The 72,089-nt window shown below is 34.9% G+C and overlaps 1 long non-coding RNA gene across 2 annotated transcripts; it reads right to left on the bottom strand.

Annotated features, from left to right (window-relative positions):
- Positions 1-31,740: 31,740 nt before the first annotated feature.
- LOC106628004 (uncharacterized) lies at positions 31,741-47,014 on the bottom strand. Of its 2 annotated transcripts, none has more exons than XR_001331186.2 (3): positions 46,954-47,014; positions 43,538-43,645; positions 31,741-33,334 (listed from the first exon to the last, which is right to left on the bottom strand). It is a non-coding gene; the product is annotated as an uncharacterized LOC106628004 (long non-coding RNA). The 2 variants fall into 2 exon arrangements; XR_001331187.2 differs by lacking the exon at positions 46,954-47,014 and adding an exon at positions 44,626-44,673.
- Between the last annotated feature and the right edge of the window lie 25,075 nt (positions 47,015-72,089).

Consider the following 72,089-nt stretch of genomic DNA (forward strand, 5'->3'; position numbering starts at 1 on the left):
GAGTTGATGTCTACATTTCTTAAATATTAATGTCGACAATTTATAGAACTGAAGAATTTTTTCCACCAATGTCTTAAAACGGTAATTCCAATGCTCCAGTGAACTAACTATATTTATATGGCAGCAATATTTTCTTGTGACTCTGCACTAAATCTGAAGATTCCTTTTCAGTAAATAAAATTATATCACATATCATCTCAATTTAAAGAAATGAAAGCAAAACATTAAATTGTTACTCAGCTAAACAGCAATGCAACTTGTGTAGGATTAGGTATCCCTTGAAATCTGTTATGATACAACACATGCACGTTATCCAACCCTTGCTTTCTAACAGTAGTTGCCATAACTACTAAAATATTTTTCCTATGTTTCCTGATTCAGATGTATACATAGCAGGCAGAAATACTGTTGTATGTGAGAAATTATGAGCTGCTACAAATGGTGTAAAGAGTTACATGATGCTATATTTTTTCCAAGGTGTGGTAAAGGAGGGATGGGTATAGGTGAATGAATACTATCACTTACTTAAGACTCACACATATAAGGAGTTTGTAATAGATGCCCTGCCTACTTTTACCCATCCATGCTAATTGTCAGACCATTGAATCTGCTGTTTGTCCTTGGGACATTAATGTCTAAACACGATGGTTTTCCCCAACACTGTTTGTCTAATGGTCTGTTCCTGTGTCACTCTGTTTGCAGCTGTTCCTCAAAGACTTTAGAAGGTGACCAATTCATCCCCCTTCATTGTGCAATAGTCTTTGAAAGTAAATGAGCACAAGATCTCACCAGTAAATCCTAAAATAAAAAGAAGTCTACAGAAATCACTATTACTCACTGTCTCCAGATGGGACATGGAGAGACAGCTGACCTACATGTAAAACTCCAAAATAAATGTCAAGGATATGGCTCTCTGGAAATCCATATCCAATACAGAGTAAGATGACTGAGAAAAGTGGACCTTAGGGCATATTTTTCTCAAACATAATTGCTGTCAGGCTAATTTTTACTGCTTTTTTACCCAGAATATTAGATTTTGTAGGCCCCCTGTTGAATATTCAGCTATTATATCTGTATAAGGGTTCCAGGCATTCTGCTCAGTCCTCCAAATCTTATGAGATAATATATATAAATAACATAGCTGCTGTCCTTTTTTTTTTATCTATAAGTAGAAATTGTCTTGTTTAACTCTTCAAAATTCTTCCACCGTGGAAGAAGAGCTTGCCACATATTGCTGATAATTGTACATATGAAAGAGAAGGGAGTGATATTTGTACAGGAAGTCTTAACAGAAGAATTTTTTAGCTTGTATATTTGAATTTGTAAATAAAAGTTTATAAATAGGATAACTTCAAAATAAAAACTCTAAATAATTTGTCACATGGGGTAAAAATACCATAGGGAAAAAAAAAGCCACATAAAGATAGAAAAGGATTAAAAAAAGTTTTGAGATACGTTCATCAGGATTATCTACTCCATCTTTTTGTCATTGTTTACCACTCTGCATATCCTTCTGAATCACAAATCCACACAGTTTATCAATTACTGTTAATTTAGTCGGTTATAAACTGCATAACTTCCCAGGGTCTGTAAGGTTTGTGTAGATATTGCACATTCAGTATTTTGACAGTATGACTTCTGTGGGGGCTTTACTACTGGATGGCCAGAAGAGTCAAAGGTGTTTGCTTGAAAGCAGTTTACACTGAATGTGTTTTGGCTGAAGTATACAATTTTCTTTATGCATGGAAGAGAACCCCAAACAAAAAACTGGAGAGGTCAACTTAGTTAACTTAGATAAATTTAACTTTCAGTTCTCATTCCATGGCAAAGAACAGAATGCAACTTTACAAAAGTTATCTCTCACTGCTTCTTCCCTCACTGCAGTCTATGGCTGTAAAATTCTGGGATAAAAGGGTTAAAAGATTTTAATTTTTTCTTAAAATGTCAGCATGTTCTATATTTCTTCCTCCCAAAGAAGAGAAAAGTAGTTCTGTAGACTCAGTAAAATTTTATTTGAACATTCAGCAAAGTAAATGATTACTTTGGATAACATTTTATAGTGATAAGATGTCAACTAATAGACTTGATTAGAACTGAGTCAGCAAATAGCTCTCCTTTTTCTTTTACAGACTCAAGTACATAGAAATGGCTATAAAATGCTGAGAATGGACAGTGAAAATGTGTCTATTTTTGTCAGTGTGTAAAATTCCATGTCAGGAAGAAGTCCATCTTGCCTTATGGGGTGAGTTGTTATAATTGCTTATAATGAGATAAAAGATTGTTTCAAAAATAACTTCTGTCTCATAAATAATAAAAAATGTCTAAATTTGTGTGACTACTCTCAAACTAACTTTGCCTTCTTTCCCCCAAAAGAAAAGGGTAAAATATTTATGCATCTGTATGTATTTGAAGTGATTGTATTTGTACTTTTGAGATAACTGAAAGTCTAATATTTTTCTTGCTAATGAGATCCAATTATTTGAACTTCAGATTTAACCCAAATTTCTTCAGTGTCTTATTTTTTTTATCTGGAAACACACCAGAAACCTTTACAAGTGAAATAAAAATTTGAATGCATAGGAAGCATACCCACTTAAGGAATGAAGAACTTTCTTATCTTTATATATCATTATTGTCTAAGATCCTGATCCAGACTGGATGCCCTCAGTACTTCCAATAATGTATTTTGTTCCACTGTATTTATTTCCAAATATATATTCACTGCAGTTCCTAATGCATTGTTTCATACAGTCTACTGTTTTCATGTATTTTAATGTTATATAGTACTTGTAATGCCTTTTCTTTCTCCCCACAAAATTAGCTTTGCAGTGAAGCAAGAACAGTAAAGAAAAGATGACTTCTGATCACACATGTTTTTCTCTCTACTGGACTGAAAGAAAGTGGTATTAAAATTTATTATGACTAAAGGAAATATTCCATTCTAAATTATGCCATATCCAGAATAAATAAGATGAATTTAGATTAGCTGGATCAAGAACTCTGTACGTAGTTTCACAGATTGTTTCACGGCAGGAAACAAAAAAAATTTGCATGTGGAACATGCAGAAGGGAGGAAAGTAACAAGGAGTTAGGCTGTATTTTAGCTGCAGAATCTCTATATCATACTTTGAATTAAAATACCTTTTTAAAAGAACTAGAAGATCTTCACATGCTTATAAAAACTTATGAAATCTCTTGGGTTTCAGTATAGAATTTAGGGTCAAATTGTCCTCCATTAATAATTGCTTTGATTTCTTCATTTGCATGCAATAGACATTTGACACCATCACTTGACATCACTTCAACTTACCATTAAAATGGAATTCTGACATGCAACTGCATATTGTAAAATTATTTTTCTGTTTCTCTCTTTTCACAAAATCAAAGGCTGAAATTAAAAATGGAAAATCTCATCTCTCACAGCAGACACTGATTTAGAGAAAAAAAGTTATTTTGTCCATTTTCAGTAATTTCAGTAGATTCTGATAACATTTTAACAAAGAAATCAGGTTTATGACATCCAAATAGAGAGGTTAAAGCCATGGCCTCCTTAGCATAAGTAAATTTTTCACTTAGTTATGTATTATTTTCAACATGTTCACAAAGACTTTGCAAACAAGGAAAGAAAACTTCCAAAGGGAATAAAGAAGGAATTTATAATTGGTCTGTCTGACTCAATACATAAACAGGTATAAGAAGGAAAGACAATACTGCTAGTAAAAAATTATTTTGTCTAAGCACTCTTAAGGTGTAAGTATTGCCAAATCTCCTAGGAAGGCCAGATGTTCTGCAGTGCTTATAGTGCTCTTAAGGCATGCTCTTATAAACAAACAACTCAATTAATGCAAACTCTTATTTGTTGTTCTAATTCCTGCTCAATAGCTACTGGTGGTTTTAACTGTCAGTTCAAAAAGCACTTCCCTGCTGTCACACAAAGAAAGGATGATGTCTTCAAACATAAAAGTGGATGTCTGCAAATGTTGCTGCTATATTGTAAACAGTTTCTTATTTGGATTTTTCATAGTTCTAGTAAGGGTTTGTTGCCATGTTAGCTATTTTGGCTGTTTTGGCAGAACCCAAATGATTGCATGATCTATGCCAACAGAAGACACACCAAAAAAAATGAAAGTTAAATCAGGAAGAATATATTTTTATTTTTATTTTTATTTTTATTTTTATTTTTATTTTTATTTTTATTTTTATTTTTATTTTTATTTTTATTTTTATTTTTATTTTTATTTTTATTTTTATTTTTATTTTTATTTTTATTTTTTTTAAGCTACAGCTGTTCTATTAAGCAGGCTTGGGAATACCCCTGGGAAGAGGCTAATTGGCGGAGAATAGTCCATATTCCTGAGAATTGTTCAGGAAGCTGATAGAGTGATAGTTGCATAGGATAAATGTTTCTTAGGAAAAGGTAAAAAAATATAATTTATGTGCCTCAAAAAATAATTTCTCTAACAAAGCAATATTAATTGTGTTTATCAATGAACAAACATCTAGGATTTTTGTTTCATGGACCCAGCTGGCGTAGGTATGCTGACAGAAAATTTTAATGTAGGCTATTTTACATCTAATAGCAAAGACAAAGTACACAGAAAACCTACTCTGCAAAAACAAAGCTAAAACACTTGCACTGGAGAGATTGTAAGTGGTAATGTGCTTTTTCTATGGATTTTATTTTGGAAATGTTAATTTCTCTTGTCTGCTATCAGAAGTTTTCAGACTAGCAGCATGGGGGGAAGCAGTGTGTGGCAGTACCAATGATTACAAGAAAAGTGAAACAAGGCCAGGAACTAGCAGACAGTGTGAGATATTTCCTGCTAAGCAGAGAATCTTGCAAAGCAAGCTTATGCTGGCTTCCCACTTATCCATCACCAGAGGATACCAATGACCAGGACTGATGCAAATTTCATGTATAAATCTGAAATATACAGTTAACATGGCAGTCAGCGCACTGATAGACGGGATGCAGAGGCAGGTGCTGGTTCACAGGAAAAAGCCTACACTGGTGACTGTGCACCAAGTTTCCAACAGATGACTCAGAAAGAAGGTAAATCTAATCTGTATCCTGTAAATTCTCCAGGGTTTCCCAGTCCCTCAGCTATCTATTAATTTTCAGAGAAAAGTGAGTATCACATCAAATCTTGAAGGTATATTCTCATATATGTAAGGATGATTCCAGTGTTTCAGCTAAAATAATTTGCAGAGAAGATGTATCCATAAACAAAAACGTTTTTCCAATTCATGTTCTCTGTGAAATGAAAGAGATTAAGAATGCATTCTTCTTTTGGGTTTTCAAAAATAACTATAAAATATCAAGCTTCTTGTCTTTACCAACCACAAGTTTTCCTCTAATTCATCTTAATTCAAAAAAGCATAACTATCTGATGTATATCATCTGTGCTTCTCAGGTATCATCACAGACCTTTATATAAGCAGTCTTTGATTTTAAAGAACTTCCATAAAATTCTACCTATATGAATATATCTTATGCTTCATGAAAATTTCTTACATATTGAAACCTGACAAACAAGGCGAAATATTGTGGCTATGTAGTGCTCTAAATATCTAAATATTTTCTATAGCAATCCCCTTATGAGACTTAGTTATGTGACCAGGGAAAGGAAATGAATTTGTGTGTTTGCAACTCACAGTTGATGTACACCAGAAAGGTCACTGAAGTTTGCAAAAAAATTTAAAAATACTATGTGCAAAGAAGACCAGTATTAGCCGTGCATCAGGACTAGAGCAGTGCAAAGGTGTCTTAGATTTTCTTTCTTTTCTGAGATGGACCCCTAGGTCCAGAAAAACATTTTCATTGAAATGTGTTACTTTGTCTCTCCAAAGGTAGAGACTACTGTATGAAACTTAAGAAATAATGTTTTGCTAGCTTTGTTTTTCTGTAAGCAGGAAGTTAGCACTTGAAACCATTCATACTCGTTCTGACTTGATCTTAAAAACAGGGTTCCTTTTTTTTTTTTTTAGTGCTTACTGCTACAAATATACGTTAATGTTAAGGGAGAAAAAAAATATTACTATTCTGCTTGTTCAGGTAGGAAACAGGTTCATCTTGGACTAGGGCCAGTGATTTCTGTCAATTTTTCCTGCTGCTAATGCTAATATTAGAGTGGCAGTTATATAACATCCATTGAAATTATTCCATTAATACAATTTCATACAATCTTGATTAGCACCTGGATTCTCCCAACAGATTTTTTTTTAAATGGCAAGCAAGGAAAATAATTTTAAAACAAATAAACAACTTCCCAAAACCCAAACCCCACAACAGAGTCTGTATTCAGTTCAGGAATACTTGAGGGATAAGTCCTTAGGAGACTAAAACACAAAAATAAAGCTATACCTTATGTATGATTATGTACCTCTGTTCACTGTAGTTTTATTCTATATTTTGTTCAGAATACAATAATAGTCTAGGACAGATGAAGGTGAAGACTTGATATGATATGAATCTCTTAGAGTTTGAGTCTTCATTATTTATACTGAGGATAATCCAACAATACTGTAGTTTTTAGAGGGCTGCTCATTAGTCAAAATAAGATTTTTATACTTTACAGGTATGTAGAACACAGGGCAGAAAACAAGAGTCAACAATAATCAATCGTGCTTCCAAATGGAACATATTATTAATTTACTAATCTATAAGGCTACATGAACAAACAAACCATGGTAAAAAACCTGCATAGCAAGGCTTTTAAATAGAGAATATCCTTCCACAACCACGAGGACAGAACTACTATTGCTATGTGAATTTTAATGTCTTTTGTGTTCACATGTTGTTAATTCCATGATGAAGACCCAGCCTAAGGGAACATTTTGATCTATGGCTGAAGTTAAAAAGTGAAGGAGTTGAAGTCAGTGGGTCTGTATGTATAAGTAAATGTTTCTGAAGCTGTTCCTTCTTCAGACCATCACATCTGTAGTTTAATCCAGGCTATAAAAGATAACTCCGAAGGAATCAGGGACTACTTAGAGCCTTGTTGGGTAGCTTGAGGAATTTTTGGTAGCTTTGGTGTTGCTGTTTGTACAAATATAGAGGACAATTTTCCTTTATGCAAATTGATTCACAGTATATTTTTACACATCTGTTTTGTGATGACATGAGCTCTTCACTGATAATATTGCGATCTAGTTCAGATGTATATCAACATACTGTGGATGTGAATATTCGGAAACTGTTCCATCCCCTTGTGCTTATTGACTTCTGTAAGGATGCCAAAGTCCAGAAAATATGGTTTAGAATGAAACAAAATTATGCAAATCATACAAAAATTATACATACAATAACAAACATGCAAGTTCCTTCTCCCTTATTCCAGGCCTAAATAAGGCATATGAAACCACAATATTAAAAAACCATGTTGTACATGTCCAAAATAAGCATTTGCCTAAGATATACTGGTTATCAAAGAACAGATAAATGAAAAAGAAAAAAGTAGAAAACAAAACTAAGGATTATAAAACTCAATTTTATGCACTCACAAGGACTAGTGCATTAACTTCTGGTTAGCATATTTCAGAAAGATGTGGGACAGCACATGGGTTTCAAGGTGGATGAAGAAAAGTGATTGGAAATACAAAATTTTAATTATGATATGCAAAACGAAAAAGGTTGATATTTAAAGTAGTTTAAAGAACAGATGAATAACAAAGGATGTGACAATGCACACAATATAGCTAAGTGAAGACAATTTTGGTATTCCAGTCTTTACTTTTATTTTTTTTTTTTTACATTCTACAGTAATAGCTAACAGCAAACTGTCCTTCCTAGCAGGGAAAAAACACTTCCTTTACAATCTTCACCTCAGCAAAACCCAGACTCTGCAACCCAAGACAAATGTAGTTAAGGTACATATACATGCAACTGCCCTACTTACCTAGAAACAGCCTCTGGGAAATTTCTACCTGTTCTCCAATTTGGCAAGAGCACAGCAGGAGATTTGGTAAATATATAAGTGGCTGAAGAGTGTTAATACTGCCCTGGGGTTCTGGTATACTATGCCTATCTTAAGGCAGTTGCGGGAGTCAGGACTGCCAGTAACTGTGTAACCAGCGTATAACCAGTGATGAGACCGAGGTATGTAAAATATGCTGCTAATAACTTCTGCTAAGACCTCTGTTAAATGTCTAAGGGAGCAAGTATATGAGCATTGACTGGTTGTTTGGAAAAATGTAGTGTCTATGAAGGTACACAGGCCCTTGAACACAACTTTAATAAAACTATTAAGAAATAATTTTATCTGTATTTTTATTGTTAATGTTGTGAAACAACCTTTACATGTGTGTTTGTTTAAAGTAATATAAATGTTTTTCTTATTTGAAATTACCAATAATATATGTGCTTGAGGAAAGACTAATACTCAACCAAGAGCTATGTATGATTTTTATGCCAAATTCCACTGTCTTGCACACTATGTTAGGGTATTACAACAATTGTATTTTGAGTTGTCTCTGGATATACTGTCTGGCCAAAGAAGAAAAGCTAAAAATGATGGTGTATGTCATCCAATATTAACAGTTATTCACTGGAGGTTGCAATAATTTTTAGTACTTTTGTAAAAAGTAGGGGCTTTTCTTACTCTTTTGTTTGATTGTTTGTTTGTTTATTTTTTTACTACTAAGACATAACCTGGAAATACTTCTTTTTTTCTCAGCAAACCATTTCTTTTCATAGGTATTTGCTACTTTATCATCTCTGCATAACCTGATATGCTTATAACATTTTTTGAGCTTACACTAATCAAAGTCTCACACAACATCTTGATTTCAGTCAGCCAAAGCCCTTGAACTTGCTTTGCCTAGCCATGATCCATTCAGTCTCACTTTCATTCTTACCAGCTATTTCCTCTGATCAGCATTAATTGTCACAATAATATCCCTCTCACTTCCATTTCCTCATGTATCATCTCTCACTGTTGTTCTCCTCACAGCAAGACCTCAGATATGTCATTTCATTTTGGTTTAAAAATACTCCAAGGTCCTTAATTCTCTGCTCTCTTTTACTGAGCAAAAAAAGCTACTTTGAATAAATCCTGATTATAACAATATTTTGATTTAGATATTCTGTTTTAAAAATTTGCAGTGTTTGATATAAAAGATTTGGACTCATGTTTTTTTGCCTTATTTGCCCAACTGCATGAAAATAAGAAAATTCTTTCTTCAGCCCAATCTTTTTTTTGATAGGTAAGCATCTACCAGTTTAACAAATTGCATACTTCCCATGGCAACTTTCAATACGGCTTTTCACAAAATGAAGTGGTATTTAAAGACCATAAGAATGCTTAAAAAGGAAGTTAATAAAACTTCCAAAAATTTTGACATAGATTTATGTGAAGGAGAGATAGGTGGAGGGGGATTGTATTCTTGAAGAGACCCCTTTGTTGTGTTTTCAGATAGCATTGTATGCCCTATGTGGAATTAATATTGAAAGAAGTCATGAAAGTGCCTGTCTTGAAAGGTACAAAATGAACTGTCTTGGTTAGCATGAAGAGAAGCTCCTCAACAGTGGTGGAGAAAATCAATCCTCTTTGGGGCTGCTACCAATACAATTTGAACAAAAAAGAAAAGTCTGGTGCTAGGGCTCCTAACAGCATAACCTGCCAGTTGACCAAATAATATACAACATAAAAAGCACAAAAAAAGATGGTTGTATGTACATTTTTAACAGATGAGCACACAGGGTAAGAATGTGATTTTTACTAGTACACTATTCTTGATCTTGACTTAATAAAGTTTTTCCTCTGTCACTGTTTCAAAGTTTTTTATGTCTTTTCTCAATTAGATCTTTGACATTGTATTCTGAGAGCAATACAGAGGGAAAAGAGAAAAAAGAGAGAAAATATTAGAGAGAAGCTACCATCATATTCTGTTGGGGCTTCATTCTATTCTTCATGGAATCATAGAATCATTAAGGTTGAAAAGACCTAGAAGATCATCATATCCAACCATCAGTGTAGCACCACCACCATCACTAAAGCAAGTCTTCCAGTGCCATATCCATGTTTTTGGAACACTTCCAAAGATGGTGCCTTTATCACTTCCCTGACCATTCTGTTCCAAGGCTTTACAACCCTTTCCTTGAAGATATTTTTGCCTAAAATCTAAAGTAAACATCATCTGGTGAAACATGAGGCCATTTCCTCTCATTGTGCTGCTTGTGACTTGGGAGAAGAGACTGACACTCACCTCACAACAACATCCTTTCATGGGATGTAGAGAGTAGTAACATCTCTCCTTAGCTTTCTTCTCTCCAGGCTTCTAGCAATAATATTTGGTTTTTTCTTAGAGGTAAGATGTGAATGAGAAGTTGAAAGATTTTTGCTTCAGACTGATGCCAAAGACTGTAGGAGCAGTGATACATCAATGTTTGCAGCCAAAAGTCTCTAGCAAATTCTTTGCCTGCAAATGGCAATTGAAAATGTTTCTGAGTCACTGGACAATCCTTTGCTTAGTCTTTTAACAGCTCGCTTATCACAATCCTACAGAGAAATAACCTGAAGTTCTCAAAAGCCACTGGCTAAATTTTGTTTCAGGTAGTTTTGATGCTTGATCTTTTACATGTGGAACATGTAGTCAAGGAGAATTGTGATGATTATTGGGCATTATCCGAATATCATAAGCATTCTACCTTATAAAATGGCAAAAATAAACCAGAAATAAAACCAAATGAACAAACAAACAAAAATATCAGTCACCAAACCCCCCATCTTAAAACAGTTTTCTTACAGAGAATATATGTAAAATATTCCAAACTTTATCATTCTGCTTCCTGAGTTTTAAAGTAATATGAATTAATTTGTATAAACAGGAGTTTTCAGTCCATTCTTTAAACTGGCTTTGATTTGAGCATACAAACTCAATATTTACAAAATCAGTGAATGCTTCTGAAGGGACTGGTATTCACACTGGCCTGGGTCATGACTCACTGTACTTCCTGTTTTACAAAATCCCTGTAGGAATGTGATGATGAAGATCACACAGAAACCAACAATCAAGTATCATAAAGTAGAAATCATAAAACCAAGAGTCTGAATTTCCATTTCTATTGTCCTGCTGAAAGCTGTGTAAGTACTATTGATATCACTTGCAGTTTCACAAGTATAATAATAAATTGATTCATTTGTTTCTAGAGAATTTTCCCCTATGGAAAACCTTAATAAAAACTTGGCGCCTCTTTTTGTTGTTTGCACCAAAGGGCAACATTTGGAAAAAAATATTTAGTTATGGATTTTTTAATAGGTTTTCTCTTTTTCTATGATCAAATAGTACATTGTGATTTTTTTGTTTAGTGTAGATGAAGTGGCAGTAAAAAGCTACATGCAGAAACTAGCACGCCTCTATACAGGCAATCCTCTTTGAGAATAGATTAAATTAGTTTGAATAAAAAACACATGAACAGTGAAATCTCTACATCCATAGTCTATCATAATTCAGTTTTTCTACTGATTTTTAAAACTGATGATTAGTAAGTGAATACATATTTTTATTCTATATAATTATCATGTTATCACAGAACTAATTAATTTAAATAAAAAAATGTATTAGTTCTCAATGCCAATGGAGCTGATGTATTTCTTTATCCTGTCATTTTTCAAACTGGATTGAGAGACATCCTGAATTCAGTTGAATCACAGCTTTTATGTTTCATCCTGCTGAAATTCTTTGAAGCCTTTCTTATCATTGTGGTGATTTCAGTCCGAAACCAAGTGGAAACATCAATTTCATGTAGTGGTTTACGTTTGCCAATTTGAGTTTCCTCGCCAATGCATCAAATAATGTAGAAGGTTTAGCGCTGGCTAAAATCACTAGTGCACCTACTAGAATTATTTACTCATTTCCTGCTGTGAGATATGAATTAGAAGGAGGGCAAAGAGACTCAAAACTTAAAAGGCATAAAGAAAAAACTTTACTAACAGAACTAAATTAATAAGAAGAATCAGAATAAAACCTTCAGAACACTTTTCCTCCCCCTGTCCAACTTCTTTTCTGTCCCAACTGACATTGCAAAGACAAAACCTGTGTTTTTCAATCAGTTATTACCTCTACAACAGTCTTTCATTAGTTCTTGTAGGGAGAGGAGCTTTCTCTTGTCATGCCATGGAGAATTCTCCACATGAAACTGTTCTCTCCTGGCCTTTCACTTCCACGAATAGCAGCTGCCTGGGAAAAAAATCTGCAAATGTTAAGCTCCTCACATTTTCACAGCTTTCTCACAGCTGAGTTAATGTGCCATGTCAATTTATGTGGTACCATTTTTAAATATAGCTGTTCAAAAACAAAGTCTCTCTTCATCTACCTCTGCAATCATCTTTATCTCTGGGAACAGAGATCTTCATCTCTCCCTGGGAGCAAAGGGTCTTTATGACTCTCATCTCTCTCTCTGTAAAAGCTTCTCATGGGATCATAGCTACTGCAACATCTACTTAATCAATGGATGCCTCTACTCACATCTACAGTTTGAACAGTCCATCCTCCCATCCTTTTTCATGAATTAAAGGGGATATTCCAGTGTATCACAGTCCATCTCCATGGCCTTACCAAAAGAATTTTCAGCCCAATACTAGGGCATCTCCTCATTCACCTTCCATCTGGGATTTGACTACTCTTTACTTACCTTGGTGTCTTCATGTTGTCTTCTACGTGTCCTCACTCTGTCCTTTTCTCTCACCCAAGGGGAGGATCAAGGTCTGCAAGTCTCATCTGTGCAGTGAAGAGTTAATACCTCACCCAGGCCTGCAGATGGTCATGATGGTTTCTGCAGGCAGTGGCCACACCAGTCACAGTGATGGATTTCAGGCCGTGCTGGCCCCCTCTCTCTGCCCTGCAGCCGCTGGGGGATAGGCCACAGTGGAGGGGTCTGGCCTGGCCCAGAGCCACTCCCAGGACCCAGTGGACCCCAGGTCGGTGCAGGCCAGCAGTGGGGTCAGGATTTAGTGTCAGCGAGATGTTTGGAGCTATGGCCCGGCCCAGCTTCAGCTGGAGCCTTGCAGCCTCCTGTCCCCCGCTCAGCCACCGCTGGGGCCTACACAACCAGTGCTTGGTTACCTTTTAAGGCCAGAAGCAAGAGAGGTTTCCTGAGCTTACGCATCTTTAAAACATGGATTTCACAGAGGCAGAACGAGCTTCTAAATGGTTTAATAGGTTGTCAATTCTCAGAGCTAGCCAGCGATTGGTTTTTGCTAAGCACAGAGGAAGCTCTTAGCAGCCACCTCCTATAAAAATCATTTCTGTGGGTGGCTTCTTCCCTCCTCACCAAATATCAACTAACACAAAACCAGAACATTTATACAGAAAAGGAATAAAAAGAAACAATAATTCTACTTTGAACCTCATATCTCATAAATAGTAACTTCTAATCTTCTTTTAGGTACAGTAGTCTTCTGGTTTTGGTACAGTAATTTTGACTCAAAAATGGAGAATGGTCACGACAAGCAAGAACACAAAAGTAGTTTAGGAGATACGTCTTTCTAAAATGCAATATTGAATAGCAAAAAATAAATCCTTTTCATATATCGTTTTCATATATATATATATATATAAATGATACATGTTTCTCAGGAGAATTGTAACAATTAAATTTAATGCTGATCTGTCTTTATAAGTTCCTTAGTCCCATGTACCTTGTTGCAACCTTAAGTTTGATACTAGCAAAAGGTTTGTTGTTTCTTTTCCTCTCCTTTGCTTTTTCTGTGAAACGTGAAAAAGTTTCAGCTTCCTTTTAAATGTACTTTGATCCTATCACTTCCCTGCTAGATATTTTGTATTTCTAAAGTAACAAACTATGCATATTCCTAATAGGATCATAATTGTATTATTCAGTTTAGTGCTATGTCATAATTGTTTTGCCTCATCATGTTTAAGAGCGTGGCAGTGCTGTCGTGGCAGCTGCTGAACAACAGTTCAGTAAGAATCACAGAAAATATTGTAGCCCACCAAAAATTTAAAAATTAGTTTTTATAGATTTTGCTGAAAACTCATATTTCTTTTTGAATCTGTGGATGTAAGCATTTATTGATAAATAAAATTTATCTCCATGTTTCTTCAAATACCAGAGTATTCAAAGTACCTTAATTTTGAAAGTCCTCATTATAGTCATTATGATTCATGGGATAAATTACTGATTTTTCAACCACATCTAGAAGTCACTAGAAATGTTTTATATCAGATATTACATAAATAAGAAAAATGGATAACAATTTTAATGAAAAAAACTCCATAAAAATGAACAGTATGGATAATTAACTCAATATGAATAATAATCTTAGGAAAAATGTATTGAACTCATAATTTCTCTAATTTTTGTTTCAATCTTGATTAATGGAAGATCTTATATAATGAAAAAAAGTGCTAAGTTCTATATTTTGAATGGCACAGTTATGAATATCTGGATTTTCTGAGATAAATCATTGAATCATTTAGGCTGGAAAAGACTTTCAGTCACCCCTCATAAGGCATGTGCTCTAGACTTGTGGTGGGTTGATCTTATCTGGTTGCCAGGTGCCTACCAAGCTGCTCTGTCACTCCCACTGCAGGCTGATGGCTGAAGAAAATAAGATGCAAAAGTAACATGTAGGTTGAGATAACCAAAAGTGAAAGGTCATACATGCAAGCAAAGATGAGAGATGCCAAATATTTCATTCTCTACTTTCTATCAGCCATTAATGTCCATTCACTTCCTGGAAAGCAGGGCTTCAGCATGTGTAGTGGTTTGATTTATTATTGTGTATGCTGAGGTTATGAAAGATATTTATATATAACAACATTGTGTTTATCTAAGTAGTGGTTACCTTGTCACAGCCATCAGCATCTGTAGAATGTTATAAACAGCTAACCATTATGTGACATACTTTTAATTTGAAGGTGTGTGGTCCTGTGTGAGAATCCCTGTCATGACCAGAATCAAAACACACTATAGCCTCTTGCAGCTTCAATAGTTAATAGTCAATTCTAAATTTGGGCTAAGTTCAATGTTTATAAAATGAATAATTGTTGCAGGATCACAGCCTCAAGTGCTAGTATTAGTCAGAATTAGGTATACTGAAAGAAACAATGAGCAAGTCCCCCCACAGTCTTTCGTCAATTCATCTCTGTCTTGACCTGCAAACCCCCAATATTCCATTCCTGGCCTTCCCTTAAGTAAAGACTGGCAACTGTGCCAAATTGTGACAGATTGTGTTTTTGATATATAATATGGACATTTTTTCACAAGGGAATGTATAATTACGACTGTAAAGTAGAAATAAGACAAATTGATCAGAAACTAAAGCTTAAAAAAAGGTAGAGATTTCAACAGGCACCTGAGAGAAAGAAACACTTCAATAATACAAATTGTTTTAAAGACCGATATCCTCATCTCAGTGCACCTGCAGAGATCAATAGTTTAGGTAATGTTACATAATGTTTATTTGGAATCAAATACCATTTTGCTGTCTTACAAATGCTATGTTAATGATATTTTCATATTGTGTGTAATCAAAAGAGAAAAAACTAAATACTAAATGGAATACTAAAGTCAAAAGCAGACCTTTGTTGGAAGCTTCCAGTTGATCTGGTGTTGATGGGCACACCCAGCGCCAGATTTCTACAATTTTATAAGGTTAATCAATTAAGATATATAACAGGTACATCAAATAGGAGATTCAGTTGTCCCAGTAACCCACCCCTGGGTCAGCCCCTTGGAGTTGGTCCAAGGGGTTGTCTGCCCCACTTATTCTATCTTACCGTAAGTCTCCTACTTGGAATATGACTAAACCATATTTCAGGAATGTGTTTAGAAGGTCAGTTTATTGTTCTAAGATTTAGGGGGAAAGGGGTAAGAAAAGTACAGGAGCTACGGCCATGTATTATCAATCTACAAAGCTATAAATATATGAAAAATATATAAAAAGCTTAGGCATCATTCTCAGTATTTTAGCTGTTCACCTTGGTGCCCACGTTTGTATGTCCTTCCAAAGTGTTTGCATTTACAAACATTTTTCACTGACTGGTTTTTCATGTCAATTAATAAAGGTTATGTCTATCTTTCTCATGTCATTTGCTTACTCCTTTTTATTTTTTTTCTTTCCATAGCTTTCAGCTTCTTTCTCTTTCTTTTTCTCATAGGTAGCCATAAGCCTCTTTGTCTTTACATTTCTTTATGTTAACTCCTGATCTGCTATCAGTCCATGTCTATCTATCCACATATGCAGATATTTCTTCTTTTCTGTTTCTGCCATCTTCTAATCAGCTCTTCCCAACATCTATCCTTTTTCTCTTCACTTCTCTTAATTATTACTGTTACTACAAAGGCCTTCAAATGTGATGTTGTTTTTCATTTTAGATGGCACTTGTTTATTTTTTCTGCATGGAAACTACACAGAAATGTCTTGATATTCAAGGAGAAAAAGATACGGTTTGTTAAAATATTTGCTCATCTATTTCAACTTAATCAGGTCAGGAAGCAATATTCTTACTGTAAATACTCTTCATCTGATGGGTGAGAAAGGGGATGAACTGCCATAATCCTATTAAGTCATTTATATTTCAGGGGCAGTGATACTTGAACGTTAATATGATAATGAAATAAAATCTGATAGCTGACTTATACCTGAAGATTGCTTATTCAAAAGTTCTGTGCATCTAATGACTAATCATTAGTCATTCAGGCAAAATAGACATACTTCCCACAGACTTTCATCAGTGTCTTCTGCCTATAAAGGATAAAATGTGTGTATACCACCTCCTCAAAGTACACTACAGTATAGCTGAAGGTTCTGATCCCTTGCATTAGGTTTCTGAGGCATCTTTAGTTACTATAGCTCATGTGAGAGGAAGGCTATCTGGATCTAGAGACTGGAAATAATTTCAGATTCCATCACATGTACTTCACTTATTCTAATTTTCACATCTTCACTACCTCCAATGTGTAATTCAGACAGAGCACTAGAAAAACTGAATATGTTCTATATCTGGCATGTAATTTGTAAAGAATCAGTAGAATGTTTCTCCAAGAAGTTTGGAATAAATAAATAAATGAGGCAAGCAAGTTTGTCACGATGGGGAAAGAAATATTTATTTGCCATTATGTGCAGTTTACTTTATGCATCACAATACGTATTAACCAAAGGAACAGTATTTCAGACTGTCTTAGTATGTTAGGAAGAAAAACTAAAATATCTAAATAGGTGACCTCATGCAAAACCTGTTCTGACAGTGAGGTGAGGTTTAGAATGATTCAAATTTAAATTGTGTGGATGAAATTCACACAGAAAAGGTGAGCAGAATTTGTACTTGCGGAAACTCTGGAATGGCTTAGCAGATTTGAATATAGATTTAAATAATAAGCTCACTTGACTATGTAGGCAGAAATTTTGAATTGGTTATTTTAACCAGGACAAAAGTTGAAAATATATGAAATCAGGAAATGCTACAAATTATACTGAGAGGAGAAAATGGAAGGGAATAAAAATGCCAACATTAATTGTCCTGGTTCCTGGATAAACTCTCTGTGACGATTTTGGTTTGATTTGACCCCTTACCACAGGCACTGATACTTGCCCTTACTTAGGGAAGCTTACAGGTAGATGTAAGAAGCACAAGAAATGGAAGGACAAAGAAGAGCAGCAGTAAGCAAAAACAGGGTACGGGTAGAGCAGAAAACCAACACAAACAAGTACTATGCTTATCCTTGGATGCAAAGCACATTTTGATGGCCACATACTCAAGAGCTTATTGTTTCATAGGAATGCAGTGGCTGAAAAACAGCTTTTATCTCTTCTGTAATATTGTTCAAGATGTTTTTCTTGGATTTAAGATACAAGGAAATAATACCTGGGAAAAACTATTGCCCTTATGTAACTTACAAATATAATAAAAATTCTCAGTGCAATACTTGCACTGAAAGTGCTGACATGCATGTTGATTCATGAAGTTAATTGCTGCTTATCTAGACTAGTAAATGCAAACCTAGATATTACTAAATTAGTCTTCTCAAGGAGGGAGCAAGCCAAATATATTATAAGGAAGTGATATTGAATTATTTCATTTCAGCTGAGGCAGAGCTGATTTCTCTAATGCAGTAGCTATGTACATTTTTCATCTTTATCCAGTTGCTTTTAGAATTCCTAGAAAAGTTTCTCTGTATATTTGTAAAGGCCATTCCATAAAAGAATCTAAGTCTCCTAACTCTAAATCTTTGTGTAGTCTTCAGCAATTTAACCTAAGTGTACAAACATATTCAACTTTTTATTGAGTTCTTCCCATGCAGATAAGTTACTGTGTTTGCATGACAAGAAAAAAATAAAAAAATTCATTGAAGTATGTGATATAAAAACATGATCTGTAAATTTCTCAGTCCAAAGTACTTCTTTTTTTTTCTCACTTATGGCATTGTCTTACTTAAGGATACTATATTTCTGAAGAAAAGGCATCTGGTAAAAATCATTCAGTGATAGGCAGCACAACGGCTTATATTAGCTTTTTAAAATAAATTTGGTGGAAACACAGCCTGTTTTATTCTTTTTTCTTTCCCTTCACCTTTTTCCTAGATATACTTTGATGCCGGTGTCTAAACAGAGCAGAAGTATGGAAAAAAGGAAAAATACATTTCCAGCCAAAAGCTTCTGCATGTGCAATCAGAACCTTACATTGAATTGAAAATTAAACAATTTCATGCAAACGAGACTCCTTTCTTTTGAGGGTTAAATTAAATCACCACAAGATGGCTCCCTAGCTTCTCCAAAGATTTTATTTTTTTTTTTTTTTTTTTTTAATCACGCCACTCTCCAGTGAAGGCATTGATTATCTTATAGAACTCTGGAGTACAGCCGAACAGACTGTGGATTAGAGCTTTGTCTAATAAAATAATAGCTATTTTTACATTAAAGCCCTGGAGATCTCTTTGAAAGGTAATTCTGTTACTTTAATTTCTGTACCCCATAAAAGGCTGTTATCTAGTTTGTGCCTCTGTTCATTTTTTTTTTTCTAACAGACAAAGATTGTCTCTGAGAATTCAAACTGATTTGGAGTTTAAGCCTCCTGCTTTTAAAGTCTAAAGCAGCTTATGCTCGTAAGATTTCTAAGTTTCTAAAAGTATTAGGAATTTTAATTCTACATATATTTTTTTAAGTACTATTTTTTATTGGTTGTTCCTTTTAAGAAGTAGGACTAAAATAAAAGGGTGTGGGTTATGATATTAAGTTTGTAGTAGAAGCTGTTCCCAAAACAAACTGAAATCACACCAGAATAAATGCTATTCTCAAAGGAAATACAGGGTTTGGGGTATTTTTGTAGGTTTTAAAATTAAAAGTAATTAAAAGTATGGCATCTGATTCAGTTAGTTGGAACAGCATGCATATTTTCTTACAATATAACTTCTGGGATAAATAGATTTTGTTTTGATTTTACTTGAATGATTGTATTGATACAGTCTTCCTAACAAAGCAGACATAGGGAGAAAAAAGGTACAGAAACACCTTGGTGTATAAAGAGACAGAAATATAACATCAGAGTAGTTGATAGCAGCACAAATATTTCTAGTTTGCATATGACAGAAAGAAATATTTTTTTATTTGCACGTAGTAAGAATCTATTTTCTTTGTAAAAACCACTCTGTAATCTTGGAGAGACTGACATGGAAGCAGCATGATAGAGACAGAATTTAGTGCAGTCTGAGTGCTACAAACCTAAAAAAAATTCACTTCTGCAAGGTCAGATGTGCAAGTTATGTCCACTCTGTCTTTTAAACCTATTTGTAAATCCTTTCTTAAGGTCAAAGTCACTGATCAATCACACTGTCTCTAAATTTGCACTCAGTCATAGGGTGACATTTACTGGTAAAATTTAATCTTTATACTTGATGCAGAGAAAACACAAAATGGGAATGAGTTCCTTGTTCAGCTGTGGAAAGTTCACAAGCAGGAACTTGCATTTACTAAAACAAAGCTGCTCTTCTCAAGAAAGGAAAATGGCAAAAAATCTGTAAAATTTAACAAAGCTTTCTTGAAGGCACAGAGTGCAATTAGAAAATTGGGTGCCTCCAAGAAATCTGACATTGGATATAACTGTTTTATGGACGTATTCAACACTGATTTAATCTATAACTGTCCATGACACTCCTTTTCTTTTTTTCTGCTTTTAGTCTTTTCTGGTTTCCTTTAAACAATGGCAAGTGTCCAAGAACAAGACTCACCTTACAAAGGCAAGAAGTAACCCCTATCATCTGCAAATTGTATCCTCACATTTTTTGGACTAAAACTACCTATGCTAATAAGTCTCATACACTCTTTCTTTACATTGACTACAAGCCATTTTTATGCCAAATAACTGTATACATAAGTGTCCATAAAAATAGATGCATACACTAAACATCTGTAAGTCAGACAAATTCTACCTGCTTCCATCTGGGAGAATGATAGGCAATGTTTCCAGTTATGATTCATGTGTAAGGTTGCAAAATTACAGCTTTTTTTGTGACTGCAGAAATTGCCCAATATGCCCAGTATGCCCTGACAGTATGAACAAGATGAAATGTGACAGTCCTAAGACCTGGCAAAAATGAAAGTTTAAGTATGGGGAATCAGATAGCAATTCAGATTGAATTCTGCACTGTATTTTCAGTATGCTGTTGCTCCATTTAGTGTGGTCAGATGACATGCTACCCTTAAACTTGTGAATACAATTTTTTGACCTCTTGTTGTAGGTCAGAAAGACCATCAGAAAAGTAGTCACATGAACTTTAAAAATTATTTGATCTTTCTGAATCTCAGCCCTAAATTGTAAATGAAGAAGTAAATTTCAATCAGGGAAGTCATTGACTTACCAAGATATTGAAACCAAGCCCATGCATTATTTCATCCTTAGTGTGGTCTGACACTAAGAAATATTTCTTCAACTGTGTTGAGAGTGCCAGTATTTCCTTACAATGTGACAGAGTAAACTTCTGCCTCAAGAGCAAACAGTTTTATTGTATTCTGGTCTTTATTCATTTATTTATTCATTTACTTACTTGCTTATTTTTTAAAGGGGATATTTTTAATTTGAAGCTAACGCAGTCATATTACCTTCCCATATCATTGATTTAATGGTCTCTGTTCATAAAATAGGTATAATAAGACCAGTTATATAACAACAAATCAGCTAATTAAAGAATGCTTATGAAAGATGATGAGGATGGCCAGCTACCTTTCACTTGCATGTCATTATGGAAAATGTCTTCCAGACATTGCAGTGAGATTAATCCCAAAAGGAAAATCTTAGGTCAAATGAGTTGGTACCATCCCCTTTTTCTTAAACACTGTCCTCCTAGTGCAGATTTTGCACATCTACTCTCTCAGATAAAAAAAATAAACACAATCACTTTTAAAACAACAATATCACAAGAAGTATTAGTAATTCTCTTGAATTATTCATTAATCTTATTTATATACTATATACTAGAACACCAATCTGTGGAGTAGGCTTAGTTTCTCAGAAAGGAGGTATGGAGCTGCTGTTTTGTTATAAATAGCAACAGATATTTCTGGAATAAGAACATTTCTTTATATTCATTGAGTAAAATACTATCTCTAAAGAAACCAAGGTAAGTTCTTTCAGTGGAATTATTAGCCACAATTTCACCTCTAATTTTTATTAATCTTTATACCATTGTATATATTATTTCTTTTGCTGTTTTTCTGGCAATTTACACAAATTACAACGATAAATTTAATTTATTTAACTTAGAAAAATATTAATTCTTTCTGCTGTTAAAATATTAGCCAATTACAAAAAAAAAAAAAAGAAGAAAATTGCACCCTTGTCTAATCCATTCATAGGGATACACAGATGGGCTCTCAGTCACACATATCTAGTTTTGATTTTGTCTGCAAATCAGTATGCCTTGAACAGCTTTATATATAACATAATTACATATGTTTGTGTTTGCTCTATATCACTACAGAGACGGTTGACAAATAGAACAGACTTCTGTATAAAATCAAAGATTTAAAATTATAGTTTTCCTAAGACTGAATGACAATGTGATTGGAAAAAAAAATGGTTTTGAATATTTTAATGATGTGTATTCTAAAGCCACTCTTTACGCATGATTTAAAAAAAAAAGAAGTGAACATGTTGATGAGAAGATTGCCAGTGGGTGAGAGGCTGGACATGGGATGGAAATGTGTACTTGCAGCCCAGAAAGCCAATTGGACCCTGGACTGTGTCAAAAGCAGCGTGGGCAGCAGGGCCAGGAAGGGGATTCTTCCCCTCTGCTCTGCTGACACCCCACCTGCAGTGTTGCACCAGCTCTGGGATACCAGCACAGGAAGGACATGGAACTGTGGGAGCAAGTCAAGAGGAGGGCCACCAAGTTGATCAGAGAGATGTAACACCTGTCCTGTCAGGAAAGGTTAAAAAAACTGGAATTTTTGAGCCTGGAGAAAAGAAGACTTAGGAGTCACCTAATTGTGGCTTTCCAGCGACTGAAGTTTTATCTTTTCTTATTTCATAAGAAAGATAAGAGGAATTTTTTACAAGGGCAGGTAGTAGGATACTACCTATAGGACAAAGGGAAATGGCTTTAAACTGATAGAGAGTAGGTTTAGACTAGGTTTTAGGGAAAAATTCTTTACTGTGAGGGTGATGAAGCACTGGAACAGGTTGTACAGAGAAGTTGTGCATGCCCCATCCTTGGAAGTATTTAAGGCCAGGTTGGATGCAGCTCTGAGAAACCTGATCCAATGGGTCACATCTCTGCCCATAGCAAGAGGTTTGGAACTAGGTGATCTTCAAGGTGCCTTCCAAACCATTCTGTAAATCCATGATAATATTACACTAAATCATACTTCAAAATGGATGGCTATGAAACTTGTAGAGTCCTTGTGGGTCATTCTGATTTAGGACTGGAGTGAGTTGCTGAAGTTTATCCATGAGAGATTTTTCAACTCATTTCAGGGAAGTTGAGATCAGAAATGGAGTAACACTTAAATGTAATATTTAACTATAGCAGAACTACAGCCATGTTCTGTTTTGAGCATCTTTAACACACTCAATATATTGTACTACAAATAAACTTACAAAATTAAAAAAAAACTCTTCAAACAAATAATTTTTACTATTAATCTAAGAAGCAAATGTAATTTATGTATAAATATATAAATGTATATTTATAGATTTAATTGAAACCATATTTTTGATTTTCTCTTGTGAAACCTGGAAATGAAAAATGTAACTGCCTAACTTTCAGTGTACCATGCTAGATTTCAGTCACTAAGTCTTGTGCAACTAGATGATTCCCTGAAGAAAGAAAATTAGAAGTTTCTTTGCAAGGTCAGTGTAGACACTTTCTGTGCCTTTTTGGTTTGGATTTTTTTGATGTGTGGTTTTTTTTTGGTTTTCTTTTTTAATTCTAATCAGAAACATGTTCCAGATTGATGTCTTTTATATAGTATAAGTGAAAATTAATGGATAATAAACTCTCCAGAGCACCACAGTGAAAAAAAATTCTTCATTCTCTTCATATAATTCATGAACAAAAACTTGTTAGCCATTATACAATAGAATTTGAATTGGTTTTCTCTTTCTGCTCAGAGCAGAATTCTTTTAGGTTCAGTCACTTAGTTGAACAGGAGTTCCTGGGACTCAGCTATTACTTTTTTCCTGTTTCCATAGAAACTCATGTCAGCAAGATGAATATGGAAATGGTTCTTTGAAATAATCTCCATTTTGAACATAAAAGCAAAACAGGGTGCTGTAAAGTAGCAATTATGTTAAAGCACCTTATCCCATTTTTCAGTCAGTACAACAGCAGTTTCCATGAAAATGGGAGTTTGAGTAGTAGCAAGCAGCAAGACAGCCAAACTTCTGAAATTTTGTGATTGGAATTCATGGGGGAAGACTTGGCTCCTCAGGCTTTCTTAAAGATAAAATCCAAACATTTCCTTAAGTTTCAGAACTCTTGCTATTTTGTATTATGGCACAGTTGCTGTAGTGAGGAGATTTGATGATCTTTCAAATATTCATAAATTTAATGCAACACTGTCTCCACTTTTTGATGCATTCTGTATATGACGAGCACAGAAAGTACAGGTGAATCTGCCTTCTATAGTGCATTCAAATATTTTGGTTTTAAAAATTGTTGAAAAAATAATAATAATAGGAAAAAAAAAAGACAAACCATTTGACCCCTGCACTATTTTTCTTTTTTTAATTGGAAACTATTTGAATCCATATAATTACATTTTGTTCATTCTCTCTGGGAGGATAATGTGAATAATGACAGTCAATGGCCAAGAAAGCCACTGTTGTGGTTTGTTACACTACAGTAACAGTCCTAAGTAGAAATCATATCTTTGTACTACAGGAAGAGCATAAATTTTAGATCTACATCTAAAAGATTATATGTTATTTCATATTGTCTGCTTATCATTTACTGCTTACACTTTCTGAACAATATGGTATGTATGCCTTCTGTGAATTTTACACATCATTCAATAATATCCTCATGAGAAAATATATCGAGTACTTTAATGTAGTTTACATACCTGGTTATGAACATGATGAAATTTAAACAATAGAATGTTGAAATTGTGTGCTTTCATTTATCCATAACAGGCTTGGTATGGTCAAGCTTTGTATCTTTCCACTTCACTTTCTCCAGGAGCAGTGTTTTTGAAGAGAGCCTTTACATTGTTTTCTGTTCTAAATTAATATATTACTCAGAGTTTTGTGACAGAAATAAAATCAAAATCAGATCAGGTCCTTGTCTTATTTACAATTATATCAGTTTCAGGCTATCTTTTATAAGAAAAATTGAAAGCTCGGTGGATGCCAAATTTACTTTTACGTAGCTGAAAGCAATAGATTTCTATTTTTTTGTCATATTTATCAATTTTTTATGTCATATTTTTATTTCATGTCTTTGAAATATTATGTGAACGTGTTATGCCCTGAAAAAGCTGTAGACTAATATTTGCTTTCTTTTGATTATGAGCTTGGAGGAATTCTATTCTGTCTTTTGGCAAATAGGAGACCATAAAAGACACTGGTTTTCAACTAAAGTCTGAGATATTTGATGACCATGAAAGGACATTATTGAACGATAATGGACTTCCAACCCTTTTCCTCCCGCAGGAGTCTACAAGTGGTCAAAACTCCACAGCGTTTTAAGAGATACATTAGCACAGACTTTTCTTTGATGGTTCAAAATTTCACTGTTATTTTATTATCTGACTCATCATCAGGGTCACCACTTAAGTATGTTAAGAGTAGTTTCCTGACAGACAAAAAAACCCAAAAAACTTGGTCTATAAATAATTTGGTGGATTTACAAAAGCAGCAATTCCTAGCAAGCACAATTATTTTAAATGAGAGGACAAACTGCCTTAATGTCTAATATAGTGATATGTGAAAAATATGAAAATTAAGCTAAGTGTAGGAAAATGAGCCCTAGGGTTTTTGTTTTTTTGTGGTTTTTGTGTTTTTGGGGTTTTTTTTTGTTTGTTTAAAGAATTGCTTTATATCCCAAGAAACCATTTTGCTTATTCTTAAATAAATGAAAAAAAATTGTATCAAGTTTATGACTGAAAAGCTTGATTTTCATTCTTTTAAATAAGAGGAGCATTTATATAAGATATAGTCAATTCTAGTTTACTTTCAGAAAAGCCAGTGAAGCAGATGGTATGACTAGGTAGCATGAATGACTATTCATCAGTAACAGCAAAACATGACTGAATATGCACAAATAAAACAAATAGCCCATCAGACACCAATACAGAAAAATATCTCCAAATTTTTTCACTAACCTGTTAGATTTACACAGCCCTATCTAAATAAAAGAAAGACATGATAGTTCATGCTGTTCAGATTATAAGCCCAGAAATACAACATTGCTTATTAGGGAGGCTCTTAAACTATCAGCACCCTTGCTGAGAAAAAGATTTATGGCTAACCTTTGCTAGGTCACTGACAATAAGACTGGAAAATGTTTTTTAGAGAAAAAGCAGTCAGGTGGCTCAACATGAAATTAGATATGTTGCCAGACTCAGCAGGTAGCTGATAATATGATTGAAATTCAGGATACCTATAAATAGAAAATAGTGCCTTACATGCAGTCTGGGTCATGGGGAATATGCTTTATCCTGTGATATTTCAGTGTCCTGCATTTTTTTAAGTGTCACACGCATTATTTTTTATCCCCTAAAACGTGGAGGCTGTTTCAGTGTCCAGCATTGCTAATCACAGTTTTTCAAGTGTGCTTTGTTGGAATAATTTGTCTTGTTTCCTGTATCAGCGTTGAATAGTGTTAGTACACTTACAATATTTCTATTAAAACAAAGATCTGTTGATGCTTTGCAGCCTGATGTAGTGGCAAGTGTCCCTGCCCATGTCAGGGAAGCTGGAACTAGATGGAATTTTAAGGTCCCTTTCAACCCAAAACATTCTCTAATTATATGATTCTGCAGAAGCAATCTGTAAATCAACACTACAATATCCCCAAATTAAAGGAGAGCTTGACTGCATTAAAGTCAGGGCTGTGGAAACTTCCTAACTGTCCTTGTGAGTATGCAAGTAATTTGAATGAAAGCTTTGAGAACGCTGTAATCATTTAAATGACCAGAGAAGGAGAGATGAAAGATATACCAAATGAAAACTGTGGCCACATTTTATACTTTCTCATTATATGACCATTACTAGATTCAAATGTATAAGTGATCTAAACAGAGATTTAAATGGAGCTCTGGAATACAATTTTTACATGGCAACCACAGAATATTTGTCCAAATTATCAGGCCTGCTAGCACTGTTTGTGACTATGTGGAATGAAAATATTTAGACTGAGATCAATATAGAGAATGAGATGTGATTTCTGTGTGTATAACTTGTTCAGAATTGTTGCTTGTAGCAGCCACTGCCATGTGGATTACATCCTGTAAGTTAAACATACTCATAATTACTCTCTGACACCGGAATTAGTGCAGAATGTTGCACATGCACTGTGTCAAACTCTTTTACTCTCTGGAAATGTTTGTAGTCCATATTAAATTGCTTGGTAGAAATGATCTTTGACTTTTATTTACAAGCCACCTGTACTAAGAAAATGCTGGCCAAAATTCAAACTAAGATGTGAACTATTCTAAGAGTTAACAATTTAACTCTGACTGCAGAGAACAGACTTTGTGAAAGCAGCACCTGGAAAATGAGATCATCTGATCAAACACAGGCATCTGTGGTGCAGATCTCTCCATCTGAGTTAGATGTTTAGACTGTCTTTCTAATCAGTGGAGAGAAATAGGCTCATCTAGAGGGATGATTCACTTCATCATAAAGCAGACACTTAACATTTTCAGATTAATTGTTCTGTGCAAGTGCCTATTTTTCTCTCTTCACCATTAAAAAATCCAGGAAGACAAATATACACATCTCTTTTGTAAATATTTAAAGATAAAACAAATGAATTCCAGAATAAATGCATGAACTGTGCTGACTGAATCTGTGTCTTTATGCCTCCACAGGTCTTTCCATGATTTAAATTCAGAAGTTGTAAAACTCAGACTAATAGAGGACAAGAATTGATTTCCATGCATCTGAGGAGAAAGTTATTTCATAGATCCCTCTTGGTTTAATATCCACGATAAGTCTATGAACTTTTGATTCTGCATTGGAAAACCACAATTTAACTATATGCCTATTTTAAAGAAACTGTTTGTTGCCATTTTAGAGGCTTATTTTAAGCTGCTGACTTTTATTTTTTCATAAATAATTAAGGAATGGAAAATAGATGCAGTAATTTTATATTCATGGAGAAGAAAGGAATCAAATACTTTACAGTCCCTGTAATTTTAGAATCAGAGTAAAAAGGTAAGAAGATAGTTTTCATGCAAGAGATAGTGTCTTTTCAAACTGTCCAAGGTTACACTTGTTACAAGCATAAAACAGCCCAAAATATACACATTAAAGCCAAAGTCACCCATAAATCAAGATTTTAAGTGAATAGTGGCTGCAGGAATGAACTGTGAATGAGTCAGACAAACACCACAATGAGTCCAGCATGCTTTAAATCACTTAAAACTAATCAATATATTTCTGTTATCAAAAAGAAAAACAAAAAACCACAGAAAAAAAACCCCTTTGATAATAATTTTGTGGTTTAACTACTAAATGAAGCAATTGATTCCTCATTCTTTCAAAGGTTTCCATTGTGAAGCTTGAGTGGCAGTTTTCAAGCAGATCTCTTGTCACTCTGTCCAACATGAATAATATTTATTAATAATTTTATTTTTATTTGTCAACAGAAACAATAATCTGACATTTTGCTGTGAGTGCATAGATAAGCTTGAACTAGAATATACCTTTTTAAATTACAAAATTAAAAATATCTGACAAAATTAAAATATTCCAAATTGAGTACTTAGTTCAATTTTCTACAGGACTTCCTTATTTCTTACTTCTCTCAAAATGGAAGATCAGATGAGGATGAGGAAGGTATATCATGGCTGAAATACCAGAAGACAAATTCTAGATTTAGATATTTAGTTTGTAATTTTTATGATCTCCCCAGACGAATAGTCACCTATTTAAATATAAGGAACAATGGAAATCTGACATTCTTCAAGTTGAGATAATGGAAATTCTTTTTCCTGATTACAGTGCTTTCCTTAGTCATAGTGATATTGTAGGTTAAAGACTCTATTTTAATTTACTCACTAAGAAGGCAGTGATTTTGGCTCAATGTGTTCTAAAGCACATTTCTTTCAGATCTTTGATAGCATATTTCTCATATCTTCAACTTCTAATTTCTTGTTTCATGATACAAGTATGAAAGATATACATGTATAAATATATTAAATGCTGATGTATAAATACATATAAATACATAAAACAGGAAACAGTCATTCACATTTCTTTCAGATTTTCACATTATATATTAACACTTATTTTGTCTTCCTTCAGAGATTTTCGGTATAAATACTGTTAGTTGTGAGCATGACAAAGGAAAGCAGCTATGTTATCTAAAGGAATATTAATGATGACTCATCTGCTGAAAACTCCTGTAAAGAGGTCTGAGACGTTACATGTTTGTTCACTGAAGTTTAGCAGGATGAGCTACGCTTCTAATAAATGCATGTCAATTAATCAACTGACATATAAATTGCCAGGGACTTTCAGTTTTTCTTCAGTTTTTACTGACTTTGGATGGACTTCTGTGCCTAAAAATTATCATTTCACCCACATTTGCTTGGATAAAGATTTCAGAATAAAATTTCAGAACCTAGTTTGTTTGCATAAAGTTTGCATATTACCGAACATATTTTCACGAAGGTGGCACAGCCTATGTTATTATGGATGTCAACTTTCTCTCTTCTCCGAGTTATCTAAAAAATTTCCAGTCTGAATGAGGAAAATTGTATTCCAAAGAACTACTGCTTTATTTCCTTTTACTCTTTAGTAATGGTTTCACAGTTTATTACAGCAATTTGAGTGCTTTACATATACCAAGCATAGAGTCCTCCCTATTACTTCTCACATGTGGATTGAAAAAGATGAAGAGAAAGAAGCAAGAAATTTTCTCTCTTAACAGAAGTTATTCCACATTAGATGCCCTTAGCTGAATCTAATGATCATGCAATTATTTTATTTATTGTGAATAAAAATACATTTAAGTTTTTTTAGTCATCCATGCAGTGAAGGAAGGAGAAATCTGCAATTTCCATTGATATATAAATAAATTATAACTTACTAGTTTAATTTGCATAAAAGGAGTTATATTTGTAAGAATCAAATTAATTGTACTAGGATTCTTATTGTAAAATATTTCATGTTACCAACATAGAAGTGGTACTTTCTAAGTTGATATATTAATATTTTATAAGAATGTAAATAAACCTCCTCCCACATGAGCTTCTATTCAAACAATTGACATTCAGCCAATCAGAAATTCTGTGAGTAGAGACTGAGCAGAGCTGGATGGCTTTCCACACATTTTTAAACAAGTAGCTAATCTCTTAGTTCTGCAAAATTTTGCATTATAAGCATAATGCCAAAAATAATGATGTGCCATCTCAGACCTTAATTGTCCTTATTCCACTAGCAAAGCAAGACCTTTGCATATTGCAGTAGGCATACAAGATTCAGGTAAGGATGGAGGAGATATGCAAACATTGGGAAATTTCTAGGTTACATCAATTGTATTTTAAAGTTTTTCTCTTAAAGTCATAGAGAATTACCACATACATGTCTTCTAAGTCTTCCTGAACTTTCCTGTAGAAGAACCTCCTCAGAAAGTTTAGCATTTTGACTTCTTTGTTTTTCTTCCCAGGGGTGTAGTATTTGTTCTTTCACTATAAAACACTATTTAATTTAATAAAAGAGAAATGACATATTGAAAAAGGCCTATGTGACAAATAAGAAATCATGTTTTAATAATACAATATTAGCAGAGGCATCTATCTTAGTACTTCATTTACTCTCATCATTCCAGTATCTGAAGTTAGGACTTTTGTGTATGTTTCTCTTTATCATAATACTCTAAACAAGTATAAATTATTTTTATTAATGCTACTACTTTTCAAAAAAATGCTGTGTTTTTGGAGTAGAGAATTGAATCATCACTCTAAGAAATTTCATAGTATTGCCTAATATCACACTACGACTCATATTCTAACTTTAAACTGTTTAATTCTGGTTTTAAGGTCTTTTACAGGTAAATTCAGAGTCAGATGTTTGCTTGTTTCTTGACTTTTTTGATTGTGGGTAGGCTAGATGGTTTTCAAATGCAATATTCTTCTAACAGCCTCTTCTATTATGGTTTAAGTGAAAAATGCTTATGTTCCATTATTATCATAAGCCACTGGAGGTGTGAGTCAACATACAGGGAAAGATATGACAACAAAACACAGATCAGATTATTTAATTATGCTTTCTGTTTATAAAATATAAATTAAAGTGTTCAGTGAGGCTACACCAATTTAGGCTGGTAGTAGAGGAAGTGTGACTTAGCAAATAGCCATGTTAAATGAAAATTTAGTTACATTCAGTTAGAGCACTACAGAGCTAGACAACTAGGTGTTGATGTAACTGATTTATAAATTTAAAAGGTGGTTTCAGATATTAATCCGACATTTGTTAACTTTGGGGAAAGTCTTTTCTTTTTTTTCTAAAATAAAATATTATGTATTGCTACTATTTTAGTGTACCCTATATCACAATAATGAATTTCTGGTGTCTTTTTTTCTATCCGTCAGTCTTTTCATTCCCTGTTTTTATCAGGAAATATTCTATTTTTAATGAATGAGTTTTTAGATGTTCCAGTCCTCTGAGAACAAAAATGACAAGATAATTACTGAGAGAAAATGCTCAGGGTATGTCTAAGCTTTTAAGCAAAAAGAGGATAGAAAGTAAAATAACCCACTCTGCTGAACCAGATGTTTGTTACAGCAAATCTTTGTTAGAATCTGACTCTGTTGGAAAGAGAGTATCATTTGTTAGACAGAGTTGCATTCTTAAGAACAGTTCCCAAGATGGTCAAAAAGACAGCCATCCAAAAAATAAAAAAACAAACCAAAAACCAAAACCAGCACAAAAAAAAGAAAACAAACACAAAAACAAAAACAAAAAAAAGAAACCAAACACCAAAATTATGCTAATGGAAAAGTTTTTTGATTTCTTCCAAAGATGAAATATTTCAATATTATTTCTGTCAGATTAGAAAAATAATACTTCAATATGCAAAGTGGGCACTGAGATTTTGTGGTAATAAAAGTTTTCTTACTTTCTGTATAATAAATATTAAATTTTAGACACATTAAAAGTCAAAATTCTATAGCTGTCTGAAATACAGACAAGACCTGAAGAGTTGTATGACAGCTAATAAATAATTTCTCTCTATTGTTTATAAGCATTTTAGTGGGAAATATAAATTAAGCAGAATTGCCCTACATTCTTTCATCTTAACTGATGTACTTTCTGGGTATAATTTTTGACATTTTTCTTAGTTGCAATATTTTTATACTTTTTAAGGAAAATGACCCAGTTTTGTAACAATATGCTTGCAAAGCCTGAACAGTGTGAAGAATAGTATTTCATGTGTGAATATGCATGTTTTGATTTCACTGTTATTTAAGATGGATATCTCTTCAGTTTATGGTTCCTGCAGTTTAGGTTCATTTTACCATGGTCTTTCTTGAGAGTCTCATGAAAAATTTTAACAGGAGAAAAAGCGTTGGAGTATTTTCCTTTTTTCCTGCTTCCTCTATTTGATTTTGCTAATTCACTAATATTTGTGGTTTTAATTCTGGAAAGTTTTGCATTTTTTTCTTTCTTTTTTTTTTTAAGGTCAACTATTGCTTGATTTGCTCTGCCTAATCAAACTTTTGGGTTTGATGGGGGGGTGGAGGGAATTATCTTTTTAGCTATTAAAATGCTTTATGAAATGTGGAGATTGAAGACTGCAAGGAAACTGTAAACTAGTCTGTTTAGTCACATTATGGATTCCACATCTGAAAGTCTGGCTTATCTGGAAACAGCTCTTTTTAACTTTTTCTTCTGAGAGGAATATTGTGCTGGTTTGAACATCAGAGAGAAATTAAACTCCAAATAAGCCACTCCCCTTCCTCCCACCCTTTCTGGTAAGGGAGTGACAGCAGCAGAGAATGTGGGCTGAGAAAAAAAAAATTCTGAAAACAGAAAGAAATGGAATAGGATAGGCACAAGAAAAGTAATATCAATTGGAAAGAGAGGGTATTTTACTCACAAAAAGGTGTTCACCACCCATGAGGAACAAAAAGAAGATGGCAGATGCTCCCCATAGGTTGCATCTGCATGACTTCCCCTGACTGAGGCAATATGGCGACTGTTCCCACACACCACACCAAATAGCCACTGAGAGCAAAGATAAGATGGTTGGGGAGCTCTTCAACTAATGTTTCCCAGACCCCCACCCCAAGCCCAAAAAATGACAAGCAATAAATAAGAACTTCCCGGAAAGCTGGGTCATTTGAGTCAGGTTGTGCTACTGGTCCTCTGGGGCTCATTTCTGTGCCTTTTCCACCAGCCTCCTGTGCTGGAGATAGGTCCCGCAAGTCACTGTTGCTTTTCCAACCATTCTCCTGTGCTCCTTTCAGCTTGGCTTGGCTGGACCAGGCTCAGCTTCGCCACTGTCACCTTGGCTCTTGCCCCTTTGCGTGGGTTGAGGTCGCGCCTGCCAGTCGTTTGCCCACAGCAGCCTCCACACCACTGCTGTTGGTTCAGCACTGCTGTTGATTCCTATTTTTGCCACCGTCCTTTCAGTGCTATGTCCTGTAGCTGTATTCCAGAGAAAACCGGAGGAGGTGACATTTGAGGACGGGGACGTTCCCTGCTGTAGAGAAGGGAAGCAAAATGCTGCACTTCTGGTTGGGAGCTCAGCTTTTCCTCCCAGAACCACATCCCTTAACTGATGATGTGCACAGCATAGAATAACAACTTAGCCACACTCACACTGCGCTAAGCTTCCCGCCCCCCCCCCCTTCCATCAGGACAAAGATATACATGAGAATCAAAATTACCTTCCCCTCCCATGGAGAATTCTGATGTTTTATATGGATGTTGCATTAGAATTATGCATAAAGTGATATATGGTTCACTAGTTCAACCTGTAAGCATAGATACCTCAGTCACAAGTCTCAGATAATGAGATGATGTAATCGAGTGACAATGTTAATACATTGTGTCAACCCTCTGAAATTACTCTGCGGGAGTTAAAAGCTACCAGGAGTTCAAAGCTTTCTGTGATGACTGTTCCGGCAGCTGTTAGGTTCCAAGTAAAATCAATTTTACCTCTTAATAAAGAGCATGTAACCCATATCAAAACTTGGGTTGTTTTTTTTTTTTAGATAATGTGACTGGTTACTACCTGAAGTGGCCTCTAATGGATGTTACTGTTGTAGCTATTCTTATATCTTACAGAATGAAGGAAAATAAAATAGAACATAGGACATATCTGGGTGGTTGTTTCTTCTCAAGACAGTAGAAAAAAAGGTAATTAGCAGTGTCTGAAGGAAAAGTGTCTGTAGGAACACTTTTCATCTTGACTGGAGCACCTCTTTTGACTGTGTCCTGATTGCATAGCAATATGTGAGCAGGTGCACACTGCCTACCTCCTTCTACTTCATGGATGACATCCATTAAGGGAAGAAGAGAGTGCTCACCTGTTCTCAGGATGGGAGCAGCCTGTGCCAAAAGATCGGCTGCTCTGAGTGGTATCAATGAACAATGCATGCATGCCAGAGAATGTTTCTGTCCTTCAGCTTAGATGTAACCTTTTCCTACTAAAACAAAGTCTGACAAGAAAACTTGTATGAAGAAATGAAGTAGAAAAAAATGTCATTCAACTCAAAGATTTAGTAAAAATAGAAAAAAATCCTTATTGTCATTCCTCACCTAAAAATCTCAGCTGATGAAGAAAGAAATGTTTTTTATAAAAATCCATAATGGATTAAATCAAAACAAAATTAATACAGAATATTATCCAATGTCTTTATAATAAGGAAATATAAGAGAACTTTATATGTGAGAGTTAGAGAATGGATTACAGAACAGACCAATAAATAAACTTCAGAAATGGTGTAAAAAATTAATTCTTCTTAAACGATAATATTTAAAAAGGGCAGAGTTATAATTCATAAAATCTTGCTAAATGAAGCCAAAATATATTTATGAACCTGTGTTTTGTGGAGTATTTTCAATGGCTGTGGGAAATTAAAATAGACTCATATTATTTGGAAGAAAAATATAACAAAGAAGAAGAAGACAATGTGAGGAAAAATAATTTAAGTTTATCTTAGAGGAGGAAATAAAAGAGTTATAGAGGATTAGACAAATTAGTTAATGAGAAAACAAATAGCTTGCCATCAATTCTTTCACAAGACTCCAGTACCAAAGGTTTTGTTTTGTGGCTGTCAGTTTCAACAGATTTTCCAATTCAAATATATTTCTAAAATAAAGTAATCTTCTTGATGATTTCAGAATGAAAAGTTATTATTTCTCTGTTCCAAGAAATAGTGACGGTGCAATTCAGCTCCATGTTTCAGGCACTTAGTGTGGGATTTTAATTTTTTTTCCTTAATTCAAAGGTCTACTCTTGAGCTTCTAATACTTCTTCATAATGTCTATAACAGGCTCTAGAGAATGTCTCTGCCCTTCTGAAACAGTTCTGGAAGCCAGGTGAAATTTACTAAGAAATCTCAAATGCTACAGCGCACCATCTGTATTCAACTTAATTGAAGCCCTAAATTAAATGTACATACATAAAAATAGCTAAATTCATCTAAATTACTATGCTGGTTAGTGGAGATCTAGGAATTAATTTGTCTAAACATAATTGGTAATGGAATTTGACATGTCAGATGCTATTGAAGACATCTGTGCAGGGTTGTTACTTATGACACAGAAACACTAATTATATCCCTCTGTAACAGTAACTGAAACTACTCAAGGAAGTCTAATACATCTCAGTGCCACTAGACATACTTGTGTCAGCAAATGGGCTCTGCCACAAGTCAGTAAAATCAGTGGAAACTGAAGAGACAGACAACTAACCAGATGTGTCTGCATCAAGATAAACTGATCCCTATCTCCAGGCTATAGACTGCAGTTAGCACCTGAGGGAGGCCAGGGGAGGTGTTTTTTCTCTCGGGATTAGCAGCTAGAGCTTTGTGAATGCAGCCACTCTCTTTTGCTTTGGAAAGTGAACAAGCCTCAGGTGAGACATTATGAGAAATTAATTTGGGCTACAGTGAGTAATAGAAGATAACACTGATGAACAGTTTTATGAGTTCTTACAGTAGAAATATTAAATAATAATACATGGATCATTAGATGTTAGAGGTAGTGTACAGTGAAGTAGAGTAGGAGCTCCAAGAATAAAAATAAGGAAATTTAGCCGACAACTTGGGTATTTAATTCTTCCTGCATATGATCTAGAAGGTTTAATCCTACATATATCTTATTATCTTACTTATACCAATTGTTACCTTATTATATTAAATGCTGATTGTGCAGGGTATATACAAGCAACTGATTTGGAACCATAATACGTAATAATTTTTCATGCAAGATTTTGTCACTGATGGAGAAATTCCCTGGACATTTTAGGTATGTCATGTATTATTCTTAGTTCTTTGAATATACAGAAGATGAAGAGGGTTAAGACTATCTCAGGACAGAGGTGTCAACTGAGAAAGGTATTAATTGAGAAAGATAAGAATAATGAGAGAAGTATGAGTTATTCTCCATTGCGCCTGTAAATATTTTCAAAACTTTCCTGCAAACTAACCCACAAATTATTATTTTATAGATTAAAATATTAAATTAATTCATTAATGCAATATTCAGAATTAACTGTGGAAAGAATGAAGCATAAAGAAGTGGGAAATCCATTGCTACCAGGTGATCAGCCAGATGGTAAGTACTTGTCACAGTGGGACAGGAAGAAAAGATGCAACAGTGCACTCATGTGGGGGATTTTGACCTCTGTAAATTAGGACACTAATTTTACAGACTTAAAAACTTGGTAGTTTTTGGATTTGTGGGGGGTTTTTTTTGTTTGTTTTATTTTTCCTAAGTAAAAGAATCAGTAATTTACTATTATTATTATTATTATTATTATTATTATTATTATTAATGAGGAAAAAAGCCATAATACATTTTCAAAAATTGAATTCTGCTTCTGGACGAGATGGAGAATCACCTTTATGGATTAAATCATATATCTGAATGTTCCAGGAAGTATTTTCTAAAGAAATATACTTTTATATTTGTCAGTAATGTTAAAGAATAAAGATGGAATGAAACAGTCTAACTGACAAAACCTGAATCATATTCGTAAGTTAGCAATATTTTCTAAAATCTCATAATAGCAACTATCACCAAAATATATGCCTGAATTTCAAGAGATAATACCTAGTTACAGAAGGTGTAGTGGAAGTAGTATATTGAGTTACCTCTAGATGTCTATATATGCTTCACTGCCATAAATACTGTTAGAAGAAATGAGGAGCTGTAGACCAGAAGCCCAGACAATCGATGTCTGAAGCCCATTGAATTTAGGAGCCAAATATTCGTCCTCAGGAGTTGAGGGCTTAGAGCAGCAATGATTAAGCAATTTAATTTGAGTTTTCTGTAATGCCCATGAGAAGCTTAATAGGAAGAACTTATTTGCATTCTCCTCCCTGGTGAGCTGCAAACATTTGTTATAAGTGATATAAATAAATCTCATCACAACTTCACACTGATTTCATTTTTCACCCTGAACTGTCTTCTCATCTGTCAATTGCATTGGATCAAGGAACACTGACATCACAATTTTAGACAGTTCCTCTGTGTGTTTGCAATAAAGAAATTGTCAGTGTTACCCACCCTTATTTTCTCTCCCTATTTGGCATTGTAAAACCAATAAATATTTGTATTTAAAGGTAATTTTGGGAGAACAAAACAAAAATATAATAATCTAAAATTATACACTAATAACAAAAAGCTTTTGAAAATGCAGATTACCTTAATTGTGGTCATTTTATGGAAAATAAGTTATAATAAGAAACAAGTAATCCATTCTAGATTTAAACTTAATTAAATTAACAGAGTTTAATCTCTGTGTAAATTTCAGTAAGAAGACTGACATAAGCCTACTTGAACATGTTCATGAAGCTAGTACCTGTGAAAAGTTCCTGAGTGAAATATCGGCAAAGATATATTCAAAGATAAATGATGGCAACGGACCAACTCTAAACTTTCTTTTAAAATACAGAGGCATCTTTCCAATCCTTGCTGTATATCTTCTCATATGTTTGTCCAAGCCTTCATTTAACTAAATTCTGCCTACATTCCTATTTCTATTTATTTCCATTTTAATTCCCCTTTTTCTTACATTTTCCATTCATCTGCCAAGTACTTCTTTCCTCAGAAATAACTACATATGTTACTAAACAGAAGGGATAGAGTGGGATTCTCCCAGTGAGGCTAGGAAGAAGTAGATAGAAATCTTACAATTCTTGTGAGAACAAGAACCTTCTTGACCTGCTTGCACAAGATAAAGATTAGGATGAGGAGGGGTGTATTTATGAAAATAGGCATAATCCAGTGAATCAAGTCTTTCATACAGTTTTCCTTTGAACTGCTTGACAGCTCCATTTTATTTGATTTTTGGAATATTTTATTCTATTCTTTCACGGAAATTTTAGAGTTTTTTCTACATCATGTGGAGAGAAAGAGAAGCTGAGACTGCATCTTTGTTGCTGGTAAACAGCTTGACCAGCCTGAACTATTGAGAAATAACTGTATAGTGATTATGCAAATCAGATAAGCTCAACCAATGAGCGTGCAGAGAAACGCATAGCTTAGGAAAAACCCGTACAGGTACACATCAATAGCTGTTCAGTTACTCTGAGTTCTGATTGGCTGGAGCATGTCTATTTCTGTGTGTTATTCTTACACTGGTGAAAAGCTGAGACATACAAGACTGATTCTCAAAATATTTGGAAAATTATCTTGATTGCCTAAAGAGTTTGGCTCTTTAAATGCACAAGAGATAAATTTAGCCACCAAATTTAACCTTTTTCATGGACTTGAGTAATGCCTTTTCATTTATTACTGCTTACAGCTGCAGTTCAGTTGAGAAGGTGCACAATTAATAGCATAAAATACGTTTGGAAAAATTATACCAATTCAAGAGGAAGTTATTGTCCATGACTATTACTAAAAGGTTTACAAATTTGTTATTTAAATTATTTGAATATTCTGTAAGATTCAATTTTCACCTAAGGACTTCTGTAGAATATGAGTTTTACTTCATTTTAATATCTTACAGTATTCATTTTATATGCAAACTGGTTTGAAGAAAAACTGAGATTATCCAAAGAACCTGTGTACCAAACACTCTGAAATCCAGTATCTTCAAAAAGAATCTTTGCAATATTTATGAAATACCAGCAGTTCCCAAATCCCTAGCAACACATTGAAACTAAACCCCTGTTAGAAGCAGCAGTAAACTTGTCTGGTTATAGACCAGCACTCCCAATGCCATGTTACCCTCAATAACAGAATTGCAGGCAAGGACTTTCAGCAATGGATTCCAAGTCTTCAGATAACAAAAGTGACATGAATTGAATTTGCTAGCCTTGAACTTTGTGCTGATTTGTCAAAATACTAAATATTTCAGGTTTTTAATCATACAATAATTATACACTTTGGCTGGATCAGCTGCTTTGGGGCAAGAAGAGAGCTCTGCCACTGGTATCAATGGCCTTAGGAATATCTTAACGTCTCATTTTATCCTATAATTAATCACTATTTTTATACTGCTAATTACTTAGGTGGGATTAAGGATCCTTTTCCTGCGGCTGTATGCAAAGGAGCTGTATGAGGGTCTTGCTAAGGAGAGGCTATTGCTGAAGAAAGTTAAAATTAGCAGAAAAAGTATAACCCAAAAAATCCAAGGAGTCTTTGAAAAAAAATACTAAGTTTTTGAAAAGTTCTAAGTTCATTTCTAGATGCTATTAATAAATTTTCACCTAATAACATAAATTAAGTTGAAATTATCTACATTTCTTATTAGGTGTTTGTTTCTTTTAAACAAACAGGAGCCTGTATTTATCCCTTAATTATATGTTGTAACACAAAGTTTACATCTCTAACAGTGGTAAGAAAGGGTCTGTTAAAATTAAACTCATAAACTTTCCAATCCCTTCTGTAATACTCATGTAGCTTTTGAAAAATAGATTAAAAAAAAATAAAAAAAAAGAAGAAATACTTCTCTAATATTCTAAATATGACAAGAACTACAGATAGATGTAGCTGCCTGAGGATTTATTGGTGCAGATTATATTAACAAAGAATTAGAGGATAAAGCCATAACAAATGTTACTTCTCATGGGATCAAGAATAGTAGTGTTTTTCAAAAGCCTAAAAATCCTGTTGTGTTTTTTTTTACTGATTAGGGTGTTTCTGATTGATCAAGACAGCTGTGTAGCAATTTTGACTTCTTAAGCATTTAAGAGTGTATACCTTTTGATTTAATTATGTTCAGCATTATAAAACAGCATGTCTTATGAATTTTCTACATGTTAGAGGGGGGGAGACATGACAAGATTCCTGGAACCTGGGGTGGATCTCCATCCTGGCCAGTCTGTGCAGATTCTCAGCACCATGGTAGTCTTCCCATCCCAGCTGGATCAAAGGGGGACTACTGTGGTTCTCTGTCCCCATGTACAGCTACTCTGTAGGCTGGAGATGTTTTCCCACAGGCACACACACGGCACAAGCAACGCTGGGCACACATCCCAGCACAGAGAACAGTGCCTGTCTCAGCACCCACAAGAACACAAACAGCACAGATTAGTCCTTTTCACCCTCACTGAATGACTAGGGTGGAAGTTCCATAGTGTAGTGTATGCATCTCCCTGGAAAAACACAGTCTCTCCAGTAATTAAATAGTAATTAAAGCCTTCAGTTTACCCAGTACACCCAGACCCTTATCTCATCCTTCAGACCTATAATTCATCCGTCAAGCAGCTGGCACTCAGACACCTTAACTTAATGCAATTTAACTTAAGGTGACCTTCCCTAACACTCACACATGAAGTCCTATGGTCTAGAGTTTAGATAAGGCAACTAGAAATTCATATGAATATATAGGATAAACTACAATGGTTAAACAGGGCTCAGACAGACAAGCATATCAACCAGTACTTGCTCAACTATGACCAATCCTTATGTATGCCTTTTACCCTCTTTTCTTCTGTATTTATTCATCTTAATTCATCTTCAGCCTTCCATTCACCCCACTTTTATTCTTTCCCCTAAAAATGCCATGATAGTTCCCACACAGTCCCAGAGTACTGCCAACCATGTTCCAAATTTCAGTTCCTCCTCCACCCCGTGGTTACTTCTGTATCCCTTTAGTTTGTATGACATTATGAGAAGAAATTCTTTTGTTGAATCATCCTAGTGGTTCTCCTGTGATAATCCTGAGAGCAGCCAATTTCATACACTGTTTTCACAGATTAGGTTACTAGGATTCCTTCATCTGTCATTTTTTCTCTGATTCTATTGTAGAATATTTTTTGTGCTTAATTTGCCTAGCCATTAGTAAAATAATCTAATATTAAATAGAGAAAAGGGGGAAGAAAAAAACAAAACACCACAAAAAGACCCAAAAAACCAACCAAACCAACCCCAAAACACATTGCCAAAAGCACACAAAATCATGAAGAAATAAAATAATGATGTAAATGCCTAAGATGCACAAAGAAACTGAAAGCAAACCTGAACTTCTGGAGACAAGGGGATGTGTTTTATGACAGCTGTATGTGTTCCAAAACTAGCATGCCTTTAATTACCTGCTTAAAACTGATGCTGGTAAATCTCACAAAAAAAAATTGAAATAAATTGGTGTAGCTTGCTAACTTCTGTGGGTTTGCCAGCAGTAAAACAGAAGTCTCCCACATACAGTCTTCTCCCTATGACATGGGATTCATTTTTGGGTCAGGCAGAAGGAAAATATTTTCTTGAATAAATAATAGCAAGTGACTTTGAGAAAACTGAATTGTTGGACAGACAGCCCACAGCTGCAGGAAGTCCACAACCAGTCTCCTTGGAAGCAGCCTGAGTAATGTGATATTTGATGCAAATAAATAGAGAAAAAAGTGCTTTTTCGAGTCAAAGCAAGACAGAAATTTTACCCTATTTTAGTGTTACTAATTCATGGAGAAAAGAAATACAATACTGAAAATACAGCTATTGTAAAAGTCTAAGCAGAAACTGCATTAGAATGACTGAAGAAATTGTGAGGAAACATGGATATCTAAACTGTGGGGGAAAAAAAAAATCATACACCAAGGGTTTTTTACCTTGAAGACCTCAAAGCTGCAAATGGGGAACCAAGATTATTGAGTTCATTTAAGTTAAGATGACTTAAGCTAACTGAGCTCTTGAGTGGCCATATAGGGTATATGATTGATTTGCTCTTGGTAGAGACTTCAAGTCAAATTGAATGATGCATGTAACAAGGTGCTCCTTGCTCTCATTTGGAACAGTATTTCAACTAATTTATGTGTATTTACAGAAACAGTGGTTCCTCCTTGCAGCAAAGTCACTTGACTCTTAGGTACGCTGAACTGCATTTTTGACAAAATTACCTTTCAAAACAGAGCAAATTGTTTTTTCTGAGAAAATGTCCTGTTAATGATTTGAGCTATTTAACCAAAATAAACAGGAAATGCTCTTTCAGGTTATTGACTAAAGAGGTATGATGGGTGTTGGGGTGTGATTAGGTTTCATCTTTTTCTGAAAGGACAAATGGCCACAGCTGCAGATGATTCAGGATGAGTCAGCACTGCCTTGCTGCTTGATAGCTTTCTCAAAGAGTTCAAGGTTTACAAAATAAAGAGCCAGGAAGGAGTCATTCCTCAGTAAGGTCAGTTAAGTTTCTGCAAGACAGCATCTCTCTATGGCATGTGGCTCTGCTTCACATCTTGAATAGTAAATGGATGTTTGGTTTACATAGGTTGTATAACATATGTTGTCTAATCAATTCTTTCAGCGCAGGTCTACAAGGTTTGGTGACACTCCAACTTCTTTTGTTTTCTATTTGTTTAGCATTCTAGAGACTAATCAACTATCTTCAATGCATAATTATTCTGACTAAGAGCTCTTGTAATCTCTAGCTGTCATTTCAGTGAAATCTGTGTCTTTAAAGAAATAACAAAAGCTTGTTATTATCCAATACACATGATATATTGTCAGCAGAGATGCAAAAAAATACTAGAGCTAATATAATACCAATTTTTTTTTCACACAGTATTTTTAAAAAATAAATCTGGTTTAAAATGGACTACATACATGAGGTCAGAATTATTAAGTAAAAATAGCCATAGTATCCCAAAGTCCTCCTCTTAAATATCAGCTTTTGCCATGGAATTAAAGACAAGAAAAAAAATATCTTCAGTGAAAACTTAAATTATATTTGACTAAATATTCAGATGTTCCTTGCCTTACTTGCAAGGAAGAACCTGTATGCTACCTTACAATAAAGTTACTGTAGAAGTTCTTGGGGATCCACAGCACAGAGTCATTGACATCAGTGCCAGGGATTACCCAAGAGCCATGAAATTACTCCTGCTGAGTAGCTAGCATCTGCTTGGTCAGCCTTTGGGTAGGTGGTGATGAATAATTTCATCTGACTTGGAAACCCTAACACCCTCACTTTGTTGTGATGGAAGGGATCACTGTAAGTGCAAGGTGTGCTACAGAACACACGGGGTTGCAAGATGCTTCTTTAGGCTGCTTGCAGCTTCCTACAGGATGTTGGGTTGTGGGGATCAGCTTGTGGGGATCAGTTTGAAGAAGCAGGGACCAGGATTGCATGAGGGCCAAGATCTGGCTGAAAAAGGCCAGAACTAATTATCCAGATGCATCAAATGCAGGCGTACAAGGAAAGGTCAGCAAGCAGCCAAAATTGGCCACAGGGTGATGCCCTCAGCTGCCAGAGCACTGTCCTGTCATAGATGAACAAGGTGAGCAGACTCACCTTGGGGCTTCATCCAAAGTCTAACGATCTTCAAATGCAAAATAGGAATTCAGGTCTGAGGTGCAGCCAGAAATCCAGTCAGTCCAAGTCCACTGGTGCTCTTGGGGCCTTGACACCAAGAAGTAACTGAAAGAGCGTATTAGTCACTTCTATCTTTCTTGGTCTTGCTCGTGCTCTTTAGAGTAGCATATCAATAAAAGCAAAGTTCTCTTTTGAGTCTACGGTCTACCTTATAGATTTTTATTTTTGTCTCCAAGAAAGAGATGTGTTTTCTTGCTGAGTTGCAGAAATGAAACAGCATGATGCACAAAATATCACAGCAAAGTACAAAACATGGTACACAACCTGGCTGTTGATTTCTGTTGTTTTTTTATGTTGCTCTGGAAGGGTGCATTATCAGAATGTAGAAAGTTACAATCACCACTGCTTTTCCATGGATTAATAAAATAGAATAACAGTCTGAAGGGCTGAAAATCAGTAGATAATTTAATTTCAATTTATTATGAGTTGGAAATTATTCCATATTTGTCTTTAGCTCTTCTACTAAGATTGTTTGAAATGTCTGGTTTTTGTGTCATCTAGCATAATCACTCTATTATCTTCCACCGACCTGTAATAAATTTCCACGGCCAGCTAGTAAAACTGGGCTTTTAACTTTTCATACTGAAGTAGATTCTCGCAGGCTTACTGCTGTGCTTTAGCCTTGCTTGTTCTGTTGTAGTAAAATAGTAGTCAAAAAAAGAAAAAGAGACATAATCTCAAGAAAATTTAGATTTTTTTTTATTTACATTTTAAATCATTTGCACTGCAGCAATACAGTCAGTATTTCTCTTGTGCTAGACATTTACTACTAGAAATAATTGCATGCAATAATTGCATGTAAAGAAGATTAATTGCTTAGGTGTCTACAAAAGATTTTACTGATTTTCAACCTTGTTTGAATGCATAATCTTATCATGGTGATGTTGCGGCTAATTTCTCTCAAAATTATCTGGCTGACCTAAAAGAGAGAAGATCTAAAGTGAAGCTGGTTATAGTGTAGGTGATCACAATACTATTTCCTATTTGTACCTGTGCTTCAGACTTACGGAAATGACATTCATGGACCACTTCTAGGTAACAGATGTCTTTCTTCTAAGGAAAATAAAACAGAAATTGGAGGATACAGCATATTAATTGATTATAAAACAGAAATGAGTAGCATGAGGTACTAGAATGGCTTCTAGTTTTGCAGGATACATAGCTTCTCTACCAAAATCAATCTCTTGTGATTTTAAAATCTTTACCACTGCTCTCCAGTGCCTGGAGAAAGTCACCTAAGAAAAGATTCCATGGAAATGAGCAAACTGATGAAGTAAACTCAATCAATAACTTACTGCATGAGTTAAATATGTGAATTTCTAAGTTTAATGAAAACCTAGCCAATATATTCACGAGTCTTGCAGGCTATTTCTTATCTCTTGAAGTAAATATGTACTCAGCTGGTTAGCAATCTAGATTTTACTGACAGTTAAAGGCAAGTCACTTCCTGAATACAGTCATCATTGCAATTTGAGAAACCTTAAACAGGACCTCCCTTGGTCATGGGTTTCCCATCCCTAGCTGAGAAAGTCTACTAACAAGGATAGTCAAGAACAGCACTGTGTTCCAGAGACATTGATTCTCTTACACTGGCTATAAAGGGAGTGTAAGTATGTCAGCCCAGATAAAGACAACTCCGTTTGGAAAGAAATATTCCACGCGTTACATCTACAGTAGCTGTCATGTAGAAAAGAAAGAGAAGGTCAAATTATGTTCTGGGATATGAAAGATTGATTTGAACTCCTGCTTTTTTTGCCTGAATAACTACAAGCTCTTACATGTCCCAGATGCTCTCTGGGTTGAAAGATATTAAGAATTAGGACTTTCTCAATATTTATTATTCAAATTCTTTCAAGTTTTGTAAAATATTGAAATGCAGACAAGCAAATGAAGAGAAGGACTCCATAGCCTAGTGGCAACCCACTGGAATAGACTCAGTGTGTACCTAAACTAGTAAATTAATCAGACTTGTGACCTTCCATTAGCAAAACTGTGAACACTTAGAGAACAATCCAGATCTATGTTAAATTCTCTTCTTTTCTGTAACTAGGTAACCATATCCAAACTATGTATTAGGAAAGATGCCTTGTCATAAATCCCAAGGTGTGTCAGGACATTATTTGGGATTGCTGACTGGTCTAGGAAAAAAAAAAACAGACCAGGATTCTTCTGATTTAATAGCTATGGATGACTATATTTGAGCATCTAGGAAGCTAGTTGCATTTCCTGACACCAGTTTAATTTACTAATAATGACACTGTCTTGTGTTACATTCTGTATTTCAGGGACACATAAAAAATACAAATGTTTTATTAAATATATCTTATACAAAGTAGAATATGGCACATGCCACCTGTATTCACATTTTGTCCCTAATTTTTATCTACCTAATTTTAAATCACTTCTATCCTTGTTTCAGAGAATTTATCTACTAAGATCATTATACTCTTAATTGGGCTTTGAACTTCAGAAAGAAACCAGTACAAACCAGAATGCAATACTGCACAGGGAAAGAGGCTTTCTCAGGAAAGAACTTGTTCTGGGACTGTGCACAAACAAAACCAGCAAAACCTAAGTGGCACAATGGGTTAGCACATTAAGGAAGGTCTTTTTATGTATGCCACATAACATCATTCTTCTCAAAGGAAAAGGGGGTAATAATGTGACAGTGGTGGTTTAGAGAGTGGGAGCTCCCTGTAGAGCAGCCTTGGGGCATAGAAGCCTGTCACAGTCACCTACGAGCTCCTGGAAGCTGCAGCTGAAGCTAGGTCTGAACAACTGCTAGACCAGTAGTGCCAGTGCTGTGCTTGTTGGTCCATACTCCTTGATGTGTTTTCAGCTCAGATGCAGGTTAGAACCAGGTTGCACAGTGAAGCTGTATGTTACCAACAGTATTCCTACTCAAACCTTTCTCCTAAGGGAGAGTTTTAGCACAGTAGCTTCTCTACTTCACACACTAGTAGTCTCGGTTGTTCACAGTAAAAAATGTAATGCTGTCTTTCCTTATAAAACTCTTTTTTTCCCTGTGCAGTTATGGAACACTAGTTTCATTAAGCAACAACAGGCAAGAACAAGTCATTGGTGTAGATGTAAGGTATGTTAGCATCTCAAAGTTATTCCACTGAGAATCTGACAAAGACTCTAATGTGAAGACTCATGCTGAAAATTGTTAGATGAGATAATCACTGACTTGAGAATGAAAGAAAAGTACAAGATAAAACAAAATCTGTTGTTTGCTGAAGGCAGACAGAACATATAGCACAAGTGAGAAATTATCAGAAATACTTTTTGCTTCATGCACTGAATTAATTTAAAATTTGGAACAGTGAGCCTACCTTACTGATACTCTGCTTTTTATTCCAGGCAACTCATCTTCAGCAACCAGCAGAATCTTTCTAAGTAGCAGAAACTTCTAAAGAGAGTCACTTCTGTACTCTGTTATGCTTGATTACACAACTCTGTGTATTTTGTCATGTGTTCATGATAGTTTTTCCTGTTGTCATCATAACATTGGACTTTAATCACGTAGCGTGGACTCCCATGGTGAATTAAATATAGAGTGAATATACAGACCAGTCACCTGTGATTGGATGAAGTTCAAGGATTTGGATTAGTGAGAACACACTGTGCAGATATGGGTCACAAGTTGTGCAGAATTCTTACCCTCTACGAGGCTGAAACACTATTTTCTGGATATATTTACTTACTCATTTTATTCCTACCAATAAATATTTTTAAGTTGCAAAACTGTTCAGAAAATGTTTGACTTTTGAAAAAAATATAGGGGAATGAAGAGCTGAGAGATGTACAATGAAAATCCTTGTAAGGCATAACATGATTTAAAGAAATAATTTGTGAGATGAAAAGTATGTGAGTGTATCAAATGTGCATCTAAATGTGTTAGTAGTGGAACAACAAGAACAACTTATCCATATTGGAATAAAGGATGCAACTTGTATTTTTAAAGTATTTATATCTAATTGTTGTAAGGAAATATACCAGTGATAACTAGATATATCCCTACTGATGTAGGGATAACTTCACATATTTTGCATTAGTTCTGAATTGTTGTATAGTATGTCCTTGCAGCATCAGCAAACACAACAAGAAGCCATACAAACTACAGTAAAATTATAGCTTCAACTGCCTGACAGTTCTCATCTTACCTTCCTTGTTTTTATCATTATTTTAATTTTAAATGGGCTGATCTGGAGAAAGTATGGTCTAAGCAGACAGTTGTCAGAAATGTGCTCACCACAGTAATGCAGTTGAGAGTTTGAGACTGAGTATTTGCGGCTTGGTGCAATATAAAATATTCCCACATTAAAGTGAAAAAGAAATCAAAGTTGGACAATATTTTATAAGTTGTAATTCACTCTTTAGAGTTTACATTTTAGAAATAGTAAAAGCAGAAAAGCAATAGCTAGGGACTATGCCAAAACCTGGAACTAAAAAAGACGCTGAGATGAAATAGACTCTGAAACTTCAGATCACATATGTGAACTTTCCAATTAACATTCTAAACAACCTGGAACAATTGATTCTGCTGAATCAAAAGCAGTAAGATTAATTAGATTAAAAGTAACAGGATATTTAGCCAAACACCCAGCAAACTGATGTTTTATTTCTAAGTACTTTCTGCCAACAAACTACAGACTTTTCTTGTGACATTTCCAGTGTTATTGTCATTCAGGGATTCAATTAGCAAACAAAAAATCTGAATTTATGTGGATAATTAGTATACTTTGAATTCAGAAGTAGCCATTCACACTTGCAGAACTTCAGGGACTAGAAGCAAAAACATAAAGAAAAGAATAAGAAACTGTCATTATTATTTCAAAACTATGTATATCCAAATCTATCCAAAGAAGACAAGTATAACATATATAACAAGTATATTTTTAAGACCTCATAGTAAGTCCCCATTAGATCAGAAGATGCCTGCTTTTATTCTTATATCTTAGAAAATGCAAAGGATTGCTAAAGGAATGGTGAATGTATAATAGATAGGTGTTTGTGCATGCCATACAATAAACACACATCTGTAGTTGACTTGTTACCTCACAATTCCCTCTCTAAATTTTCCTCATTTGGTGGATATAGCCACAAGTACTTCTCATATATAGAAGACCTTTTTTACCCATTTATGTACTTTCAGAGTGGCTCAGTGCTTCTCAGTATTTGTAAGTAGGTTGGATTTTACTGATGGGACAGATGAGTAGGAATGATCATGATGCAAGGGTGAGGATAAGATTTTGAGTAGAAAATATGTCTTTGAAAGAATACTGGGATTTCAAGATTCTTCTAATATGACTGGGTTTTAACACAGTTTTGGATATATATGGTAATGAAGGATGTCAGTGATTATGAGAATTTCTTTTCCTTGTCAGCCCTTCTGCAGAGATTCAATTCTCTCTTCATCTTCCTCTCTATTCTCCATAGCAAGGTTTTTTAAATGCCAGAAACAACCCCTATTTATTTTTGTATGTACCATGAAGGAGGGATTCAGGCTGCCTCTAGTTCTATTGCACAAAAAGAAAAATAAAGCCAAGAAAGAGCAGTTATGATGCTTCAGGGTCTTCTACTCTGCTTTCCTCAGCATTAAAGGTGACATGCGTAAGGACAAATGGAGAATATACACAAACACAAAATCCTTTCCTCCTCCTTCAGCAGAAAGAGCGATGGTCTGTGCAAATAGAATGTGAGGAAAGAAGAGGGTTCAGTCTAAGCAGACCCAATCTTCTCAGCCAAAGGTGAAATAGTCAGGTGATTGCATTAAAAAATGGGATACTTTGGTCCTGGTTTTAGTCAGACATATTTATTTTTTACATATCATAACTCGCTTCTTGGTATCCCTTGTCTCTCTCTCATGTTCCCATTTATTTCCACAGCAAGTAAGTTAATCTTACTCGCTTATTTCTAAAAGCAGACTCTATCTAGAAAATAGCTACTATACAAGCCTCAGCTAGCATATTTGTTAACTCTTCTTATTATCACTTGGTTGTTCCCTCTGGTGACAAGTTTCTTAAATAATATTCAGTTGTTAGGTTTAGAATGTGACTACTGCTTTTCTAGACTAAATTTTAATCAGCAGCATAGGCAGAAGGCAGTTTCTTGAATCTTAAATCTGTGTGAAAAAAATAGTGCAGTCAAGGACTTGTGCTTGAAAGTATTAAAAATATGGAATGGTTGTGGTGTTGGGTTGGAGCTCCATAAAATAATACTATAGAGTTAAAGAATACCTGGTGGCTCATCTAATTCTGTTGAGTATTTGAACTCTGTGATTTCTTCCTCTTGCAGATACTCAAAGGCTCCATGTGTGTGCTCATCATTGAAATTTCCATGTCAGTGTTTGCAGTCCATTCTGCTCATTAATTACCTCATGACTAAATAATCTGTCCCAAGTTTGTCATGCATATTCTTTAATTTTCCAGGATAAGATGCAACTTTTTAACACTCCAGAGTGTTTCTGTAACACTTCTTTCTTATTTTAAAAGTCTCATGGAATAGGATCTTACTCCATGTAAAGATGACTTTCTAAGTTTGTTGGCAATTTTTTATTAATGTCATTAACAAATAATAAACATATTTTTAATATCAAAGGTCAATTTCTTACCAGTTTTGCATTGTTTGATAATCATTTATACTTATATAGGATAAGTATAAGCTACTAACATAAATTGGAATAATTTTATAACCACTTAACACAGGGGTAATAGGCCATAAATAGTGCAAGGTAATGGAAATTTAGGTGATAGACATGCAATTATATTAAAAGAATCAATAAAAGCTCTTCCAAATTACAACCATGGCATAAACAAAATGGAACAAAATCAATAAACTTAAAAATACCCTTCATTGTCCTTTAAAGTGCTAAGTAAAAAGAAAAAAATTTTACATCATAACTTTAAAACCAGAAAAACCTGAGCTGCATTACACAACTGAGATGATACTGCTTTCCAGAAGCATGCATACAATATTGCAACTCCTTTTTAACACTGATGTCAAAATTGAGGTTGAAGGTCCTACTAGATTTCAATTGTTGTTGTTTATTAAAAAAAATAAAAAATTCTACGTTTGGGCTTATAAGCCTAAGTTAAGTGACCACAAAATCGTTGTTACTTACCAAAACTAAAAATAAGATAGATAATTGCAGAAGAAAAAAAAAAAATGGGGGTGGGGGAGGGCAGGGAGTGGGAGGTGAAAGAAACTCTTCCTATTAATTTTCTAATTCTCCATTTCACCATGCTTAGTTATTAGGTAAAGATATGTTAAGTAATTAAGTTGTTTGATTTCTTGTTTTTTTAAACTAAGAAGCTAATATGAATATAGAAAACTGTGAATATGACATTAAAAATATCAAGAATTAATATATAAATAAATAGAAAAGTGATATGCAGATTGTACTACTAATTCCTCTTCATTCAGTGAGAAACTTTGTTTAGAAATATTGTTGAACTTACCACAGAATATTCACTGAGTGCAGTGAAGTGCTGCAGAATTTCAAACATCTGACTTGGAATTTAGCTCTAGCTTGTCACATAGTACACCCAAGCAGAGACTGTGGAGAATTTCAACATTTGTTTACAGCAGGTTGGACAGAAGTTCTGATGTCATCTGTGTCCTGGTGTTCACTGAAAAAATTTCTCTTTTTCTTTATAAGCAAGTGAATCAATGTACATAAAACTAAATTTCTGAGATGTGAATATGTCAGAAATTCAATGTGAGGACAAGATATTGGGATGCCAACAGGACACAGCAGTAGAACTCAAGGCACTAGGTATTTTTGCAGAATAAAATACCTAAAATCTTTGACAAATCTATTCTGAGAAAATTCCTAGAGTGTTCTACCCATCTACCAAAACTCAAGGTTCTGTTTTTAAGTAAAAGAAAACTCCTGCCTGTCTTGTTATGTGCTATGTTTTAAACCTAGCTGGAAATCAAGCACCACACAGCCATTTTCTCAACTCCCCCTTTTTCCCCTGCCCAAGCCGGTGAAACGGGGAAAAGAATCAAAGTAAAACTTGTACGTTGAGACAAGAACAGTTTAGCAATTGAAAATAAGTTAAAATTCAATAAAAAGTGTAAATTGGTAAATAAAAGTAATAATTATAAGAAAAAAGGAAAAAAACCCAAGTGTTTCACAACACAATTGCTCACTGCCTGCTGACTGATGCCAGATCCCCCATCCCAAACCCTGATCAGCCGCCCTTGGGGTAACTCCCATCTATCTCTTTATTCAGAGGATGTTCTATGGTGTATAATATCCCTTTGGTTGGTTCAGATCACCTGTCCCAGCTCTGCTCCCTCCCAGTTTCTATTGTATTCTTCCTCATGGTAGAATATCAGACAAGAAAAAGTCCTTGACTTAGTATAAACACCACCACTTAGCAAAAACCAAAACATCAGTGTGTTATCGACACCGTTCTCATTCTGAATCCAAAACACAGCACTGTAAAAATCACTGAGAAGAAAGTAGATGAAACCAGGATAACATATTAGGAAAAGAAAAGAAAGAAACTCAACAAAACAAAACAAACAAAAGGCTCCAACAAACACCACTTTGTGCCTACAGAGGAAACTTGTATCTGTGATATCTGCTCAAGGTATGTCTGTGTTCAAGCTTTAGCAGCAGGAGAGTTTAGTGTTTGTGGACTACAGAAAGAGAAGTTTAAATGGTCATATCAGTTTATGCAAACAGTGAGAAAAAGGGATAAGATATTTCAGGCAGCTGTGAATATTATGTGGAAGAACCAATAGAGAAGTGAAAGAATGACTAAGAGGGAGTGTTGAGATGGAGGAAGCACATCATGTAACATTAAATTATTGAAGCAAACAAATCGTTGAATATCAAAATGCTAAATGCAAATGAAATGTTATTAAACAGAAAGAGTGAGACAAAGTTAAAAAAATATGTTGAAAAGATGTCGCTCTTCAAAGATAACTTATAAGGATTTAACAGAAGAACCTATTATCAGACAAGCAGACAAATGAAAAGAGAAAAAGAAAAAAAACAACTTCATAGAAAACGCACCACTTTTAATTGGTTGGGAAAAAATCAGAAATACAGTCAAAATATAAAATTAAATGAGGCAGCTAAAAATGTGGAATGCTGAAGATTGCCTAAAGCAGCAGGGTGTCCAGAGCCAACTTTGACTACAAAGTTTCAAAATCATTGCAATCTGCAAATGATTTAAGTACAGTCACTTTGCAGCACTTGTTATTTCCAATTTCTGTGACAGCAGTCTAATCCTTTGTTGATTTATCAGGAAATACAATTTTTTTTTTTAGCAGGTTTGCAGGAAAATACATTTTTAGAACCTAAGTTTTTCTTCAGCGTACACAATTTCTGACTAAAAAATTTATACAATGCCATTTCCTACTTGCAGTATTTATGAGGTCTTTCAGAATACTTAGGACATTAGATCTCTGTATTTTATTAAATTTTACTAAATTTTATTGATTTTGTTCCAAAATGATCTGATTACAGAAAATGAAAGAAGTGGAGACTTGAGCTATCCCTTTTTTAATGCAAAACAAACCAACAAACAAAAGGTGGATATTTTCCCTTTAAATGTACTATTTTATATATATACACTATGTATTTGACTCTATATCTCAAATTTTATTTATATTTAGCTAATGACAGATCTAAATTGTAGAACTCTACAACTGAGTTACATCTCAATGCAGAGAAATAGGCTGCTCTTGGACACCATTCCTGTGGCTACACCATAAAGTGGATACCTAAAAGAGATCAGTTGCATTGTATTTATTTTATACCATTGCTATTTTTTTTCCCCCCTAAGGGCCTGAGATGAAGAGTTCAGCTGTTTGTTTGAAGTGAAACCCACACAGATTATCTGGAATAGGACAACCCTACTAGATGCCTGATAAAATAGTAGAGAAGAACAAATGCCTCTTTCCTTCTCACATAAAGGACAAATACTGATAAGAATTCTTTTTCACTTACTGTCTCTTGACAAAAGGTATTTGCAAGACACATGCTGACTCTAAGCTCAAACATCTTTTTCTTATGAGGGAAAATTATGAGACCAGGTGAAAACAAAGACATGCCAAAACTGGCCACTTTAGATTTTCCCTTTCTATCTGGCACATCTATGACTTTTAATAAATTTTAAATTATTTTTATTAATAAAAATGTATATTTTATAATATACATTTAATATAATATATATACTAATATAAAATAATAATATCATTTATTTATTATATTGTATGCATGGTTCATGTATTTGCCCTGTACTCTGGAAGGCTATATTTACATTTCTAGTGAACATGGTATGTTAACAACTCCTCAGAATCTATTTCAGTCCCCTGAATTTATCTTTTACTCTGCTCTAACCAGTTAACACCATGTGTATCAGTAATATTTCCATCACTGTTGCAGAATTACAGAATGGGTTGGGTTGGAAGGGACCACTGGAAGTCATCTGGTCCAACCTCCCTGCTCCAGCAGGGTCAGCTAGAGCACATGGCATAATACTGTGTCCATGTGGTTCTTAAATATCTCCAGTGAGAGACTCCACAACTTCTCTGGGAAATCTGTTTCAGGACTCAGTCACTTGCTCAGTGAAGTTCTTCCTTATATTCAGGTGGAACTTCCTGTGCATCACTTTATGCCTATTACCTCTTTGTAGCACTATATTAGGAATGGTGAGAAGTACGACACACTCTCTCATGAGTTGTACAAGAGAGCCAAGTTTATTACCCTTGATCTTTATTTATAGACAGATCCGAGAGGTCCGAGAGGTAAAACTCTCATTGGTCATTAAAGTTACACATCACTATCACTGGTCAAGTGGAACACCACCCCTTGACTGTTTCTTACAAGTAAACATGGATCTTAAACAACACCTGCAAAAGGTTGTTGCCCTTCTCCAAGGACTGTTTAGATTCTTCCTTATGCTTTCTCAGGCCAGAGTGAGAACCTTGTGTTACTTAGTTTCACACAGACACACTGTATTCCCTGCTTGCTTCTTGCATTTAACATCCACACCTCTTGTTCTATTGCTTTGCACCACTGGGAAGAGCTTGGCTCCATCCTCTGGACACCCTCCCTTCAGATACTTTTAGACCTTGATGAGATCTTCTCTCAATCATCTCTGCTCAGGACTAAGCTGGCCCAGCTCCATCAGCATTTCCTTGTAAGCGAGATGCTTCAGTCCCCTAATCATCTCTGTTGCCCTCTGTTGGGCCTGCTCCAGGAGCTCCATGTCTCTCTTGTCCTGAGGAGCCCAGAACTGGACACAACGCTCCAGATGAGGCCTCACCAGGGCTGAACAGAGGGGCAGGATCACCTCCCTTGACCTGCTGGCAATGCTCTTCCTAATGCATCCCAGGATACCTTTGGCCTCCTTGGCCCCCAGGTCACTCTGCTGACTCATGGACAGCTTGTTGTGCAACAGGACCCCCAGGTCCTTCTCTGCAGAGCTGTTTTAAGGCAGGTCAGGCTGTGCTATTCTTCTCCAGGTAAAGGATCTTGCATTTGCCTTTGTTGAATTTCAGACCATTCCTCTCTGCCCAGGTCTCCAGCCTGTCAAGACCCCTCTGAAGGGCTGCACAGCTCCCTGGGCCATTCCTCCCACATTTGTGTCACCAGTGAATTTGCTGAGGAGGCATCTGGCCTCTCATCCAAGCCATTGCTGGGTAAGTCAAACAATACAGGGCCAAGTGTTGAACCTTGGGGGACACCACTAGTGACAGGTCTCCAAACAGACTCTGTGTCACCAATAAAAACCCTTTGGGATCTGCTGTTCAGTCAGTTTTCAATCCACCTCACTGTCCACTCATCCAGTCCACACTTCCTGACTTTGCCTATGAGCATATTGTAAGAGACAGAGATACAAGCCTTCCTGAATCCAAGGTAGACAATATCCACTACTCTACTCTCATCCATCCAGGCAGTTGTTTCATCCTAGAAGGCAGTCAAGTTGGTCACAGTTGATACTGACAAGTAGGTAGTTCATGGAACACTTTAAGCTAAAGTCATGCTTTCTGTGGCTTTTCTTTGTATTTCCTCTATATTGCAGGTGAAAACCATGTCTTCAGTAAAATAAAACATGTCTGAAAATTTGAAGTACAATGTAATATTTTTTTTTCAATGTTGTAGAGCAGTTTAAAATCAAGTAAATCATCAAGAGGAGCCATGGAACTATGAATATTTTCTCTGACTCTTACAGAGTGTGTAAGTTTGCTTATATTTCCATAAATACCATGTATGACAAAGAGCAGACAGTGAATCATCTCTTTGTATCTATTTGTATAATGTTGATTATTTGTAAAATAGACATTTGTGTAATGTAGATTATTACCTAATTTAAGCTCTGCTAGAGTGTTTCAAAAAGTCTGAAGATATCAATAATGCTACCACATTTCTCCAAGAAAAGCCTCTTATTTTCTGCATGGTCACGATAGGGGACTGGTTTAGTTGTACTGCTTTCTTGTTTGTATTGTTTTTCTGGGCTGCCAGAAGGACATCTTCTGATGTGGAAGCTTCACTACGGTAATATTTTAGTATTCTTTTTTTTCCCTCATGGAATCTTTCATTATTATCTAATATATTTTTTCATGCTCCCTGGAATGAACTGCATTACACAGTTGTGTAGTTGTGTCAGAACAGATTACAGAGCCTGTCCCCAAGTTCTTGTTACACATTGTATTCCAGAATATTCCCTGCACACATATGTGCTTTGGCTGATCCTTACTAACCCTGTCTTCTGCATTTATACCTCAGTGGACAATGATGTTCCACTTTCTGTCACATCAGAAAGTATCATATTTTTCTCCTTAACTAGAGGATCCTTTCTTCTATTGACAAAGAGAATCTAATACATTAACCTACCAATTTCTTTCAAAAGTATTTGCAAAATTTTCAATTAGTCTCCCAGAAACTAAAAGCATCCCATAAGTTTAAGATTTCTTCTCCTGAGATAAATTAATTTGGGAGATAAAGATGATGCCTTTTGCTTTCTAAATAGGACAATAAACCATGGACTAGCTAGATGTTCCATTAGTCTGAATGGTAAGGAAAATTGTTGTGCTAATATGTGGTAGAAGAGACCTAGATAGTCAAATCTCATTTTTTTAAATGCTAATTCTAATTCTGCCTTTTTTAGAATTATTATTCATTTTGCATGTTAACCACAGGGATAAAATCAGATTAGAGTGACACTTAGAGTTTACCTTTGAAATCATCATAGTGATAATTTTTTCTAGTGTGACAAACCTTTTGTATATGTGGATCTCATTCTTCAAGCAAATTACCATCCATGGTATTTTGGTGCTCTAGGACTCTATTTGATTTATAAATATAGTCTACATAATAGGAAGTTTTCAGGCTATTTTATCGTTGTAGACTTGTTCTGAATTTTTGTTTAGTGCTGTTTCATATTCATTATTCTACATATTATTTGCTACCTCATTTATTTCAAAAAGTGCTCTCATACTGAACTACACTGTTGCAATTCATAGATGTCTTCTATTTATGTATATGCTTGTCAGTTGATCTATGACTTAGTACAAAAGGACAAACAACTAATGAACCTTTATCAATTTGTTGTTATGATATCCTTTCAAATTTTTATACTGCTACACTCAAACTCTTGGTGGAGCTTTTGTTTTATTTATCAGATTTTGCTAAGTATATGCATCATTTTTATTATCTGTATTTTAAAACCATATAAAGCATTGTCAGCAAAGGAAATATGATCTAATAAATCTTACTGTTTTTCAAAGAACAGAAAAGTGTCATACACAATGCCATAAATATAAATCCATTTGTTTCTACAGCAAAAAATACATTTTTACATTTATGTCAGTGTTGGGTTATGACTATCACTTCCACTTTTAATAACTAAGGAGCAAAAGTTGTTTAGAAAAATAAAACTTAGAGTTGTAAAATATGTCTGAAAGTGCAGTAATTACTAAATATGCAAAAAGAAATTCTGGGTTTTATTGTCTATCTACCCACTGAAATTCCTGGTATCAAAAGAAGATACTGAAACTGCAAGTGGAAAACTAGATATCTAAACGTTTGAGCTACTAAAAATTAATCATATACAAAAAATGCTACCCAATATTGTTAATGTGCAATAAAGAGCATGGATATTTTTTCATCATTCTTACAAATTTTCTTCCTTTGTTCTGTGCTGGAAGAACCTACCTTCTTCCCATTTGGAAAGGAGATTCTGAGCTAGGATATAAGTAGTCAATGAATCATAAAGCCACCCTATTTTTGTGTTTGAAAATATGTCCTGGCTATAAGTTATTCAGTACTGTGAGAAAGGGGAACTCAGAATTTTCTATAGAACTTGTTCAGTTTTTGTTCTTTTGAATAATAATAATAATAAAATTCTTATGGAGCCACTAGGAATGACTGGATTAGCTGCTCAACTACAATTTGGTAAACCTGGCATTTACTGCAGAGTGTTCTTGGTGGTTTGTATTCAAAGCATTTACAGAAGCATACAACCTGTTTGAGAAATTAGGATCAATTTCTTTCTCACTTTCACTGTGGCCTGGTGAATTTTCAATATGAAAAGCGCAATAGCTTCAACAGAAGGGAATGACATCACCTAACAGCTACCACCAGTACAAATTGCTTTCTCTATCCTTGTCTTCTCAGCAGCCACCTGGTAAAGAAAAGAACTAACTTCACTCCTGAGGCAGTGAGAGCAGACCCATGTTAAGGACAGGGCAATTATATGTTTCTTTGCACACCAGTAAGCAGGTGTGCTAGAAAACCCTTGGAATAATTGAATTTGTCTTAGAATTAAGCACTCCATATTTTAAAAATCAAGAAATGTTAGAAAAGAATCACCCTTATTCAGCTTGCTCTTAAATTGTCTATTGAAATCTCTGAATAATTTTTACTTATTTTTTTTTCCTAATGAAAAGAAACAAGCGATAAATTTTATGTGGATTTAAAAGCTGTTTACATGAGGTTATGTAGACTCTCTTTGGGACCAGTTTTGAATTTCATAAACTGCCTGAGAACAATGGAAACTGATACAAATTATTGAAATGAGTGCACTGAAGTGTGAGCAAAAAAGAACCTATATAAATATTCATTTTATTCTTCATGAGTTATTGCAAAAAAAGAAGTTAAATCTAAATAGGTTAAAGGGGAATTTTATACTCTGACTTTTAAAAGCAAACATAATAGCTGCACTGTTTTATGACAGAAACATTTAGGAAAAGGTTCTTCACCCAGAGGGTGGTTGGGCACTGGAACAGGCTCCCCAGGGAAATGGTCACAGCACCAGGAATCCTGGAGTTCAAGGTGTGCTTCAACATTGCACTCAGACACCTGTGCAGGGCCAAGAGTAGGACTTCAGTGATCCTTGTGGGTCCCTTCAAACTCAGAATATTCTGTGATTCTATGATTTTAAGATGGAAATGTAAGAGTGTTCCTGTTCTTTTGCTCATGTGCCTGCTAGTTACAATCTTTAGAGTAAACACAATTGTTTGTACTCACCTTGCATTTAAATGATTGCTAAGTATTCTTTTCTTTTCCCTTCCCAAGATACAAAAGAATTCTTTTTGGAACCAAAGTAAACAGTAGATTAGGTACTGAGAGTGAACATGATATAATGCTTGATCACCAGCTTAAAAAGCAGATGGAAAGTAAAAAGTTCTGGAGAAATATCTTAAGGAACCTATTAACCGACTCAGAAATGCGAATATAAAGACAGTTATAATAGACCTAAACTGTAGCAGCTCTTCTTCTGGATGTTACTCTGCATTGCCTATTTATCTCCTTAAAGTTGTTTTTTTTTCTTTTGAAGGACGGAAAGAGAACAGCAATTTAATCCAAAGAAAATAAAAACAAACGAAGAAAAGGCGGATTGCCAAAGAGTAAGTTGGAATTGCTCTATTTTCTTCTTTATTTATACATATTTAATTCTTCTTTCTTCAGCTCATCTAAACTGTATGGATAATGCTCTCTGTTGCTCTGATCTTTGAATAGTTATTTACCATGTGTAAAAGCAGTTATACCTTTTCATTTAGTTAATTTGGTAGTAGCTTCTGTCCACCAAAAACTTCTCTTCAGCAAAGAATCAAAATAATATTTCTTGTGCAAGGAAAATAACAAAATAATATTTATTGTACAAGGAAAGTGTCTGGATTTCTCAGAACATTCAAGAACATTTTACGAATGCCCATATCTGTCCAAAGACTAAGAAGGTGGAAGAGTATCTACTAGTCATGGATCTTCAGGGAGTAATTTATTACCACTTATAAATACAAAAGAAACACAAAAAGCCCAGGTGTTGACATTATAAGGTATATGCTTATGCAGGTAGCAGAAGGAAAATTATTCGCTGAATAAACTAATATTGATTAAGGTGGATACACTATATGTTTAAAAATAACCCTGATGTTATTAAAAAAAATAAAAAAATAAAAATAAACAGAACTTGAGGTTTTTTTCCCTGAAATTGCTCAAATTATTTGCTGTGTTAGTACAACACAGAGCATTTATCTTGATACCAAAAACCTTGTCAGTCTAATTTTTTGTGCTTGTGTTTTACTGGAAAAATATAAGACAAGGTATTGGGCCATTACTTAATATTTCAGACTCAGCCACCATTGAAGTCAATGGAATTCAATATTAATCATACAGTGTGCTAAGGAGAAAAAAAGCCAAAAAAACAAGGATGGCAATTTAAAATTTAAATATATGTATTTATTATAAAATTTAATGTAAACCTGCCATCTTTCAGGTTAAAACTATTACCCTTTGTACTGTCACTATCTGCTTGTATAAAAATTCCTCCCCCTCCCTTTTCCAAGATCCCTTAAGTTATTTCAAGTTGGGCCCCCTGAAGCATTTGCTTCTCCATGGTGTCCAACCTCAGCCCTCTCAGCCTGTCTTTGTAGGAGATGTCTCCCAGCTATCCTCATGGCCCTTCTCTGAACCCACTCTAAGCTTCAAGCCTTGTGTTGAGAATCCCAGAGCTGGATGCAGCACTCCAGGTAGGGTCACATGAGGAGGAGGATCATCTCTCTCAGCCTACTGGCCACAATGCTTCTCAGGAAGCACAGGATGAGGCTGGCCTTGTGGACAGTGAGCTCACAATTGTCTCAAATCCATCTTTTCATCCCCAATAATTCCCAAAGTCCTTCTCAGGGCTGCACTAAATGACTTCTTCTCCCTGTTTGACCTCATGTATGGGATTTCCCTAACACTGATGCAGCACTTTGCACTTGGGCTTGTTAGAAAACCAGCAGGGGAAGAGTGCAAATGAGACATCTAAAAATTAGGTGACTTAAACTCATCTAATAATTGTAGCTCCTTTTACATTAGAGGGACACATTTCTGAAGAACAATTCAACTTAATCTGAAGTGGAAGTCTTTACTGAAGGCAAATCATACTATAAAATTCTCTGTTGCTTTTTATTGACTCTACATGCATCTCATATTGAGACATAACTTTTACATGTCTGTCACCTATATTTACTTTTAATAATGGAGTTGGATTCTCAAATAAATCTGAAAGATAAGAGGAAACAGGCAAATAATCTCTTTAGTTAACTATTTAAAATTCAGACACACATATATAAGCCAAGAAATTTAGGCTGTTTGATAACGATTCCACTGGCTTGGGTTCCAAGTCTGCGAACTGGAAGCTGGTGAGACTGAACACAATAAGCAATGCTACTAACACTAATGTCAACCTAGATGACACATTCATTCAGAAGTCTATCTGCAATATCTTTTAATGGGAGTAATTTTTAATAATTTCTGCTTTGATGCCCTGCTTTCCTTTTCACTTGCACTACAGTGCTGCTGCAAGAGAAACTTTTAATTGCGCCTTCTCAATTGCCCTATGAGGAGTATATGAATATCCAGTTTTGCCACATCTGCAGTGTATTAGATTCAACAGATTACGAAGAGAAAAAAAGGAAGGAAATTATGATGCAGGGTTGTATCTTATTACCTGTCATTTTCTACAGTGGAGAAGTTGCTATGAAAGGTAGTCATATTAAGTTATCTTTCTATTTGATGTAAAGGTGATGCCTTAAGTTTTAACTTTCATATTTTTCAGATGCCATGCTGCCTAGGTATGTAGCCCTGAGCATATATTAAGTGTTAGTGAGGTCTCTTCACAGGGTAGGTAGACAAAACAGTTCTTTTCCAACTTGACACCAAGAACAACTGTTACAAGTTTCAGGCCCAAAAAAGCATAAATAATGGTGGACTAAAGAAAGCAACACGGAGGATGGAACTTCATAGCCTGAAGTAGTAATTGGACTATTAACCCCAATATGCAAAACGTATAAAAGTGTGAAACCTCGTGACTGGTCATCCATTTTGTGACCATTTTGGATCCATCTTGGGTGTAGTCCTGGCCAGTCTCTTGTATTGCCCAAGCTGTATCTTTTAAGGCCTTTTAATAAATACCTACTTTATTCTCTTAGCTCTGTCTTGTCTCTGTTCCTGGTCAGCCTTCTCAAGGCATCAGTTCTGGCACCCCAGAATGGATGGCAAGGCATCTGGAAGACCCCCTGGACCAGAGGAACACCCAGGAAGTAAAGTTTTACAGTTAGTTTTCCCCTCATTTTTGAGTAAACTAAGGTGCATTCTAAGTGAGTCTGCATCAATTAATTGACTTGAATGTCAGTTTCTCTTCTTCAGCCATGTGTTCATCTGAATCATAGAGTCATTTGGGTTGGAAGAGATATATGGAAGTCACTTACCACCCAGGATCTTCTCTAAACAGTTGTTTAATGCCTTCAAAGAAGGAGACTCCACAACCACTGGGCAACCTGTACCAGTGTTCACTTGTCCTCAAATTGTTTTCTGATGTTCAGATGGAACATCCTGTGTTTCAGTTTATGCCCATTATTATCTTTTTTGTCACTGAGTAGTAAACACTGAGGACTTCACTCTGAGAAAAGCCTGTTCTCCACCTTCTTTACACACTCCCTTCATAAACAGGGATGAGATATCCCCTGAGTCTCATCTTCTCTAAGTTGAACAGTCCCAAATCTCACAATGTTTCCTAATAAAGATTAGGTTCCTAATAAAGATGGGTGCTCCATCCCCTTCATCATCTTTGAGGCACTGTGCCAGGCTTTAGACAGAGAAAGACTCTTATGAAAGTCTGATAAACACGGGAGAATATTTTCAGATGTATTAAATGAGTCTGATAATTCAAACACCACATTTTTTTGAGCAATCTACCACCAAAGAGGGTTTGTATTGCATATATAAATAACTTCAAAGATGATAGTCCTCCTGCATCTAAACACTTCTATTTTATTTTTCTCATCCTCTCCATCCACCCAACAGATTTCACCCTTTTTATAAACTGTTGTTTAACAGATACTATTTCAGATTTATCTTTCACAGTTGATTCATTGACCTATCTTTCAATTTTGCCTCACCTTTCAATTTTCCTTTCAATAAATAAATTCTATTATAGTATCTTCCTAAGCTTTCTGAATCATTTTATCTTTGCTCAATTTTGGCTTTATATTTTTAAAAAATGCAGGGCCACAAAACATTATGATGTTGATGCAGAGTATAAAACACCCTAATTATACCTTTCAAGTTTTAACTGGGTTTCCCTGAAAGGCCATATTTTCTATGTCTAAGTTCTTTCTTATACATGTATAGGATTGAGAGTGTGAAATAACAGTCATTATATCACTTATGGTAGAAGTGAGGAGCATTGAGCTGTTACAACATCTACTTACTTACTGTCTTTGAACTTTATTGGTATAAGAGCAGAATTGATGTATTTGTTCTGCCTGGAATGGAGTTCATTTTCTCTGTAGAAGTGGGTACATTGATGTGCTTTGGATTAACAACTAAAACTGGGTTGACAACCCAGCAGTGCTTTGGCTGTTGTTAAGCAGTGCTTGCACAGCACTGAGGTTTTCCTCCTACCAATCTGTCATTGCAGCAAGAAGCCTGAGGGTGCACAGCTGCTGGGAGGAGCTGGGGCAGATGACAAACTGGCCAAAGGGATAATCTATATCATAGGGTATCAGGCTAAGCAGTAGAAGCTCAGTAAGAGGAAGAAGAAGCAAGGACATTAATTGTTATGAATATCTGTCTTTCCAAGTAGTTGCACGTGCTTTTAGGGCTAAATTGGCTGAATATCTATCTACTAATGTGAAGTTGTGCATGAATTCCTTATTTTACCTTTCTTGTTGTTTTGTCCTTTTCTTTTCCCACTTATTAAACTCTTTGTTTTTAGTGACCACTTTTTGGCTTTTGCTCTTCAAATTCTGCACCCATACCACTGAGTGCACAAGCAACAATGCTCAGCTCCTGGACAGAATGAGCCTACCACAGGTGAAAATGTTAAATTCCCTCATGTATATCTTCATTGCTCATCTAGAGGCCTCCCACATTCCAAAAATATCTCAAAAAGTACCTCCTGAAGATATGTCTGCATATGAAGGTGAAGACAGCTCTATCAAAATCGGGTTAAGAAATAGGAAACCTTGAATTGTGGCATATTCAGGGCTCTCATGGAAACCAAAATGCAAATTTTTCAATCTAAAGTGAAAAAAGTAATATTTATTTAAAGTTCCAGATATATTATTAGATAACTTGTTTCATGTAATGAATTAAATAAAATTTAACTGCCACTCAAAATACATGGTAAAAAAAGTATTCATGGTAAGAACTGTAGCAAAGGCCTCATTTATAATTGCAAAATTGTTTTAAAATAATCAAGTGCAAATTTGATGAAATTTCTAGAAATAGAATTTCATATAGTAGCATTTTATTAACCCTGTTACAATGATACAACAACAAAAAAACATGTACCAAAAAGGAACCAAACACAAAAAAACCCCCAGGAGCCAAAAAGCAACATCCAAAAAACCCCACATCTATAAAAGAAAACCAAAAGAAAATGAAACACATATTAGTACACAAACCTTAATTTGTTATGTCATTTAATATATTCCCGAAGCAAACATTTCAAGATCTTTTGGCCGTATTGCAGACAAGCAATAAACTCCTCTCACGAGTCTTTTTACCACTATTGTTCACTGCCTTAGGAATACTTAAGCTTAAAACTTCATGCTTTGATGTTATTTCATTTTTTTTTTTTGTGAACAGAGCAGACTTTAAAAACTCAAAAAATGTCAACATGAGATATTTTTAATTATCAAGGATTTTATTTTTATTGAGGGCCTTTCTTTTTCTTTTTTCTTTTTTTTCTAAATTGTTCTTCTTAAAAGAGGTATTATAATATATCAAATATATAAATATCAAATGTTTGCATCTCATGAGCTAGGCCTCAACAAACAGAGTTTAGAATTGTGATAATAACCAGTGGTGCTGTGATGGAAACTTTGCCTTGGTCTCAGCCTTGATAATAAGTGTCATGGATTTTTCTAAGCCTAAGATTTGTAACAATCAATTTAGATATTATTGGTTTCTCAAAAGCCAGGAATGACAGGGGTATGGATTTAAGTTGGAGGTGAAACAATAACCTACCATACCAAGTTAACTGTAGTAGATTCTTATTGCGTTGAAGCTAGGGAGCACAGATAAAAAATTTGGCTCACTATCACTACACATTGTGTTCAAAAGTAATTAATTCTTTGATACAAGTTTTAAAATAGTTTCTGCCCTACTAAGGAGCTTTCTTCAGCATGTTTCACAGATAAATGCCCTCAGGATTGTGCTGTGTACTAGGTGATATCCCACCAAAAATAGTATGCAATCTTCTACGTGGTATGTGATTTAGCTGGCCTATATTTAGGTATCTGAATGTGACCTGGATACCAATGCAGCCGCTATTGTCACTGAAGAACTGGTCAATATACTCACTGGAGTCTGGAGAAATGTTCAGTGTAGCCTAAAGCAGCCATCCCCCTGTGATGTCTAGACTCTATAGATCAAGACTTCATCACACATATTGACTAGACCTCTGCTAGATATAGTAGGTGCTTATAGATTTAGCTTACATAAAGGCTCTTCCATTGTAAAACCTCTAAAGTTTGGGATACCTGAATACCTCCTCACTTATGATTATTGTTAGTAATTATTAATTCCCTTTTGTTCTTGATTGAAGCTTGAATGAAGCACATTATGTGTTTTAAGCAGGAAATTTTGAATGCAAACGGTTGAGTAGGAAAGAAGCCAGGTAGAACTAAATTGCTGATAGAAATCTGATCACTGGCAAAAAGTGCTAGCTCTACTGCTGTGGCACAGACATCTACCACCGGAAAATGAACCAAACATTTTACAAATATTTATACATAATAAGTTAAACCTAGGAATACTTACTTGTTTCTGGGTCTCAATACACATTCTGCTACCCAAAGAGCTCTGCAAGGAAGCATTTTACTTATTTACTGAGTATCTGAGGTTAAACTAGGACTCCTGAAACAGAACTTGCAGGAATTTTTCCCTCATCAGCCTGTTCTATTCCTTTTACATTCCATGTCAGTGGTAGCTTACCTAGGCATGCTATAATTTGTATTTTTTCTAGTTCTGCTCTTACCCTTCCCTTCTTCCTCTCTAATTTGGTCCTACATTTGCATCATCCTTTCTGTATTCTGCTTCTCTGTAGTACTTTCCTCTTTTCCTGAATATGTTTTGTTCACTTTCTTCCATTTTTAAATTGTTCTTGTTAAGCAATTAGTCTTTCTGTTTATCCACTATATTGATGCAGTAAAATAGGGTGCTATGGTTAAATATTACGTAACATATATTTTCCCTTCGGGAAGTAGTTTGCAGAAAAGAAAGTATACAGGATAAAAACCAAAAAAAGCATGAATGATGAGCTAATCTAGATGTCATTCATTATTCCCACAAGCATAACACTTAAACTCTGCATATTAAGAATGAAAAATTAAGAGCTCAAAAGATGTGTTTGAATTTTCAGAGTTCAGTTTCCAGCACCTGCAATTGAAAGACAAAACTCTAGAGTCACTTCCCAACAGAACCTTCAGAATATTTCAGAAAAAGTATTAAAGGATCTGCTGATCATGTACTCATGTTAAGCAATTGTCCAAATCAGGTAAGCAACTCATAGAACTGGGGTGAAGGATGTGTTTTCATACTAATGAAAACAAAGTAACTTTCACTGACTATCAAACAATTAAATGATATAATGGGAGACTAGGATCAAGCTCCTCTACCATGCTGAGTACACATATTCCCTGTTCTCAGCAACTCAGCTGCTCAGCCCATACTGTCATGCAGCTTCACCTGGCTGATTAACTGGATCCAGTGCACTTGGCCATGGAGGATCAAGTACACCAAAATTAACTGCAGTCAAGAGCTGTGGAGTGTACCAGAACCCCATGTCCAAATAAACTTTTCCAGAAGTCCCATTTTATATTTGCAGATAAACTCTGTTATGCTCTTTTTCTACCTGGAAATTTTTTGAAGGCCTTTCTCTGTCACAGGTGAGGAAAAAGTACCTCATCACAGTCTTATGATGTTTATTCTGTCAATTAAAACCTCAACAACAGAAGTCATGCTGTGTTGCAAAATTCACAATTTTAATTTTAAAAAAAAGGTAAAATTCTAGCATTTGATTTCAACACATATTTAACAGTGAAATCCAAGTGTATCTTTGTCTTCCTAAACAGTGGGCTAAAAGAAAAACAACCCTCAAATTATAAAATTTTCAATGGCCTTGAAAATATGATATTAAAAAGATGTTCTTATGTATGATGTCAAAATTTGTCAATTTCTATATTGTATATCAAAAAACATGAAGACAAAATATTTTTAAATATAGTACAAGTATTTCAGCTGTGACTCATCAAGAACCAAACTTGATGACAACTTTTGAGCACAGAAGTTTTTTAACAAATTATGAATACCTGGAATTTTTCTTTCCCTGTGGAACCTTAAAACTGAGTAATTTGTTTCTGTGATTAGGACTTGTGGTGGAAAGGTGGATGAAGAAGAAACACAGTGGACCCCTGAAAGGTAAGGGACTCTGCCATGAGGCCTCACTCCTCACAGATGGAACTGGCATGGCCAGTATGCCATTGGAGTGGACAGCTCTCCGGCTATATCTGCATTCACCATTTGAGTCAGAACATGAGGACAGACCTTAGATGTTTCAGGATCAAGGATGTGTTCCTGCACATTCACCTGTTTATACCAACTGTTGCCATAAAAGCTTGCAGATACCAAGGTTGAGAATAAAATTTTGACCATATAATTTATGTGGACAGAATGAATGCTGGCAGTATCAAAAGAAAAGATGAAACTCTGGCTTTATCACTGATATGAACACAACCTTTTTATTAAGGACAATGGGACTAAGTGTTGGAGAAAAGGCCAGAGCTCTTTCTCTTACAGACATTGCCACAGAAGCCAGAAATGTAAGAGATGTTGATGAAGTGCTGGCAATGTCAAAGATGGGGACAGAGCTTTGGCTGTGTCAAATGGTTGCTATGGAACACTGGCTCTATTAGAGAAGAGGTGGAGCTCTGGCTGTATCAGAAGTGAAGATGGAACTCTGACTACACCAGTGTTTGCTTTTGACACTGGGCTATATTAAATATAGCCTGGAATGGACACCTGTTTTTTTTTTTTTTTCAAACCTGGGCATACAGACCTGGCTATGTTAATATTTGCCATAGAGTAATTATTTTAGCAGGATGAATTCATACAGCAGGATGAAAGTTCCAATATATCTGTTATTTACCATGTATGCCAGATTAAAATAAAGTTGTTTTTTTTTTAATACTTTCTAGATAGAGATTGAGCTCAGACCCTATTGGAGAATGACATCCACCTCTCCCTGGGATTAATACTGATATGTGTCATCTCATGTCAGAAATATACAAGAACACTTGCTAGGAGCCACTCTGCTATTTCTCTGTATCTCTGATATAAGACAGAAGCAGGATTAAAGTCCATGTTTTGTTTCATGTGTTGTCAATGCTTCAAGGCGGATTCAAGGGATTTTCCAGGTCTCAGGGAGACATGATGAGTTGATGGTTGCTAGGAAAGTATTTAATGTATAAAAGCATCAGTCTCAAAGGAAAAGAGTTCAGCAAGTTAAAGTCCTTGTTAAAACCTTTTGGCATAAAGTCCCGAGTTCTGAGCAGCAGCTTCTCAGCGTGGTGTTCTGTTGTCCTGGGCTGCAGAAGCATTTGGGGATGATGATGGAGCTGCTGCTCTTCTTCCTCAAGTGTGTGTGTGTGTGTGTGTGATACCCAATACAGGGGATTAATTCATAAATCATCCAATCAGCTAAAAACACACTTCTAAAACAATACTTTCTACACTAATCTGAACTTAATTCTGACTTGCAAAAACAATGTTCTTTTTACCTAAATCTTATGTATAGGGTATTATCTGTTTACATGAATAATCCTATCTATTCTATCCAAGAATGCAAACTATATTTTCATTATGCCTACAGCCAAGTTGAATTTGTGAAAGGTATTATCACTGAACTTTAAACTGGGTAATAAGGCTTTTCACTAGCTAACACAGACTCTTAGGGCACTTAAGCTATATTTTTACCTACTTAAAACTAAAACCTACACTTTCATTCTATATCTATGGTTTAATAGGTTTTAATTCTTACCTCTCTCTGAGGAACTCAGAGAGGCTTTTATTTTGGATTCCAACAGTGTGTGGTTAAAATGGTATGCTGATCACATCAAACATAACAAATTTATATAAATACAAACATTTATCCTATTTACTTGTCTAAGTAATACACATGTACAAAGTTATATTAGTTATATTAGGTAACAAATATACCTGATTATAATAAAAAACAAGCATCTGGTACTTGTTTTTTTAAAATATAATAATTGCTATGTATGGGAAAATAGGAATATAATCCTATATTTCCAGATGTACATTTGAAAACATTTTTACTGCTGGATTACTTGTTCCCAGAGAGTAGCAGGATGTTCTTAAAGTGCATTGATTTTGTTATGACACTGCACTAGAAATGCATTTATTGAAAAGTCTTAATTGTATTTCAAATTTTGTTCTGAAAATCTCTCTCTACATATATATGTAATCAAAGTCTGCATATTACAAAAAGTCGGAAGTGTTATTAAAATTATCCAAAGTTTTGATCTGGTCAAGGTGACAAAGTAGTTCTAAGCATTTTGCATGTAAAATAAAATCTATGCCCATCATACATTTATGAAAGCATTCTACAAAAAAGATAGAATTCTTTGTAAGTCTATGGCAGTTTGTAAATAAGTGAAGAAGGACAGTAATATAATTTTTTAAAAAAACTCTAATTATCTTTTTATATGGAAAAAGTGGTTCTTTCTATATAAAAATAGAGTAGGTGAGTTTTGTTACTTTTTCTTGTAGTTCTTGTCCTGGAATACAATCAAACAACTATAAATCTTCAAGTTATACCCAAGCGGTTTTTCCAAAAGTTACAGAACTTGTTTTTTTTTCAGTAGCAAATATTCATAGTCATAGTTAAGAGTTACAGCAAAAGATGCAGTGTCTTCATCAGTTGAGCCTAGTCAGTAATTTTTCCTGAAAATCTGTGCGACAGATAATTATGAGCCCCATCTCCGTAAGATCTTGTTCTGCTCTATCCTCACTACTTGTATCAGTCAGTGCTGGACTGGCCAGAGCCCAGAGTCAGACATTACTGGGAAGAAAATAGTCTGTCTAGATGAAACTGGAGAAAAGACAATTTTTCCCGATGGAAGGAAGGAAGATCAAATTAAAAATTTAATGTTATTGAGCACTATCTGCTCTTCTTTTTAATTGTTGTTAAAAAAAAAGACATATGCGTAATTAACTGAAGCTTGAGAAGTTGTGGTCAGATCTGTGTCAGATGACATTGTATCACATTACATATACTCAAACAGACAACATTTTAAATTATAAAGAAAGCTGGATCTACTGTACACTATGTGCCCTTTTAAAGGCTTGTCTTGTACTTTATTAATTAATTCTCTGAGGTTGTTTATATTTAGCCATCAGTTCCATCTGGGCCAGCAGCAAGATACCTCATGAAGGCACAGATAATGAGCTGTTACACTTTCATACAAATGCCTTGTGTTTTGTTATCAAAGTCTGTTTCTAAGTCTGTTCAAACTTTCAGATGCTGATAAAATGTGATACAGAAGAGTAAATATGGAAAAAAAGGACTTTGTTAGTTACAGCCTTTTCCATCTGTTCTTAGTCCCGAGGTCTCCACTGTCTGCTGTGGAAAATATGCACAGGGTCTTCTCAAAATTCTGGAAAAAGAAAAAAAATTTAAATCTTTTGTGCGACCCTTAAAAACCTGATTGTAATTTGCCTTTAACTTGGTTCCTCAACCAAGCAGCATGACTAGGGACAGTTTTCCATGATGAATAGATTATATTCCTTGCCACAATTATCTAAAATAAAATCACATATTATATTCACCTGTGTATTCTATTAAAAAGACATTCAAGTCTTTACAATGACAATTCACATTTATCAAGCAGCTTGTGTTTTGTTTACATAGCTGCAATGAAAATTTGGAAGCGAATACAAACAGACCAGTTGGAGAGGAAGTTATGATTTTGATACTAGTTGATAGAAGTTTATTTTGTAAGCAATTGAAACTAAATAGTGCACACATACATATAAAAAAGTATGTATTGTCTGTTGAGCAGATAGTTCAGCTGGCAAGAGAAGAGACCAGTTGTTGCATAAAATTCTTTTACCAATTAAAATTATTTGCTGCTGTGACCTCTCTAAATACAACTTGGTCAAAAGAAGGCAAAAATAATTCCTAGCAGGAGATAATCAGCACAGATATTAATTTAATAGAATAGGACAGATTGATTTATTCATCAGATATATGCAGGTTTGGCCTCTGAGCTCACATTGTCATTTAAAAAATTCTCTGTCCTTATGTGCCTACAAAGAATTATGTTTTGAAGTTTACTTTGTATCCAAGGTGATTTCTTCTTACCCCCCTTCTCCCTGTGCCTGTACAAGTATATATATGTATGTACAGGCATAAAAATATTTATCTATTAAAAACACTTTGTCAAATTTTATTTCACTATTGGAAGAAATATAAGAAATATTGCTCTCACATTGCACATTTAAGTATAGTCTGAATATCACAAAGGAAGAGAAAATTTTGGTGGAAATTTTACTCCATTCCATATTTGGGGGGAAGGGTATGTGTGTGTGTGCTCATGTATATGTGTTATACGCACTAAGAAAAAAAGAAGATTTAATTTTGTAGAACTTTGCTTAAAGAGTGACTTTCTGAGAAGTTTATTTGAAATTAAACATTGTCTGAAAATTTTAAGAATGTGTCGTACTCAATCTTCTGACTTGTCAGCTTTTCCCCCAGCTTTATATGCTGAACATGATGGCATACCATATGGAATATCCCTTTGGCCACTTGGGGTCATCTCTCCTGGCTGTGTCCTTTCCCAATTCCTCCTGTGGCTCCAGCCTTCTCACTGGCAGGGCATGACAAGAGGCCCTTGGCTTAAACACTTAGCAACAACTAAAACATCA

Source organism: Pseudopodoces humilis, chromosome 2, assembly GCF_049639895.1.
Source record: "Pseudopodoces humilis isolate 2021_Gansu_Grassland_sample_001 chromosome 2, ASM4963989v1, whole genome shotgun sequence".
Taxonomy (NCBI): Eukaryota; Metazoa; Chordata; class Aves; order Passeriformes; family Paridae; genus Pseudopodoces; species Pseudopodoces humilis.